This window comes from Echiichthys vipera (genome assembly GCF_963691815.1).
Source record: "Echiichthys vipera genome assembly, chromosome: 9".
Classification (NCBI taxonomy): Eukaryota; Metazoa; Chordata; class Actinopteri; order Perciformes; family Trachinidae; genus Echiichthys; species Echiichthys vipera.
This window is the reverse complement of record NC_139834.1, coordinates 16,681,631-16,753,719: the sequence shown is the minus strand read 5'-3', so window position 1 is coordinate 16,753,719 and position 72,089 is coordinate 16,681,631. Positions and strand designations below refer to the sequence as shown.

Sequence of the window (72,089 nt, the reverse complement as noted above, 5' to 3'; positions counted from 1 at the left end):
TACGTTGGTGTCTGTGCAGGTAACCATCTAGTTACCAATCCTATATCTGTGTTTTTCTTTTTTAGATTCCTAAAACTTCCCCTTGTGAGGTTCCCGTGGCTTCAGCCCGCAAGAATGTTGCTGACTAATGTTGTTCCTGTCAATGCGTGAATCAGACCTTGTTTACAGCCAAACCCTGGTCTGGCTAGCTCCGTCTTCTGGCCTCACAACTAGAGCAGTATTCTGTCAGCCATCTCTGCTCACAGTTTCAGTTTCTCACTCTGTGTTTTGTGCTACTTGACTGAAGCAAACAGCATCATTGATGATGGAAGACTTCTGTCTGCTTGGAAATGATTTGATTTTCAACTTTTTTTTTTTCTTTTTTAAATTACTTTAAACAATTAACTGTTTTGTTTTAAAATGTTCCACATTAAGAAACATTCTTTCCTGGGGGAAAATATAGATCAATCCAAAAAAAAAAAATTAATCTTCAAAGTTCATTCAAGTTAATCCCTTAAACATGACCATACACTAGGGATAACGGTTACCATTTTTATTATAAACTGTCGTCTAATTCTCGAAAGTTAGTAAAACCATTTCATATTTGAATTATCATTTAAACTGTATTTGATCACCACTCTTTTAAAAACTCACAGTAAATGCTGTCCAGAACCAATTAAAGTTGTCTCCCAGACTCGATGCAGCAACGTGGCTTTGTTTTGATCATCATTAGGGTTAGGCAACAAAACAGTGCAAATAGCATTGTTGGCTATTGATACCTGGGTGCAAATAGTGTCTGCCTTATTTTTATTCCAATATAAAACTTGATGTGTATCAAGTGTGTAGCACATTTCAACAATAGCGCAACATTTCTGATAACCATGATCATTGGTCACTATTGTAGCAGATTTAGTAGCAGGTTTAATAATTAATAATTAGGAAAAAAAAGTATGATAATTTATAACTCATTATTATACATCATAGATACATGAACTGATATTAAAGGCGAAGGGGAGCGAGGGGAACTTTGGCTATCAGAGACAATGAATTTATAATGTAGAACAGACTTTAAGACCTAGGAGCACCACGCCTCTGAGAACATTTGATAGCAAATTGATTAATTTATCTAGTCTCATAATTTGAAGGCTGCCACAATTTCATCTTCCTGGTGTACAGGGACAAACGATGTCTAATAGTCTATTATGACGGAATTAGTTTGATGTGGGGTCAGGTAATTCTTACCAGCGGTATTAGTCCTGTCCGAATGCGCCATGTCAGTATTTTTCCGAAACAAAAGTCAGTAAAAGCTACGGCGTTTTTCACCCTCTATAAGACAGAAAAAATACCTCAGGTAAAGCTAATACTGTCCGAAAAAGACTCTTTGTAAAATGTATGTAGATATTACGTCATGTGGATGAATTATGAATGAATAAATGAATCAATATAACAATGAACAATTTATGAATGAGAGCCGACCACCCTGTGTGAGAAGAATTGCTGAATTTTATCTTTGATTGATGTTAACAGGCTGAAATAAATTTGAATAAACTAAAGCAAGAATCAGCAGCTGAGAGACAGCACTAGGTAGAATTCTGAAGAAATTTCAACATTTAGCCTCATTCCAGACTTTAAGGGAGATCCTATTTCTGATGTAGAGTTATCAATTAACACTTTAATTTCTTGATTAGGATTTAGCATTATTTCATTAACATTCACCTTCCGATGGGCAGAAGAGGGGAGAAATTGTTCAGCAGGCCACGCCGTGGTCAAAGCTCGCTCTTGAGCCTTTTGGAGCTGCTTTCCCACATAGGGATTCGGCGTGAATTGAATTTCTTCATCTCTCTCTACCTCTCTGTTTCTCTCCTTCTCACAGCCCACAACTGCAGGGCCATCGAAAACCGTTCTCGGGTCCGAGGTCATTGTAGGAGTACTTGCCAGATTCTAAGTCTTTTCTCCCTCTTTCAATAGTTGTTGGACTCCGCTTTCAACCCATTTATGCAGGATGCAGTAGAGTTGCTACAGCGTTCTCCAGTCCACAATGAGGAGTCACAGGTGAAAGCCGCAGGCTGACGTGTCAAGCCAGAGAAGAGAGATCTGGTCGATGCAGCTTTGAGAGTCCTTCAGAGTTCTAATCTTTGTCATATTAGAAACCAGACATGTAGTGGACTTCCGGAGAAGTTGATGCTTCTTCTGTCGGCCATTGTGAGCATGTCTGCAATTCAGGCTTAAAAATAGACTAGTCTTTGGGCTTTCAAGTCAATCTGTCTTGATGTTACCTTTCTGGGAGCCTATCCAGGCCCGTTATACATTTAGGATTTTGTCACTCAGTTCCATTAGCTTATCCAGGGGTCACATGTGGCATCTGTCTGAGGAAAATTTCATCTCAGCAATTACAGTATATGTTTTTATATATATTTATTCTTCATCGCCATTATCACACTACACTATGAGTGATATGAAAAGGCTTATGCAGTTTAATTTCTACCAGACACAGAGTGCTTATAAGCAGACTTTAGACGGAATAGAATATGTTTTATTTATTTTTGTATAATTTATCCATTAACACATATTTTTTTCTGTTTCCAGCTCGTTTTTTAGATTCTGAGTCTCTGAGAATGTTAGCTGTGGATAGTCTTGAGCTATAAGTAAAAATTGTAATTTTTTTTTGTTCTGAGCCAATAGGAATGCTCTCTCTTTCTGACATTATCTGATTTGCCAAAGTCTGTCACTGGCTAGATTTTTCTAGATTGCCTGCAACCAGAGCCAAGAGAAGTCTAGTTTTGTCTCAGAACACTTGAATTATAATATGATGCAATATGATGAAAATTTTTATGTTTTTTTTCCCAGCATCGCCAAAAATAAACTGCCTACCCAAGGTTTAATTCATATTGTGATACGCAATATATCAATATTGACTAAGATTAATATTGTCATAAGATTTTTTGCCGTCGCCCAGCCGTATATGACTATATTCTCTGCCTCACAGAAATTATATTGTTGACCAGCAAGCCATTAAATGAGGCCAACTTGTCTGCCAGGATCTGCCAGATGTCTTGCGGGTCTATTCTTGTCTTACTTTACTACCACCTGTTTTCTGCTCCTTTTGCTTGAGATGCATTGGAGCTGACTTCTTCCATTTACATTCAGGAAAACATGGAAAGAGAACCTCATCTACCAAATCTAGTCTATCTGGGGGAGAGACAGGACGACAGTTAGAGCAGGAAATGTTTAAAAGCATAGGAAACAGCTAAAAACTATTTTCATCGTTAGACACCACACCATCATCTCCAACGTCACTCACTGCCCTCCCCACGCACACACTAAAACATTTATACTGCCATGCCTGTCTGCTGATGGTTTTGCCTGTGAATTATTTACCAGTGGAAATGCAGGAACAATCTAATTGAAGAGAAGGGAACTCCATTGGAGACGAAACTCTGCTTTTTTCATATAGGATAAATGCTTTCCAGTTGATGCGGTCAAAATCTGTTGCCGTTGTCTCTTTCGTTTCGTATTCTCAAAGCTTGCTGTCTGCAGCTGTCTGCAATTACCACAACGTTAATGACTTCTCCTCTGTGAGTAACAAATCGGAATGCAACCCTTAAATTTGTAGTATCAGTATGCGTCTGCTTCATAGGCTGTTTATATCACTAACACAGTCTGAAGCAATGCAAGGCAAATGTTGTCTAACTCACAATTAACATCTGGCCAATTAACACTGTTGCACGTTAAAGGATATATTATAGGAGTTGTATTTATTTCATATTTACACCTCTCTAGATGACTTCCAAGTCTTGTTATTTGTAGTTGGAGAGAGACGAAAATGCTAAAAGAAATATTTCCTACAAATCCTGCCCTTCTTATTATCAAAGACAGGTTTAAAGCCAAAATAGACTTTTCTTTTTTGTCTGCATAATATATTCGGTGACATATTATATACAGAAAAAAACTAGACAAACAGCACATAGTGATAATAATAGTTAGTAACATATGTGAGATTTTGCCGTGGAGGAAACAAATGTCAGCTCCCAGACAGAGCCTTGACATAAGCCTTCGATTAGCAACCGTAGGCTTTACAGCCACTACAAACCAATCTGTTGGGGTCACAGCGGTGGCGCTAACGGTTCTAACAGAAAGTTTGCTTATCCAGAGGGCAAGAGAGGCTGTCTTTGATCAGACCCCCAAAGCTATCTGAAGATAAATTCTCTCCGGTCTGTCTCCAAAGCTGCTGTATCTCTGACTTAATATACAGCATATATACAGTAAGGATATTGTGGTTTTAGCTAGCCAATGTTAGCTTGCTAGTTAGCTAACATAGTAAAATACTGTCTATCACTGTCTATTTCATCAGAATGGCATGATAAGAATAAACATTACTAAATGTAATGTTAATTCATTTATAAAACATAACCCGTGAACATTATTTCGGACTGAGTCACATTATCCCATGCTACACAACGTCATCAAAAATGATGTCTCTTGTCATATTTTGGATAGTGACTATAATACAAACTACATATTGTACGTCTAAATATTTTGATGTAATCAGTTTTTCACAGTTTGCGCACACTGCAGGATAGATATTGGCTGGGGACATCACAGTTGTGTGCATGATGTTGAGATTCCCTGCACAATGCAAGAAAATACTTATAATATATATATTTTTTTAAATCCCTCCACTTTATTGCACGTGTATACACTCCCACAGTTACACACACGCAGGTCTCCCTCCTTTGAAGTACTGCATCACTAGACTGTAATGGAATTCTATAGCTGACTGCTGACTGGAGGCTTTGGAGAGGGATGGATGGAGAAATGGATGGATGGAAAGAGAAATGAAAGGAGTGGTAGGTGGAAAGATGGGGGAAAATTGATTGAAAGAAAAACGATGGACTAGTTTTGTGCCCATGCTTTTGAAGAATTGTGCCCCCTGCTTCCATTGAGTTTTGCGTGCCTGGATGTGCTTGCATGCATCCGTGCGTCCATGCATGCGTGCATTCGTGCAAGTGTGTGAATACTCCGAGGGTGATTCCATCGATATTAAATGTGACACACCGAGACACAAAGGTTCATTTTCTTCTAATGCCTGTTTTAAAAACCCCACCTTGCTCACATCTTCAAAAAGGCTCCCCAGGGTGAGGACGTAAGTGAATGCAACACCTCCCAGCCTCCTTCCCTTTCTCCTTTTCAGCTTACATTGTAGCAGGGGACAAGAGGGTACTGTAAATTACCTTTTGATTCATCCCCTTTAATTATGCAAATATACTTCATTATCTGCAGTGACTCTTAAGTGTTGAGGAATGTATTCATTAGTCTGCGTGTAGAGCTGCGAGTGTTCATTTAGGGGTATTCAAGTGTGTATAATTTTGCATGCTCCCTTTTTAAAGGTGCAAGTGTACAATATTTTTAAAAAGGTGCGTGTGAATGTTCTGACTTAACTCTTTAAAGTCACAGTAACACAAAAGTTAGAGTGCTTCTAGGTTCCCTAGTGCAGTGGTTCCCAAACTGGGTGGTGCAGTGCCTGGGGGGCCCTGGAGTTATAAAAAGGGGGGCGCGACAAGCCTAAATATAAATGATGCATGGTTCTGCACTGCTAGCAAAGCATGGACAAAGTTTGTGAAAAGACTACCAGGTCCATGTAAAGCAGACGATGAATCTGTACCAAACATCACAACTACCAAAACAAAAACAAGAAATCATGAATTATGAATAACTCACCTCTTACTACACTGTGAGTAATACAGGGGGGTCACATATTTACAATTAAAACTTAATTATGTGGATCGAGTATAATTACAAAGAGGAACTAAATCGGATTCTTCCAATGTCATTGGATCTTTCAAAATTGGATGTGTGCAATACAAAGCTGTAGAGAGATATTTAGCTAGAGGCCTAGCCACCCACCCACCCACACTTTCCTCATCTATAGTGATGGAGGAGTAAGAGGTAGAAATAATTTAGTTTATTTGACCTCAACCACATTCTTTGGAAATTTGAACAAAGTTTTAACCGATATCTAAACATTCGCCTCTGACCCATGATATTGCTCTGCAAGCTACTTTAGCCCCTTTAGCATACACATATGCTGGCCTGTCCTGACTAACTGTGACCCGGCGTGTCAGCCTAGTACAGCAGGCATTTCCAATATTCACTACAACAGGGCTGCTTGAAGGTTTGTCTAACTTGCTTGTCTTAAGTCATTGACATATAAAAGCAGTGGGCTGATCCTTTGCTGTGACTGGTGATCAAAGGAGCAGCTGTAAAACAAATAAACATATTAAATTTCCTATAAAATCTTGACAAAAAAACTGTAATTCTGTCATTTAAAAGCTTCCGTTATGAAGCAGCACAATAAGGACATTTTGGGTTTTCATCAGCCAAAAGTTAACAAGACTCCTATGCAACTGAAAGCGAACATCCACAGTATACTGTATATATAATATATGGTATATAAATAAAGCAGATATCTGAAAGTTCAAACAAAGACATAGGAGCTAAACTTCAAACAACAGCAATTCAGTTAGAAGTTACAAAAGTACTGAGAGCTGAGATTTTAAACTTCTTTCTCTCTGGTCCCTAGCACAGACATGAGTTGGATCATGAAACACACACTTTTTGAGGGGGAGGATGGGGGGTCAACACGGGTGGGCTGCGGTCGGTGACACATCACTGCAACATGCCTCGAGGTAGGTCGGGTGCATTAACACCTAACTCTGGAGAAGGTCCATCTCAGGCACGACTTGGCAGAACTCGGCGTGTTTAAACTGGTAATGGAAATACAAATCAACGCAGCATGGTTTGACTCACTGTGGCCAAAAGGGCGAATGGAAAAACACCTTTAGACTACCCCTGCATCGGAAACATGCAGGAGAAAACATGAGCAGCCACAGATGTTGCTGTCTCCATGCAATATCTCTGTTGCAAATGTTACGTTTTTGAAGAGGTGCATTTCAGCTTTGGTTAAACATAAAGTGGGACATAAGCCGGCTATGTGCGTTGGCAGAGATGCAATGTAACCTCCTAACGCATACCTATAACATCCGCTGTGCACATCTGTTTGCATCCTTACTTAGTTACTTTCACTCCATAAAAACTTGTGCATTCTCTCAGTGAAACACACAGACACGTTCTCCTGTTGGACCATTGTTTAGCACAGGAACTCTCCTGAGTTTTAGATTCAGCACAGACTGTATGTGACTGTAATTATGCAAAAGAGGTCATTAACTTTATAAACAGTGTCTGTAAACAAGAGCACAAAGACACAGTTTCCTTGCGTCCTCCCTTTCTTTTTTCCCTCTCTCTCTCTCTATCTTAGTTCACTCTCTCTGTTTCTCTATCTATTACTTCTCTCCCTTTTATCCCTCTCCAAATTTAACACAGGGGTCTTTCAGTCTTGGTGATGAGTGCCTGAATTTGAGAGAAGCTTCTGAAGTCGAGAGAAGAAAACATCCGCACTATCTCAATAGCTGAATAAACAGCTGATGGCACAGCAAGGGAGCTGAATGGGTTTAATGAGTAGACTATGGCAGTGTGACCCAGATCTAGTTTTGAGACTGTCACTAAGCTGCCTACAAAAAAAAAACTGACAAAAACAATCATCAACAACAATTCTCATTAATTACAGTGGCGACACTCATGGTCTCCATTCTCAAAATCGACCCAAACAAACTCCCTTAGGTCTGCTGCATCTGTATGTGTGTGTGATAGCTCTCTCAATTGGTGTCCCTGTCTCCCCCTAATCTCCTTTACTTCTCCTCATCCTCCTATCACTTCCATGTTCTGTAATGCTCTTATTTAACTTGCTCCACACTAAATGTCAACAACTGAATATTCATCACAATGCTGACACCCCTCTGTCTCTCTAAATCACATCCCAGACAGAGGATTTCTCTCCCTCTCTCTCTCCCTCTACAGACTGATTAGCAACAGATTTGAATATAACCAATATTAGAACAATAATTTTCTGCAATATTCCACCTCTCCACCTTCCTTCTAAATCAAACAGTTCAGAGCTTTTCTCCTTCTTACATTTCTGCATTCTTACTGCTCATTTAAACACACAATACATGCAAAGTGCAGGAGAGAAAGGGAGTGGTAGGAAAATAGTGAGATAAATAATGGCACAGACCTTGCACATATTTATAGATTAAAAGCAACAGAAAGCTACTTTTTGCCACTTGATTCACAGCATGACCTGTAACCCACCTTTATTAAGCCCACCACAGTGGGTATCTTCATAATTAATCTCATAAACTGACACAGCAAACCAACGCCTAGCAAGGAATTCATCGTTGTACTGCCAAGCTATCCTGAGGTGTACAGCACAAGAGCATGTCAGTATGTGCAGAAGTATGAATATGAATCATTCATTCATTCATTCATTCATTCATCTTCAACCGCTTGTCCCTGTCGGGGTCGCACATAGATATAATGTAAATTTCAACTATATGGTTGTCTCCACAGCTGTTTTTCTTACAGCAAGGTATAATGCAATTCATGAAATAACAGACCTACAGTACAGCAAGGAGGAGGGAAAACAAGTGGACTCAAGCTCCAACAGCCAAAGAAAGCCAATCCCTGATTCACTCCCATTTTGAACAAGATTTGGCATCTGAACCATGTCCACCAAGCGAGCGCCCAACTATCATTTACAGTACATCTGAGTTGCTCACTGAATCCGTATAATATGCACTGAATTTGTGGAACAAGCTATAAAATATGGAAAACAGCTAATTTCCCGTGCACCAGCTGACTCCCAACAAGGAGCCAGCATGGTCATTTAAACTACCATTTCAACACAACATTTAGCTTTTTATAGTGAGATGAGGAAGTGTCATTGCTACATCCCGATATTAAAAAAGGAGACTAACTGTTGATGTTAAGGTTGATAGAAGGAGGGATTGTAGACACTTTACAGAAAAAAGTATAGATACCATTTATTAATATGACAACCAAGGCAATAATGCAGGGGACATTCTTGCAAAAAGGTGAACAGAAGGCAGGCTTGCCACTCAAAGGCAGAGGCCGATACAATAACACGGGTTACACAAAACACCAGTCCCTTTCCTTCCAACACACAGCTCAGAATGAGAAAAGGGAGGGCACCCAGGACCTCCTGCAGGTCCTTTATACTGGAGCTGATTGAGTTCAGGTGTGCTCAATCAGCCACAGCAGCTTGGAGAACAAACAGCAAAACAAACAGCCAAACAGATACTTCTATGTGGCAGTCGTATAGATAACTCTTGATGACCATTTCCTTTAAAGGACCTTTGTTTTCCAAAGTGTCATTCCTTAATAAAAGACATGGCAGCAGCATTTTTAAAAGTTTGTTTAATTTGCCAGCAGTCAATCACTGTTGAAGAAGTTTATGTCCTGTATATACAATGTAAGAGGACATTTTGAAACAAACATGGGAGAAGAAAAGAGAGGAGGAGGTAAGGCAGCGTGCAATTAGCCGGTCCGCTTAATATTTGTGTCTCGAATCTGCACTACAAGATTTACTCCTGACACTACTTTTCCCATTATGAGTGCTATTCACTGATGAGTGAAATGCATTATAACTTACTGGTATCGAGCAAACATTGTCCACTCATAAAGAAGGAGTACATTTCACATCTGGTCCCAAGGTATTAAAGCTTTAAACTTAAAGAACAGGTCATCATTAGCAAGGCTGCAGGGATATGATGGATGCATGCATTGTATTAACTGTCTTAATCTCATGAGCTTAGGTTTTGGTACAATATATTAGTCTAGAATACATTGACTGAGAATTGCTTTAACTCAAAGCAGTGCATCACATTGAAGAATTGCATTGAGCAGCTGATTCACCAGCTGCATGGCCTACTTCTCATCTCAACATTATTCAAAAACAATTATAGTGCATAGTTTGGGAGAAATTTCAGTCACCCTGTTGACTAATGACATCCCAACTGGAGTTCTATTCTGCAGATTTAGGTATGGTTCATGTCTCAGTGAAACAGAGCACTTACCAGTCATCTACTTTACAGCGCAGCTTGACAGCCTATCCCTCAGAAATGCCTCTCGAGCCTTGTCTGACCACAATTAACAAAATGCGGGGGTTGGCTTTGTTTCTGTCTCTATGGACGGAATGAGTCAACAGCCTGCTTGTCAATGTGAATATCCCTAGAGCGCCCGCACAGAGCAACACACACAGTATGCAGCAAGATGGGAGGTCATCTTATCTGTGCAAGTCATCAATACAACCTTAATCACTGTGACTCATATTTAACGCTCATTCAAGAGCAACTCATGGGGAATAAAAGGGTAGCATGCACCTCCTCATGCTTCTCTTTCCATGAATGTCAGGTTTGGGGTTATCTGCCTTTGTGTGTGTGCATGTGTGGATATCAGGAACTGTTTGAGGAAGTGACAGGTTGTGGCCGCCATGTGCTGCTTATCAGTCCTACACACATTCTTTCTTTCTTTCTCGTATGCTATCCACCTTGCACACATGCAGACACACTCAGTGGAATATGTCACTCTGATCTGTTGAGTTCATTTGTAACCTGCTCAGATCGGCTCTATTCTCCAAGTCTCACGACAGAAACCATATTATTTTTAGGCCATCACTTCACACTAGCATCATAATCGTCCATTATTTCTGTCTTAACACTTCCACTTTCCAGAAACTTGAATCAGACGAGAGAAGGGCTACAGCTATATGCCTGCATACCACACACACAGGATGGTGCCTTGAATTATAGTGAATATAAAAAATGTTTTCGGAATTACATATTTGCTTTATGAATACAAGGCTTGTGGGACACCAATTCGCTTTCTGGTTGTGTTTTTGAAATGGAACTTGACTGTCAAGACTCAGGCCTTAACAGGGTAGTTGTGTTCAAAGACTACAGTTTATATTAATTATTTAATTGGAGAGCATTGTTTTTTAAAAAACTTTGGTTAGTCACTTTTTTTAGTAGTAACCATAGAAATGTATAGGTGCAAGTTTTTACCAGTTATTTTATTGAAAATTAAAAGAGAATTTTTCAACCTGGATCCTACTGTATTTCCCCATGTATTATGTACCCCCATGTACACTTCCCCTTTAACCAAATGAACCACACTTCTCGGCTGATCACTTGTTTACTTAAAACACATGAAATACACTCCGTGACCAATTTAGAAGTGATTAATTCTGCTCCACCTATAATGTTTGACTGGATTACTTCAGTGACTGTATCAAATCTAGAAATCTCTCTGCTTCTAGCTCTCCTTGCCAATAATGTGTTGCCATGGTCAGCTGTGATAACTAGCACTAAGGTAAGCAAACTAGCCGTATATCAACTCCAATACTTACGTGCGTAATTTCTTTCAAAGTTGTCTTGGAAATACCAGCAAAGCAAAGAGAAGTATCATTACAATTTGGGAAAGACAGCTTGATTCATGTCAGGGAACAGCTGTTCATTTTCTCATTGGTGTCACCTGGCCCTGTGCAGTAAAGCGTGAAAGGCAAAACTGTTGGCACATAATGCGTCACACTTGAAATAAATCTTTGGGCTTACTATTCATGCTAGTCAAACATGTCAAGTTATCAACATTTTTATTCACTAAATGACATAACTGTCCTTCTTAAGGTCTCCAAATCATGCAGATTTTAGTAATTATAATAAGTATAACTATAATGATGAAATATTAAATAATAATAATAACTTAATAATTGTTTATTATGACATAATTTGCCAAGTTAAGTTTATGTATGTCAAAACTGACTGAAGTAGCTAATGAAACACAGCAAGTTCACCGATGATGGACAACTCAAATTTTCCTCAGTGACAAAGATCTATGAATAGTTATACAAAGTTATCAACGATAAGATTATAAGATTAAGTTATATTTTGGTTTAGTCAGCTCAACATAATAAAGTGCAAAAGATAAGGCCAATGTAAAGAACTCATAGAAAAAAGGGGAAAAAAGTGATCAACATCATGAGAAGCCAAGAGTCAATACCAAGGGGATCTTGTTGAGATTGGGCTGGAGTGTTCCAGTTCAAGTTGCAGCCTGCTGGACCACTTCACTATTTGATTTAGTGAGCTTTTGTTTTGGAAAGGGAGTGTATTTTTAAGATTTGGCAGAAAATTCTTGCAGGTTAAACAGGTGACCGTGGATCAGTGGAGGAGTGGGTCGTCCTCCATTTGAGAGATTTGCGGTTTGATCCCCACCACCCCTGGTCCATTTAAATGTGGTGTGAAGGATTTATTTAGATGGTATGTAGATGTCCACTGCCATCAGTATGAATGTCTGTGTGAATGTGACAAACACTGTGAAAGCGCCTTGAGTAGTCAGAAGACTAGAAAGGCGCTATATAAGTCCATTTACCATTTACCATCTTTCAGCTGTCAAAAAGAAACAGGTTCTGTAATCTGTATATTTCATACCTGCTCTTTGAAATGCATGTTGTGACCAGGATTTGTGAGTGTATTATAGTGGAGAAGGAATTCTGCGTCTCTTCAAAAGACAGGAAACACTGTTGACCAAATGCTTTTTTCCAACAATTTATAATAATAGATTGGATTTATATAGCACCTTTCTCAGAGTCCAGGTTCCATTAATTTATTCACAGACATACATGGTGGTGGTAAACTACGATAGTAGTCACAGCTGCTCATGAGGCAGACTGACGGAAGCATGGCAGCTAATGAGCACCTACAGCCCCTCTGACCACCTCCTCAAATATACAGCACTCACACATTCATATGAGGTAAGATGGGTGAAATGTCTTGCCCAGATTGAAGGAGGGCAGGGTGGGGATCGAACCGCCAACGCTACAGTTGGGGGTAATATTTACTACTGTTGCTTCCTCTCTTCCTTTAACAACATTGCCGATTTTGAAAGTGTAATTCACAAATGTGCAGGTTACCCATGCCATGTGCACTAATGCACCATCAATTTTTGACTCGTCAGACCACAGGACAGTTTCCCAGTCCATCTTCAATGAGCTCAGGCCCAGAGATCGCGGTGCATTCAAACAGTGTTTTTTTGGAAGTGTTCCTGAGCCCATGCAGTGATGTTAACTACAGAATTGTGTTTTTAATGCAGTGCCATCTGAGGGCCTGAAGATCACCAACATCCAATATTGTTTTCTTGGCCTTGTTCCTTGTATACACAGATTTCTTCTAATGCTCTGAATCTTTTAATGATGTTATGTTCAATTTTATGTTGAGAAACATTATTTATTAATTTTTCGCCCTATTTGCCAGTGCAGTCTTTCACAGAGTGGTGCAGAATCCGAAAGTTCCGGTTTCACTTCCACTCACTATTAACATACAGAGATGGTTAAACATGTTTGTCATTCAACCCTTGATGTGTCACCTTCCTCTAATCGTTGTCCTGGTAGTGATGTGTCAGCATCGAGGATAGCCTATCTCATTGTTTGGCCAGATGTAGCATCTGCTCTGGCATCTGTTGTTAGCAACGCTAACCAGAGAGCATAGTGACTAATCTCAGCATCGTCTGGAAGTTCAGAGTAAATCCACAAATAACTAGATTAATGCTAAGCAACAGTGTTGATGATCAAAAATGCCAGATAGATAGGAGGAGCCTGTTAGAGTTTCACCTGACACCTCGCTTCAGCACCGTTGTTAAATAATTTGGTTAACTATGCAAGAGTAAGAGTGGGTTGGTATTAAGGCTGCTGTGGAATAATTTCAACAAGCCCCACATGGTTGACTCATGATTGGATTCACATGCAGCTTGAAAAACACCTTGCGAGCACTTAATAATCAAGAATAATCAAATTGAGGCTGTCATATTCCAATGTCAGAAATCCTTTTACACATTTATCTGTCTGTAATTATAGCAGTCTGTTACATGCTCAGTTCCTGTTTCTTGCATCTTGTGCGTGTATGTGTGAGAATCTGTATGGGGGTTTATTCTCTGTAATCTTTTAATGACATGCACTAACGACGCGTTGAGGCTCAGGAAGAGCCCAGGCCATGAAACACACACGCAGAATGACTGACGCTCAGTTGAAGGCCGCAGCCCCTGAGAGAATCAACTGGGAGATTAGTCAAATCAGAAAAGCATTTTAGAGAAAGGCAGCTTTAATGCAACACACCACAGTGTGTGTGTGTGTGTGTGTGTGTGTGTGTGTGTGTGTGTGTGTGTGTGTGTGTGTGTGTGTGTGTGTGTGTGTGTGTGTGTGTGTGTGTGTGTGTGTGTGCGCTCGTCAAGAAGAGAGGAGATAAATGTCAATAGCTTCAAACCCAACATATTGTTTGCAACTTTCTCAGTCTTGTTTCATCTCTTTCATCAGCAGTTTTACAACTTAGGCAACCTGCCAATCACCATCAACACCCATCACTGGCAGCTGCATATTACAGTACAGTACATGATGCTGTTTAGATTCAACTTTTCCACATCAATTTGCAATGACTTTGAATGGTTCTGTATTTAAACCTACAACATCATCTTACTGTTATACTTAATGCCAGTACATGTCTCTCACTGTGTTCTGACTGAATAGAACTTCTGATTTCCTTGTCAGAAGTGATGCCTTGCACAGATAACAGAAAGGGGAAATTGAAAAATGTAGGCAGGATACATAAACAATAATTGGAAGTAAAGTTGATGGTGTATTTGACTCAAAGTGGGTACTAATCATGTTCCTGCAATCAAATGATGTTGCTCCATCAAACTGTTGTCTGTGTTTGAGAGACATAACATTGCATTAGGTTTCTGTGCATCACTTGGTCCAGTTATGGATGTGAGGACATGAGTTCTGACAAGGAACCATATTTATTTGAGGTACAGTAATGTGTTGCAGAACTCATGATGTTTTCTTATTCCCCTTTTTAAAGCTACAAGAAATGTGCCTTTATATACACTAGTAACCCAACAATGGTATATTTTTAGGCTTATACGATATGAATATTTAAAACTGTAAAAAAAAAAAATCACAAAACATTTTTATTGCATTAGACGTACCATCTCTGGTAAAAAATGTCATTGGGGATACTTAATGTATATATGATGCCAACACTTTACAAATGACCTCAAAATATCTTATCTGTCTGATGTATATGTCAATATACGTGTAAACTGATAATATGGGCATGAGTGATGTGATGTACTGTGAAAAGCATCTAAACTAACACAAAACATATTTCACCTGTTATATGCCATCTAAATGACAAATTCAGGCAACAACAGCCAACGTGTTAACCTGGTGTGAGAGAAAAAATGTCAACACCATGCTGGTAAATAGAGACAGTGGTACCCCAGGTCATATTCAGGTCAGTGACCAACATAACAGCAGGAAGTCATGACTTGTCTCAGGCAGAGTAATAGTTCAACCCTGTTTCTCAAACTTTAGCTGCACAAGGACAACTGTATGATAAGACAGTGCTGCCCCAAGCTGTCAGGGGAGGATGTCACATATACTGTTCATACTTACACGTATACTCACGTACGTACGTACATACACACACACACACCCACACACACACACACACACACACACACACAAATAATACTCATACACACAGAAACTGCAGTAGTAATGCACGCATAGAAACACTGGATTAGATGTTCTTTGACTTTAAAGGTCACAGAGTCTACCAACTGTTATCTTGTAGAATGTGCTGCATGTAATCTGGGGGACCTTCAATGTGACTTGTGATGTAGGAAAGAATAGTTGTTATGATTTGTCCAATAGCATCTTTCCACATGCATGGATGAGTGAAGAAGGACCTTTTATTTGGCCGTATTTAATCCTGTATGCCTAGCATAACATGCCTACATTTAAAGCTCCTGCGTAAATCGTCAAGGTCTTCCAAATGTTTCTTCAGTCTCCTAGTCAGCAACACTAAGCGATGCCAACAGCTGTTTAACATAAAGGTGACATATTATGCTGATATCCAGGTTCTTACTTATGTTTTAGATTGATTGTAGAACATGTTACTATGCTTTAATGTCATAATCCATAAGATTTGAGGCCTCTTTGATGGTAAGCCTGTTCTTTCAGAGCCCTCCATCTTGTCAGGTTCACGGTCGCTATGTGTGCTTTTTTTTTTTGCTCTTATGTAAACTTCACATTCACCTCTCTACCTCCGGTCCACACACATGTTCGAATTACATGCAATTGCCCTTACTATAAGCCTGACTCAGAATTTGGAAGTTCTTGATTTCCAATTACAATGAAACGCAGCATACCAGGCAGGCTTTCATTAAGCTGTCATATGATCAATAATCATTGTTTAACTCACTCTTTGGCGGATAGAAATTTAACAGACAATTAATTAGATGAAAATCTTATGGATTACATCTTTAATGTTCAATAAAAAAATTATTTCATACTGCCTTTCTGAATATACCTGCATTCAACCTCTGTCTAAAATGCCTCATTTTAGCAGCTGTCTTTACAGAGTAGGTATAGACCACACTCTATGACTTATTTATGTTTCACATAGACCCAACAATTCCTCCGTGGAGTACGGTGGCAACGAAAACCTTCCCTATAACAGGCAGGAACCTCCGATAGACCCAGCTCTAGGGAGGACGGCCATCTGTCTTTACAAAATCATCTTAAAAATAAAAACATAGCTAAGGGCTCGTGAGCCCTAGCTGTAAGCTTTATCAAAGAGGAAAGTTTTGAGTGTACTCTTAAATATGGGGACAAGAGAGGAGCTTGGTATCTGAAGGCTCTGCCTCCCATTCTACTTTAATCTAGGAACGACAAGTAGCCCCGCATTCTCAGAGCACAGCGATCTAGTCAGGTAATACGGTACTATGAGCTCTTTAAGATACGACGGAGCCTGACCAATAAGAGCTTTGTAGGTAAGGAGTTGCAATAGTCCAGCCTAGAAGGAACAAATGCATGAACTAGTTTTTCTGCATCTTTCTGAGACAATGTTCCTAATTTTCGCAATATTACGCAGGTGAAAATATGCAGTCCTTGTCATTACTGTTATGTGAGAATCAAAGGACATATCCTGATCACAAATAACACCCAGATTCCTCACTATGGTGCTGGAGGACAATACAACATAATCCAGAGTAACAACATATTTAGCTAATGAGTTTCGAAGGCTTTCGTGGCCAAGTACGATAACTTCAGTTTTTTCTGAGTTTAACATCAGAAAATTGCATCATCCAGCTTTTTATTTCCTTAATGCACATTTGAAGCTTATCTAACTGACCGATTTCTTCTGGTTTGATCGACAAATATAATTGTGTATCATCAGCATAAAAATGAAAATTAATGGAGTGCTTCCTTATAATATTTCCTAAGGGAAGCATATATAAGGTGAATAGAATCGGTCCAAGGACAGAACCCTGTGGGACTCTGTGACTGACTTTAGTGTGCATGGAGGATGCGATGGTCAATAGTGTCGAAGGCCGCACTGAGATCTAGTAAAACAGGTACAGAGACAAGTCCTCTGTCTGAAGCTATTAGAAGGTCGTTAGTCATTTTTACCAGTGCTGTCTTGGTGCTATGATTCATTCTAAATCCTGACTCGAAGTCCTCAAATAACTCATTATTATGTAAAAAGTCACATAACTGATTTGCGACTAATTTCTCGAGGATCTTAAAAGACCTTTAACATGTAAGTCCAGAGCTTCGGCTGGAACAGTAAAAGGTGTGTTGGTAATCAACATAGTAACTCTGCCAATTCACAATCCATGTTTAAAAAAACTCACTTGTTGATCAAGCTCCACAAAATGCCAAAAAAATAGAGCCTGCACTTAATCTTGATTTCCAAGCTAGTCTGTTTTCTGAGTCCTGACTGTAACGTGATGCATTCAATTCTAATTGTCTTTCCTCACCTGCTTGGGATTTCTGTGGTGAAAACTTTAGCCAAACCAAGCTCAGGTCTCTCACGTAATAGTCCCTCCATTGTTGACTATAGAGAGGTCAGCAAACGGTCGAGGTAGAACAGTATTCCTTATTAGCTTTTTCTGTCAGAGCTGTTTGTTTGAAGCAGGAAATGAAGATGATCAAATTTAATTTAAAAAATAACAGGAAAGCAATTACCTGTTATTGATTACCTTGTCATTTCTCGGAGCCAACGCAATAATGCCAATAGTTACAAATTCATGATTTTGAGTTTCCAGTCGCTTCAAGGTTTCTTGGAAATTAATTTGCACTGATGTTATCAATAATGCTTATAGCTCCAAGGATCTGATGTGAAACTAATCAGTTCTTTGGACCCTCAGATTTGATCGAATCTTCACAAAGATTCATTTGCAGGGCTGAAACAAAATGCAGAGATTTTTCTTTTCTTTTGAAAGGTTTTATTCATTTCATATAATACTGACACATGTACTCAATAGCGGTTAACAGGCGTTTAAAAACACAGATATTAAAACCATTAGAGCGTCAATTTATTTTTAGCCCTGTTGATTCCATGGACCTTTTTTTTTTTTTTTTTTTTACACGTTTACATGTTTCAATATACCATAACATCTACTTGGTATTAGTCTAACCTCACCCCTGAAAGGATTTTGTCCTTTGTCAAAAACAAAAGAAAAAAAGAAGACTGACAAACTGTCTCCCCAATTTAAAAAAAAAAATGGCATATGGCAAGCCGCAGACTATATAAGGTAAAATACTCTTATTGGGTGAAATCTGGAAAAAAAAGAAAAGGTTTGGTTTCAGATCTGAGAAACATTTTGACGGCATTAAGTGTGTCATATGTGGCACAGTTCAATTTAAATGTGTCTTCCTGACTACATGAGACAGCCATTCTGGATCCACTCCCCCTTTTTCTGAATGAAGTTTGTAATGAAGGATAGTTGTGTAAAATCCAGATGCCATTTATTCCCAGTATGCGTATGCAACACAACTAAGCCACTGAAGAGAGATGAAGAATACAGATTGTTGTAAAGTACGTTTTTTTTTGTCATGTAATCGAGTGCTGTTTAGGTCATAGTTCACTTTCTTGAAGTTGTTCTTTGTAGAAGCAGTACAGGATTTGTTGATGAAGTCCTCAGCAGTAAAGGACCACGGACACTAAGCTGTGTGATTTAAGACTGTTAGAGTCCTGTCTCTTCAGCCTCCACGTCTGGGTTATCCTCAGAGAATTGAAACATTTATTCTATTCCTCATAGAAGTCCATCTGAGTGTTGTTCCTCACCACTGATAGGTCCATTGTGCTGTGTAAGTAGCTCCTCCGCCATTTCTGCTCTTCTTAAGATGGGCAGGACTATCGGGTCACCTGAAACAGGAAGAAAAGAAAGTGGGTCACTGAAAATAGTCCCTTAAAAAAGGTTAGGATGAAGCCTGAAACAGAAAAGGTCACAGAACACAGTACGACGCCAATTAGAACATGTCAACTTGGTTTGAAATGATGCAGTGCCGTGCTGCGCGGTCTCCTATTTGGAAATAATGGAAAGTGATTCTTGTTGGTGGAGCACCGACAATGTGGCTAGCATGGTTTCTGTCTCTCTTGGCAAGACACTAAACAAGACACAGCTTGAATTATGGCAGTCGGCCCAAAATCCCTCACTTCTGTGCCTGGGCCTCTGCCATGTCATTTTTTTCTGTTTGTCGGGACGACTGCTCTAATCACACGGTGTGTTTATTTCGTCTATCCATCTTTCCTCCATCCATCTCTCGTTCTCTCATGCACTCACTTTTGGTTTATTTCAAGCTATTAGGAGACGTTTTCAACCGGCCAACGACCAAACAGACACAAATTGCTGTCTAACTGCCAGTGCTTGGGCATGTAATAGACCAGACTCTGCAAATCTATTCTTCTGTTTTCCTGAATGCCTTTCTTTCTCATTGTGTTTCCCCTCCTAGCCCCAACACATGCTGTCCCCTCTGTATTTCCTCTAGAGGGACTCTGTCTTTTGTTCGACCCAAGTGCCAGCTATCACTGAGAGAGCACAGAGGAGCATTTCCTCCAAGCTGGCAGCTGAAGCTGTTCTACTGTATCTGCTCTGGATGGCTCCAGGCCACTCTTCCTGGGCCCGATCCCATTGCCTTCAGGCGTCTACTCCTGTGCCTGATCAAAGAGTCTGCAGGCGTTTGTTGTCATGCCAGTTTACTATCCACGTGCACTGCTGCATTTCTGTTGCTGCTATGGTTTAAGGTGCTTCAAAGTCCCTTTAGGTGTTCATGCTCTTGCCCATTTAAATATGCCTTTAGGTGGCAGTTTCTGAGCCCAATTGAAAAGCGAGTTTAGGTAGTTAGATCTCAATTTAAAAAGAACACAGGCAGTGCTCAAGTGTCATCTATGTCTCATGAGTGCCATATTTTCTAGTGCTTATTCCACAAGCCCTGTGTACACTAGTCTGCTCAGGTGTCCATAAGGCAGATGTCGCCCTACCTCCTACATTATCCACACTCTTTCACTCACTTAGTCACACAAGAATAGATTATGGAAACTCGTCGTCTAATTTGTTTGATCTTGATTCGTTTTTTCCTTAATAATCTAAAAGTTGCATCAAACTACTTTACATACAGTAGGTCTCGATTCACAGTTTGTATTCTTTTTATCAAAAAGAATATGTTGTCTACAGAGATTGATAGTGTTTGCAGACTGTCACATCGGTTTAGTGTTGATGTCAGCTTTCTATATAGGGAGTGAAATACACATGCGCTGCTGACACCTTGTCATTTGTTTGTTAATGTGTGTATATGGCTGTGTGTGCATCTAAGCAAATGCACATACACATTTGCTGTGCAGTGTATGACAGCTCAGTGGTTTGGCAGCCCGGCCGTGTCTGTCTGCTCATCCATATGATATTATTTGGCATTGATCGAGCTGTCTTCCAACCCCTCCTCCTCTCCTCCTTTCCTGTGCTCCCAGCCAGGGATGGATGGAGAGTGCAAAACCCTTTTGTGTTTCTACCTGCTCTGTTTACCCAGACACAAGCATAAGCTCATAGAGGCGCAAAGTAACTCCCCTTCTGTTGAACCACCATGGGACTTATTTCGGGAAAAATATGTATGGTAATGAACAGGAAGATTTTTAGATCCCTTTTGAATTTTACCATGAATTACACATATGATGTTTGTCTATTTAAAAGATAATTTTGCAAGTCAACAAAGTCACAGTTGGTCGTAAAACTGTTGAAGTATAAGGCTGTGAAATGAATGAAGTCATAAGAAAGACTCACCCCAAAGTCGCTTGAGTGACATCTCGATGAAGCTACAACACCTGTGTGTCTTCTTATTCAATGCAATTATCTATTGTTACTTACACTAGCAACAGGTCTTGCTCGTTCTTTCGCTTCCCAGTTGATAAAAATTGTCGCTGGATATGTTGATGTGGATGTGTTTCTGGAACACAGCTAAGTAAGCTAGCGAGAAAGCTAAGCAAGCAAGGTGACGTGTATTGTGTGAGAGGAGAGATGTAGTTCACTGAGCGGTTTCACACAGAACTAAATAGTACTACATCAAACCTACGATGAAGCGCGGCTTTCTTGACTGGCAAAATTATCTTTTGAATTGACAAACATCACATGTGTAATTCATGGCACAGTTCAAATTGGATCAAAAAAATCTGTCCCTCTCCATTCAACACCATACATATATATTTTTTTAAATAAGGCCTTATGTGATCCACCAGAAGGGGAGGGACTTTGCCTATCTATACTCCAATATTACTATCACCTCTACTATCAACCTCTCCTCTCCGCTTTACACCTGTTCTTTTCTTTTCCATCCATCTTTCCCTGGCTCTGTCGTCCTTGTTCGCTCTCCATCGTCAATTTCAATTTACGAGCAGGTCTTAATGGGACTATAACAGAACGCTCGATGCTATTGATCTCGATGCCTGCGCATCTTTACCTCAATGTACCACACTAGGGGAGAAAAAAAACTCTTTTCATCATCAGACAAACACATCAGCTAACACACTCACATGTTTGTAAACACACACACACACACACACACACACACACACACACACACACACACACACACACACACAAACATCATTGATCAAAGACCTGAATGGAAGGGACAGCAAATATTTGTGCTCTTTCAAACTACAACAGAGTCAGTGATAAAGCGTTGCGTGGCTGGAACTGGTTTGATTTGATCTTGTTCAGGAAATTCTAAATGAGCTCTTCGGGTTTGATAACACTTAATGCATGAGATCAGATATATGAATCAACTTCTGAATGGCACTCACATATTCAGAAATTACATCATCTTCATATCTGATCAACCCTTGTGTGCCTCTCTTTTCAATTATGCCTTTTACATACTCCAAGACCACTCTGTCATTTTCTATTTCTATCACTTTGTCTCTTTATCTTGCTGTGATGTAAGCGGTAAATTTGGAAAGTGCAGTAACACTTCTGAGCAGCCTAACGCAAATTTGAGATTGGGCCGGCAGCTAGCCGAAAACTATTTCGGGGTGAGGATAAGAGGAGGAGCTGTGAAGGAAAGAGTGTAACTTGACGGGGCGAGATCCACTTTGCTAGGTGAGAGGTGAGCAGAGGAAAAAGTAGGGAAGGAATTCTTAATCAGTCAGGTGTATTGGAGACTCTCTGAGTGTTTTAAAGAAAGAGAGAGTGGGAAAGAGAGAGGAGTCCACATGTGTGCTAAGCTTTACTTATCCCTCTCTTTTACCCAAGGAGATGCACTCTCCCTCTTCTGACCACGCCTTCAATCAATTATTTAGGCAGAAAACAAAGGTCTGCACCCAGTCATGAATAATGGAAGATGAGAAGGCAGAGAGAAGCATGGAGGTTAGAAACAGAAGCATACAGTGACAAGACGTGAGTCTTGCACAAATTCCCTTCTATGACAGACAGCTAAGAGTTTGCTCAGGTCAGGCCACTGAAGAGAAACCAACAGGTGTGTGAGCAGATACAATGTACCACACCTACATACACACAGTAGACATGGGACAATATGAAAATTTCATGTAACGATTATCCTGACAAAAATAATTGATATGATGATATTATCCTCATAATAATAATAATAATAATAATAATAATAATTAATAATAATAATCAAAATATACAATCTTAAAATGGCACTAAAACACACTGGAATCACTTTATATTACTACATTAAGACACAAATGATGTAGGACACACATCTTTTTTAGTGAAAAACAAATGATCTTCAATAAGGTTATCATATATCATGAGGTCTACCTTGTTAAAAATGTCATAGTAGTAGTCTATAGTACTTGCACGGACTTGCAACGAAATTTTAAATGATCATGCTTTCATTTCTTTTTGTTGTGGTTAATAAACACACAGCACTGTTAATTGTACATGCACTTTCACTACTTGATTTGAACTGTAGCGTATGGGCTGTGGCCAAATTAACGATTGCAGACAATTTGCCTGACAAGTCACTTGTTAGGGATATTCACGATTATCCTGATACTGGAAATCCATCATGATTAACTTATTGTGAGCTTTTTTTATTGTGATCTGCGATATATAACCATTATTGTCTCATCCCTAAAACACACACACATAAAGAATGGACAGAAATTGATAAAAAATTGAGGAAATACAAGGAAGTCGACACACAAATTCACAAGGAGCACATACTGTATTATGGGTTAACCAGAGCGTAAAAACTATCCGAGGACAATTACCACTCGAGTGTATCTGCTGTAGTGAGTTGTTTTTGCATCGAGTCAGATGGCATTCCAGTCAGACGCAGGGAAGCAGGGCAATAGGAGTGAAGGGAATTGCAATGTTCTTGCTCCCTGCGTGTGTGTATCTGTGTATCTGTTATTTGCCTTGTTCCCGTTGGCCTTGTTTTTGTTCAGAGATTGTTTGATGTGAGATCCAAGATGGGCAGGATGAAAAAGTAAAAAGGGAGAAGTTGGGTGAGAAAAAGAATGATATTGCGGGGAAAATAGAAAGGAGTAGAGAATGGAGACAGAGATAGGACAGAGATATAACACAACGTGTGGGTCACTTATTGGTTGGTCTGATCTTGTGTTTGTGCATGCATGTATGAGGAACACCAACCTTTGTGGTCTTGACTTTGTTGCCTGTGCTGCAGCTCCATCCTGTGAGGTCTGGGAGAACCTTACACTCCTCACCGTCCATACACGGCTGCATCTGACACCACCACTTCTGGGCTACAATAGAGGCTGGGGGAGGAGAGAGAAGAGGGTGCAAGTATCTAATTTGTTAAAGATGTGACTATGTTTGTGGGTGTGCATGCAGACCGTGCAATTTCAACTCCAAGCTTTTACTGGAAAAGTTTCCATCCATCCACCAGTTTTAAACAAATTTTTAGAGAATCTGCAAATTCATCTGCAAATTCATATACCGTTATGCGAATATTAGTGGGGCACATCAAAATAAACAGCACCATAAGCACCAATTCTCCAGCTGGGTGCCATAAAAGCTTTTCAGAAAAAGAGGGCACAACAGGATGATGTAAATAAAAGTCAACCCATAACCAATTAAAACGATGTGGAACGCGTAATGAAATATGGAAACATGTTTTCATCCGCCACACTTTATGTCTCTAAGGTGAAGCGGTAGACCTATTTGGAGAAAAATCTGGCAGCAACGCTCATCATTCTGGGACAGGAAAAGAAATATAAATGTATCATCTGTTTTATTCTGTATAAAAAATTAACTGATGAAGTGCCTTTAACCAACACAACAGGCTTAGAAAGACTAAACACACAGAAAAGGAAGATGATTAAACAAAAAAGTAAAGAAAAAAAGTTATAAAATAACACTCACCACAGTTAAAGCTGACTGACTGATTACACTGAATATGCGATTATAGGAAGGTTGAATTTCCTTTCTTTATCACTCCACAGCCAGTTAACAAGTAATTAAATGTTTAGCACGTTAATGATTGTCACACCAACTTTGTAACTTAAATGCTTGCATACCATCCAGTGACATAATTCCCAGGGGATTAGTGACACTTTCTGAGAAAGATAATTGTCTTTAACAGCCAAACTTTGCCATGGTGTCTTTTTTTCCCCCTTTTTTTTTAAAAGAAATTAATCAGATATTGCAGATGGTAGCCCTGTTAAGTACAGAAGTCCTAGTACAAAGCTTAGGCAGACTTTCATCAAGTCATCATTAAGTGGTCTGTCAGAATCTGTGTTAACTCAATATTGAAGTCATACCCGCCAGCAGTTCAAGAGTTTTATGGTTAAGAAGCTCTTTTCAAGTGGGAAAAGACATGAGCACTTACAATGTATTGAATTACTACAGTATGTTGTTAGAAATGATTCCTTACTTTTAATAATAAAAATGTAGGAAAGCTAAGTAAAACAATTCTTACCTTTCTGGCATTTTTAAACTTTTCTTTTGTAATCTTAAAACGTTCCTAATAAGTGTATGGCACACTAAAATGTAAAAGAAATCCACCAGGTGTTAAAACTCATCAATATTCAATTCGTACATATTTCTGATAAAAGTCTGATTTGCTGAGCTACCTGTCTGTCATCTGTTGCTTTGTTTCACTTGTGCTGCTTATGCTGCGTTCGAGTGCCATGTCAAGTCTGAAGTTTCAGACCTCCAACCAGGCAAAGGAGTAGGTAGATCTCCCCCAAATTCACTAGTAGGAGGTTCCACTTGGACAGACATTCCAGTGCATTTTGCCTAATTGGAGGTCTGAAACTCTGGACTTCCTGTTGTACTAGAACCCAGCATTCCTCTGATTGCGCATGTTGGGGTAGCGTCAGAGGTTAGGCAGGGGGGAAAGGTTGGGACTTTGGAGGGAATTGCTGTGAGGCATGCAAGAAAGGTAAGAATTGCTTTAACTCAAGTACTGTACTAACTGTAAGTACAATTTGAAGGTACTTGTAACACACTATAGTATTTTTATTTTTTGCTACTTGACCCAAAAGTATATCAAAACATTTAAAGTGAGCTCCACTACTGTTTACATGTAAATGCATCAATAACAATGGTCCATTGATATAATGATACACTGATATAACGCATGCTTGTATTTCTAAAATGTGGCATCACTACTTTTACTTAAAGGGGTACTTTTCGCCTGGTTATTTTCAACCAGGTCTATTGCATGGCATTGTGTTCAGATGAATGATTTCAGAAACCACAAGCAAAAGATTAGAGTCAAATTTGTGATTAATCTCTGACAACCAACTTTGCTCACAAATATTGTTACTGTGGTCATTCACCTGGTGGGTTACACATGTCAACTGTGAATTCTACAAAATCTATGTAGTTAAAGGTCTTATGTCATGCTCATTTTCAGGTTCATACTTGTATTTTGGGTTTCTACTAGAATATATTAACATTCTTTAATGTTCAAAAAACACATTATCTTTCTCATACTGTCTGTCTGAATATACCTGTTTTCACCCACTGTCTGAAAAGCTTCGTTTTAGCGCCTGTCTCTTTAAAACGCCCATTTCTGGTATCTCTGGTATTTCTGCACCGTCATTGCAGCTGGGGAATGACTGTGATAGCACTTTCTTACTATAAACTGTGACATCATAACTGTACAGACGTCCTAATGGCTCTGTTAAAGAAACAGTTTCTGAATACCAAGTGCCACAAAAACTGCAGTCTGTCAATTGCCCCTGTTTAGAGCTGCAGGCGGGGTAGGATACTGATTTTGTGGACACAGGAACAGTAGCCAGGGGGATTTTTCGGTCATATGGGTACAGTGAGAAATCAATTTTACATAGTGGGTTTTTCTGAGTTTAAGGTGTGTAACTCCTTGGTTTTCTGTATGTTGATTAACATAACAATTGACTGGCATTCAAGCTGTGGGTGAGTGCTGGGGAAATTGTGAGAGGGGGTCACATGGGGGGAGAGGGGTCACATGGGGGTTGCAGATGGGGACAATTGGTGGTCGTAAAGCATTGATAACATCTACTGGGGTCATGAACATTGGGTGGTGTGCTGTTGTTATTGTTACTTTGATGTTCTTGTGTTTGTAAGGTGCTTTGATGTGACTGTATATATTCTGAAGCTATCTGGAGAAAGGCAGAGAACATTTGGACCCCGTTGTGGTAGCGTCTCTCCTGTATGCAAGCAGCTTAGTAAAGACATGAGTTGAGAAACACTGAGGACTAGAGAGTTTCTTTCACAGTACATTTTCTGGCCTAGAATTATCAGCACTACTGCAAAACGAAGCTCATTTGTGTGTAGAACCCCAGATTGACATGTGGGTCTACACGATGCCGATTTGCTTTAAGGATTCATGTTGGGAGTCCTTTTTATGTTCACATGACTTTGAGTAAAGTGCACAGTATAGTAGCAGAAACACCTGAATTCCTCCTAATGTAGCATTATACTTATCCTGCCACTCAGGAGAATACTTAAGCGGTTCTGAATAGTTCTGATTTCTGTTTCATTTCTGTTTTCTGTTTATCTAGCCGGAGTAGGCATTTCATTTTTTTTGAATTGCTTATCTGTGCAATTAATCCTCATGAAATCATCTTTGTTGCTTACCTGACTTCATTACAAAAATATAATTGACCAAGCAAGAAACAATGTTGGACAGGAAAGCCGGGACAGTGGGGTTTTGAAGGTTCTGTAATGGGGCCTTCTGTTCAGTGGCTACAAGAACACCTACAGTATTTTGGCTCAATTTTTTTTAGATCAATTGACTGAGGGGAGTAGCCCACACTAGAACACATGTTAAAATTGAACAGATGTATGTAGTATAATGTAATTAACAGGGTCACACTAAGCAATGTTTTTGAGTGCCACATTAGTGAGGATTGTGAGAATATAAATTATATTTCAGACAAAGACACCTGTGAGGGAATTGACCATTTATAGCAAATGGTTGTTAGATTTGTCGAAAAATACTCTGCTCATTAAGGGGGCTCTCAAAGAATTAGAGCAGTAACAAGATTTGTACTGGGAGAGCTAATCATTCACTTCCAAACATATACAGTATGTATAGTAAATCTTAGTTAAATCAGGAATACATATGGGATGATACAGAGTCTTTATTCATGTGTGACCTGCTTTGCTATCTTTCTCTTCCTGGAAAGAGAACCACAATGGAAATAATTATATATTATAATTATCTTAGAACGGTTTTGTGTTATCCTTTTTTCAGGTGTAGTATATGTCTTGCTATATATGTATTTATTTTTATATGTCAAATAAATCAAATAAAGTCAAAGGTAGCTAAACATACTAAAAGGAGGTAAGGGTGGTGGAGAGAGCACATCAGCAGAGTAATAGCAGAGTATCCTCCGGTGTATTGCAAGCCCTGTGGCCCATCAGGCCTAAGCATCATAAATGCTACAGTAAAAGTGGGGCGGCGTTGTGGAAACTTACATAGTCATGTTTTAAATCACCACTCACTCTACTCTTAGTGTAAAAATCGGGTTATAATGGCTGTACTGTGCACCTGCATGAATGTGATTGGATGATTTTTTCTTCCAGTCCTTTCTTTTTAAACTAAAATGCTGCTGACTGGGTGTTGTTTATCTGGGTCAAGATCATCCTCCTGAATTTGGTATTTTCAACACTGTGAGGGCACACGTCCCAGTAAATAAAACAGCTTGTCATGGCTTCTGTAACCAGGAGGAGTTAAGTGGCCATATACTCCGTCAGTACTGCTTGTCAGATGGTCAAAGAGCTTTCTGATTTTGACTTAGGCTTAGGCTGTGTCTTACCATTTCTGTAAGTGTACGAAACTGACAATCTGACATCTACACCCACAATTAACACCATGATTGGCCAGCTGTGTGAAGGTGGGAAAAGGGACAGTTTGAGCTTGTTTCTCTAGCTCAGATGTTTCATTCTTGAGTAATAAAAGCACAACTTTGGAGCTCTGCCTGATACCTGCACTATACTTCATTATCATACACAAACAAAAATATGTGGTACATACCATCTACACAGGAGGGCATGGCCCGTGTGGTGCCAGCGACCTGCCCAGGAAAGCAGGAACATTTGACAGTCTGGGATCTCTCCTCGATCTTGTTCTTGTTGCAGCAGCGATGGGCAGCAATCACCTCACACGTCCCTGCTTTCACATGCACTGTGGACAGAGACACACTGTTTTCAGTACACCAGGCTCATTTACTCTTTTTTTTGTTATCAGATTAACCTGGTTCCAGACCAATAAATCATTGGCAAAGTCTCTTCCAGCATTTGAAATAGTTATGGTGTTGTGGTCAAAATCTGTGTTGTTGAACTTTGTTGGTGTGTAGGAAAAGGAGGACATTAGATACCTGTGCTTAATCTAGAAACGGCCACACAAAAATTGCCATAAAAAATGAAATAATAACACTTAAAGGATATTATGCTATATTATAATTATGATATTATTAAGAACATGTTTACATGCTTTAGTTTTTTTTTTTAAAAAACATTCTTGTTCTCATACAGTCTGTCTGAATATACCTGTATTAACCCTCTGCCCCCCCCCCCCCCCCCCCCCCCCCCCCCCGGAAAAAGTCCAGTCTGCTCTGATTGGTTAGTGTTTCTGGGACTTCTGTATTCGTGCTTCCGGTGTCTCTGCACTGCCGTCGCAGTATCTGTAACATCACTGTAGTGGCACTTTCTACCTATATATAGTATAGTTGGGACATCACAACCGTACAGAAGTCCTGACGGCTCGTTTAAACACACAGTTTCTGAATTTGGAGGATTTGCATTTGGATTGACAGTTTTTATATAGCACCTTGTCCTGATTTATGATGAATTAAAAAAAGACATAGCAATCTTACTTTCAGTCATTGCCAAAGGGCTCAGAAAAAATAGCCACCCCTTTGCCAAATGAGGACTAGCAATGGCATGGTATGAACATGATGCCAAATTGAATAATGAAGTGAAATGAAAGGGCAATTCAGTGTGATTATGAGACTATTATCAGACAGCCATGAGCTACACAAGACCAGTTTACAATCAAAATTAATTAAGATTATCTATTTATGCACTGATGCGTGTGCACAAACAAAATCATGCACCCACGTACAAATACATATTTAGCTTACAGACACTCACACATAGCAACTCACAGATATACCAAATATCAAAGTCCCAGTTTCCTACTGCAAGCTTACTGAGCCACAGCTGTTCCTTTACTAAGAGGCTCGTCTAGAAAATGCATGTTATGAGTCTTGAAGACCTTCTGCAATACACAAGGAATTAAATGGTAAATGGAAGAGAGAAAAACAACCAATGATTTTATTAGAATATACTGATTGGATTGTATGCTATAGCAATTCCAAGTGAGAATTAGCTTTAATACGAATGAGGGTTATACGTAGGAAGGCCCTGCATTTCTTCTATAGCTACCACTCTGTGTGTGCACATTTATGAATACAGCTGTGTTGTTAATTAACAACAAGTCCACCCCGAGCACAGAAGTCCCTTGAGTCAGCTAAAAGAGAGGGAACAAAGAGATCACTCTATATTTGAAGATTTGTGATGTCAACACATGGTCCTTTCATACCAGCCTTTCATCAAATACATGAAAATGTCAAGGACAAACAATAAGCCTTGTCAAGAGCACTGTGTGTAAGATAACAGCCTGTACGCATCCGTGCACGCTCGTTTGTACCTACAATGAGTACGGTTCACATCTTCAGCTATGCTTTACTTTGCATGATGTGTGTTTGTGAGTGTACATGCACATGTTTGTATAGTCTTATGGTTGCATAAGTCTGGTGTGTTCATTTCGACTTTTCACACAGTTGTTGGAAGTTACTGCTATTTCCATTACAAAAGATTCCGCACATAATACAACAAAGGGTGCACACTGCGTGGCAATGAAGACTGAAGCAGCTAACAATGACTCCACACCGTCCAAAGAGTATTTAAAATTGAGGCGAGCCGAAATGAGAGACAGAGTATGAATATGTTTAACAGGCTAACAGAGATTTGAAAAGTTCTTAATTTGCTCTGTTAATGAGAAAAAGACAAAGCAGCAATCCTGCAAAGCCCAGTCCAATTAATATCTCAGTGAAAAAAGGCACAGTCTAATATCTCACCCACTGTGTGTCTGCCTTTCATTGTTCTTTCATGGCTTCTGATTTCCCTTTTTGATCCACTGGCAGTGGATAGTGATGTTGGTTGATTGATCTGTCGGTCGCAACACTATAGGTACTCAAAAAGATATCTCATCATCTACAGATTACCACAAAATTTGGTGTCAATATTTATAATATTTATAATATTTATGGCGACCCAGAGAACGAGTGGATGATTTATGGTGGTCAGGCAGTGTTTCATTCATATACAAGAAAAATCCACACGAGACCTGAGCTTAACTCTGACACAAGCCTTCATAGTTCTGCATTTTCCGAACACTACTGACCATTCAACCATTACCACACATCATGCCACACTTTTATGATCCCCACAAGGTCTTTGTCCATTTTGGTTATTACATGACCTTTACTCAAACACAGACTTCAGGCCAAACTGTCAACTTTGTAGTAATGACAAATGAATGAGAACGAATTAATGAAATTGCTGTGAAATGTCCCGATTTGTTTCTCTCCCCCAAAGGATGAAATATATCAACTTTGCTGATACTGCAGCTACCTTTGTGCCACTCTTAAATTAAAATAGTTCACTATATATTGAATATTATAGTAAGCTGTTTACTTGTGTGCTTCCCCAGAGGGAGAACCTTTTAAAGTTATTTCTTGAGGTCACTTTGACATTTTATCTCCTTTTGTCACAAGGCTGGAAGAATATCTAAATCAACAGTCATTTATTCCGTCCAACACTTTCATGCCCTAGGCTAAAATGAACATTGCAGCCACTAGAGATTTCTTGTGGAATTTTGAGTTTTAGTTTTGTTTAATACTAATATATCTTATCTTGCCCTCTCTCTCGCTCTCTCTCTCTCTCTCTCTCTCTTTCTCTCTCTCTCTCTCTTTCATCTGGACTTCAGTTCAGGGAACCATGGGGGGTCAGACAGACTCTATGCAGTGGGGGGAGACACACACACACAAACACACACACACACACACACACACACAGTTAACACCCTAACCCAACTCCCTCCAGCATACACACACACACACACACACACACACACACATACACACACACACCCTGGCCTGTTTTTAGGCTCAGCACCTACAGTAGTAATTGACTCAGCATTAGTAAGAGCAGCGGTGCACTAAGCTGAGCATAGAGGAGTATAGAGGAGGCGGAGGTGAGAGAATATAGAGACTATAAAAGTTCATTCAGGCTTGATTACACAAATTAATGTTAATAGATGGCACTACATTCTTTCAATATGGACCACATGGTGAAATAAATGTGAGCTGGAGCCGTATGAAAGAATGGTTGAATGATTATTTTGGCACTGCTTGATTCATGGACAGACTTTTATGCACACTCTAATTGGCAGCTCAGTCTTGAGCAGACAGTTAATTTTTTTTTCATTTGACAACTTTTAAGCTATTACTTCTGCTAGGTGGCAGTAATGGTTTAAAAATCATAGACTGTGTTCTGTAGTTGCTCAGACAAGAAAACTGAAGACATGGGAAACGCTGAAGCCCGACTGACCAAAACTGTTTGATTATTATAATTGTTCTGAATGCTGCTATTCCTGGTTTTTCCAAATGCAGACAGTGGTAATCATCCTTCTTGAGGTCTGGTTGTGGGTTTAATCCTCCAAAACAAGATTTTTTGAAAATTGTTAAAACACAATCCTTTTTTAAAAGGATTATATACTCAATGTGTCAAAAAAGCTGTATTCACCGTACATATTTCACATTTGATAAAATGGAAACTGGCATTATTCACCTTTGTTAGGCTCATAGTTTGAGCTCATGTAGGTTTATTCTGCCTCAGAATTAATCCCAATACGTTTCATTTTTAAACAATCAAAAAAGTACTGTTTCTGGTGGATTTGTGTTGGATGTGAATATTTTAGGTATTTTGGTTTCATGCCTCTCTTGGCAGTAACATAATAGAGACAGCACATAATTTCAGACTGTAATTTCCTTTCTTGATATGACATGTCCCCACAACTGGAAGTAGGAGCTGCATTTAACACCAGGAGTTAAAAAGTAGGCAGGGCAAAGGCAGAAAATATGTCCCCGGTATTTTTTTTGATACTGATGTTGGTAATGTTGTAGTAAACGTACACCCAAATATCAATATCACTATCACAGAATCATGGAGCAAAAAGGGGATAAAATACATAAAATATGTAATGATAGATAGTTGTTCAATACTCACAGGGAAACAGCACTGCAAAGGCATATTGTGTGTACAGGGTTTTAGTTTGCTTTCTTAGCGTTGTAATACAACCAATTATGGCAATAGTTTGAGGCTGTGTTGTTCTAAGATGTTAATAATAAAAAATAAATCTGCCAGACTCTGATGAATACACACACAAAATTACACATTAATGCACACACTCACAAAAAAGCTATTTTACGCACTGCTAAAACAAGACAAGGACAAAACCTAGCAAGTGGCTGGAGCGCGTATGATCACACTGACTGCAGTGGAGGGTATATCCAGGTGTACAGGGTATACATCAGTGGTGGCTGCTGGTCTTTCAAGGAGGGGAAGCTCATTTTTCCGGCTTACATCATAAATGTGTTTATTTATATGTAAATTCTACCCTTTTTTCCTTTTCAAGAAAATGATCTGTGACCTTGTTGTACCAACTAGGCGTCTTTTATAGGGACTTGACCAGTGTACTCTCAATGGCCAGCAGAGCTAGGCTGCTTGAACGGTCTTGGCCCAGCTGGAGCTGCTGCGTCAGGCTACTGTGAAGTGTGACCGCCTGTGAGTGTGTGTAACCACAGAGTGACAGAACAGAGTCGCCATAGACAATGCTAGTCATTTTTTAACAAAGACAAAGTCACTGGGGATCGGTAGAGTCTACGGATCGGTTCAGAACAACGGAATGAAAAATTTGGAAAATTCTCCGGAGGCTGTTTATTCTTCAAGATCGCTGATTCGTTCATTTAGCTGTCAATCAAAAAAGGATTCCGCCTCAGACAGCTCATCCAATCATCATGCTGAAGCTGAGCGTCCAGGCCAGCATCCGGGTCCCATAGACCCCCAGAGACACTGAGTCTCCGATAGGTGGGACAAAGCCCAGCATTTATCCATGACCGAACAACCCGCTCTACGCTTCCCCATTAAAGTCAGTAGAAGGTGAGCGCCCGACTCTGTAAAGCGCTGTGGATGAATGAGAAGGAAGTTACGCTGGTTACCTGTGATAAGTAGCTGATTCTGAACAAAAGATGAAGGATTTCTAGCTCGTATTTAGTCAATGAAACTCAGTACATATTTCACCACTTTTTTTTTTTTTTTTTGGGTGACATTTTAAGGAAAGCTGAGCTTCCCTTGCAGTCTTAGAGCAATCACCACTGGTATACACACCTGTTTTTCTGGTGGATTACAGTACACCCTCCTATCAATGAAAAGCCATTGGAATATGAAGGAGAGTATACCCAAAGAGAATAACCTTCTCTTCTACCCAAATGTGGCCTAATGGTGTTGATGAGGTGGATGTACTACTAGGTAGATACTGTTTATTACGAGGAATAAATTAAAAAGTGTGTGTGTGAATGGGTGAATATTGCATGTAGTGTAAAGTGTTTGAGTGGTCGCAAGACTAAAATGGCGCTGTATAAATGCAAGTCCATTTACCATCCATCTCACCTCAACACTGCTATTTCATAAATTACCCCTTCTTTTCTCAATCTCTCTCAGCCACTTCAGCACATCATTTTCCCTCCTCTCTCACTTGCTCTTAGCTCTGCACAGAAAACTCAACAGGGTAGCAAACCATTATCCTCAATCACAGTCCCAAAATCAGAGAAAATTTACAGTTTCTATAGTGTGTTCTCCCTCTCTCAACCTATCCCTTTTTCACACTGTCGATGTCTCTCACCCTCTCTAAGCCCCCTCCCATTTCATCACATGGCATGAGGACTTGTTATCACTGCCTCTCTTAACACAGCAGTGGCTGTTAACCCCATTTACTAAGGATGACGTGCTACTGACAAAATAACAGATGGACAGTGCTCTGTGTGTGTGTGTATGTGTGTTTGTGTGTGTGTGTGTGTGTGTGTGTGTGTGTGTGTGTGTGTGTGTGTGGTGTGTGTGTGTGTGTGTGTGTGTGTGTGTGTGTGTGTGTGTGTGTGTGTGTGTGTGTGTGTTGTTTGGTTTCACTGACACACATGAAGTAATGAGATAGCTCTCATGGTCCCAGTGGGGTACTTCTTTCAAATGTCATTTGAACACACACACACACACACACACACACCCACACACACACACGTTGCACCATCTACCTTTACAGTATACTGAACGCTTCCCTGCAAAATTAGAAAATGAGAAGCATCACCAATAGAGCTTTACTCTTCATATCCATTAGTAGCCACAACCAAGGTAGTCATTGGTAGTCATTGGACAACCTGCTAGTAAAAATGATAATACATTTTATTTGTAAAGCACCTTTCAAAAAATAGTTACAAAGTGCTTCACAATGGTAAAAATAAAAACAGGAGCTAATCAAAACACTATTAAAAAAAAAGCATGATAAAAAGAAAGAAAATTGGAAGTAAAATTAGAATAAACTACAATAAAGTATACAATAAGAAATTAAAATAATAATTATACATTATTAGACATAGAAAGCAAGGAATACGCATTTAAAATCCCATTTTAAAAAGTTTCTAAGAGATTTAAAAGAGGACAAAGATGTGCCTTTGCTGATTTCCTCGAGCAAATAATTTCACAGCCACAGGTGCCTGACAGCAAAGGCCCGGTCGCCCCTGGTTTTCAATCTAGATCTTGGTATCTCTAAAAGGGACCCACTGGAGGATCTCGGGCTAATATTGGATTAAAAATGCATTAATATACTTGGGAGCTAGTTCCATCCAGGACTTAAAAGTGATAATTAAAATCTCAAAATCGATTCTAAAATGCACAGGAAGCCAGCAAATGAAGATAAAATTGGGATTGTATGTACTCTTTTGTTAGAGTAAGTCAGGATTCTGGCAGCAGCATTCTGAATTAACTGAATTCTGGGGGGGGGGGGGGGGGGGGGGGAGTAGTCACCATGTCACCAAGCGTCCTAATTTGTGAGGATCATTTTCTATTCTGACCAGGTAAACCTATTGGAAAGTAAAGTAATCCCAAATCTTTTCCCTGTGTCAAGCCCCCTCTATGTGTTCACAGCCAAATGCAGCTAATGTGACACCATGGTACACAGAAAGAGTTTTTGCCACTCACATCCATTGCGGAAGAAACAGCCAGAACTAAGTAGAACATTTTCTGAGCATCACACTCATTTAAAAACTACTCTTTAAATGATCTCTTTGATGTTTGCTCCAATACATATTTAACAGTCACAAAGAGCACCATTAAAATATTGCCCTCTTATTGCTTTTGCGTGATTCATGTCTGTAGGGCAGTTAGCCAGGTGGAGCCAGAGGACAGATGCTAATGTGAATGTGTTATGGGCACACACCGTAGGAAGGGGGAGAAAACATTCTGTTCAAGCAGCTTTCATGAGAAAGAATGTACTGACATTTTTAATTCATCATATTTTGATACATTTCTTTATTATGCATGTCAAGCAGCCAGTACCTATTGCTATGGAAACAAAAGCAGCTATTGTGTGGGATTGTAGACAATGAATGAACTATGTGCTGATTATATGTGTTTCGACATTTTCCAAGCAGCGCAGTCTTTTTTCCCCAAAAAAATTCTGTTGACACACTTGCAACGTCAAGAGAATATGTTGGCAAAGAAGCTACACCCGCTGAATATTCCTCAATAGGTCTGATTTAAGTACTGGCATGATGTATGAATGCACTTACCAGTGCGATAAATACATTGTTTAATTTTGTAGGTGCTGTTGTACAATGCTTCAATCACAGGAAAAGTCACTTTCATACTTTTGAAGTTGAAAAATACAAATTATTTGTTGTTCAGGCATTTTTAAAATAATTTTTTTGTTTTTTTAAAGACCTTCTGGCCGGCCCTAAATACCTGACACAGTGAAAATTATGCTTCTAATTACTAAATATATTCATGTTGCATAAAGATGCACTATATTAATCACATATTTAGTGTATACATATTTAAGTATTTCCCCAAGGCCCATCGTGTATTTTCAAAAAGAGCATATCTTGAAATGGAAATTCAGTTCAGACAGCTTACTAAGTCAATTGGATTACAACGTACATTTCTCAGTATGTGTGCGCAAATCAGTGCATGTATGTCCATGCATTTGTGTTAATAATTTAATTACATTGGCCCCATTGGAGATGGCACCATTCGTTATGAATCGTAAACACAGAGCCAATCAAAATTATGTTTCAGATCCTGCCAAAAACATTCACATTGAGAGAAAGGGAAACACGCGCACTCGACCACTGCTGCCTTCTCTGTCCTCTACCCTTTTTCTTTCCCTGTGAAAGGCTTCTGCAAGTCTACACCTCCAATAGTGTTGTGTGTTTGTGTTGAAGTTTGCATGACTACACTGTTCAATAGCAACACACTCATAGAGAGCTGCAGGAATGAGTCCTACAACCTGTAAATTAATTCTTATTTTTACACTTCCAGTTGCCTTGTCTCAAAGTCAATAGGACTTTCTGAATGGATTTTTGGTTAAATTCCCAAAATAAGGTATGTGGTTAACACAGGCTTAAGAGATTTTATTCTACAATACAAAATGTCAGTTAATATCCTACTTTTGAATTTTGAATGTTTCTTTGAAAAGTTTGTTTCTAAGAAGTGGCTCGCTGATCTACAAAGTCATCAGCTGCTGTGCAAGGTAAGCTCTTTTTCTTTTAAAGATTCTTTTTTGGGCAGTTTTTCCAGCATTTTATTAGATAGAACAGACAGGAAATGGGAGAGAGAGAGAGAGGGGGGGAGACATGCAGCAAAGGCTGCAGGTCGTAGTCAAACCCGCGGCCGCTGCCTTGAAGACCTTCAGTCTCTTTACAAGGGGCGACTGCTTTAATCACTGTGCCACCGGCCGCCCCAAGCTTTTTTTTTCACTTCAAAAATGTTAGAACTAGTGTTCATTTGTGAAGACTATCTTGCTGTTCAAAACCCATTGGCCCTCTGTCAAGTCAACCAGGGCCATGCTTACTTCCTTGTTGGCCTGCAAAATTGCGTCATCCCTGCAGCACTTTATGTCCTTCTTTGTTATTACTACCCTTGTGACTAGCAGGGAAAAAATATATGAGGGAAGAGGAAGAGCATGCATGACACTAGTCCAGGACCATGACACACCAGTGCATATTTAAGTCAATGGTTTATTACAAGCTCACTCCAGCTAAGAATGTACTGAGCAAAATGCCTTAAAAAAATACCTTTTAAGGTGCAGTAAGCTAACTGTTCAGCCTTCAATTATAACCTACTCTGCTGTTATGCTTAATGGGAAGTCATGCTAGTGCTAACCAGGGATCTGAATGCTTCTCAAAGAACAGAAATTAGCTCTCTAATGAAGGTTGGGGCTCTTAAAAGAACAGTTGTGTTGTAGTGAGATTGCGCTGTCAGTGATTTAACCTCCTCTTCAGCACAAAGTGGCTCTCCTCGTCGATCAGACGGGAGATACGATTCACTCTGCAATGACGGTTTTCTTCTTCTTTTTGTGGATTTCCGGCAGACCAGATGTCTAAGGGCACATTGCTGCCATTCACAGGTCATAGTTATAGCCATTATATTATATGCATAGTAACAGTCTGGTTTCCGTGATGTAGTCAGGGACCTCAACAATGGCGGCTTTGGTGATACTCTGAATGTTATCACGGAGAACTTTACGATAACGCTTACCGCAATCTCAAGGCTGATGCGCCACAGAAAAATATTGAAAAGTTCAATATTTTCAACCCACGGGTCGGACTTCATAGACGCGGAAATTGCATCTATCGCGTCAAATGCATCTATCGCATCTATTGCATCACGAGTAATGTGCAGCCCATCTTGAAATTCTTGCTTCTGTACATTGACTTTGTATGTAATCATGCTGCGCCAGTCACACCAATCACGTCTATTGTGTCCGGTTTCCCCCCCAGTTGTCTGTTAAACATAGAGCAGGAGTTTATTTTTTGCAAAGTTGTCCTAAAGTTTTCCCATTCCCAAAGCACAGCAAAATACAATGACACAGCAACACAGCAAAGTTGCATCACGTGGCTGATTCCTCCATATTTTTTCCAATGAAATAAACATGAGGACACAACACAATCTTGCAACAGCTGAAACTTAGAACTAGTGAACTCAATTCAGGGTGTCTTTAATTTATTGTAACACCAGTGCTGGTCATACTTGAACTGAATGTCTTGGTGGTCAGCAGTTTTGCGCTGACTTTCTTTCATGAATGGCATAAACAACTGCAGCAATCTGTAAGAACGGCCAGCAGAGAATGATTTTCCCATAGGCTCAATGTCTTTGATGTTGGCTGTAAATTAATGCTGCTATTTTATAGGGCTTTCACTGAGTTGCTTTGGTTTCAACCTTTTTACTAGGACCCTGGTATGGCAATCTGAATGTCCAAAACAAAAAAGATTGGGTAATATTGTGTAGGTGGCCATCAAGATCATCAGTGAGCAGCAGTCCTCCTGGTCAGATATCTTTATTGCAAGCTCTTAAGGAAGGCAGGATCGATTCTAGGGAATCTAGACCATCCTCTCTTTGAGGCATTTGATCTTGTCCCTTCAGGCAAGAGGTACAGGGCTCCCAGGGCAAAGTGCAATAAATCAAAAATCCTCCTTTTCCTAGTGCAGTAAATATGCTGCATTTGCACAAAAGGTAATTGTTACCTTGCACCTATGCACCTTTTGCTCACCCAGCACTTTATCTTATTCAGTAATTTTTTTACAATCACAATATTTCTACATGTTTTGATAGACTTTATCGTTGTACTGTTGTGTGTGGGCTGTCATGGTTTCTCTGTGCTTTGCTGCAAGTCGAATTTCCCCCTGTGGGTCAATAAAGAACGGAACTGAATGAGAAAATCAGTTATTTATGATTGCCCTCTAGAACAACACATGTAAGCCTTTAAATATCTATCAGTAACACAACATCATATGTCAGTACTTTCACAATCTCAGAACCCATCAGGTATCGGTTTGATGACGATTTATCCTCTGAGGGCTACAGCCAATACTTTAGGCTTTCCTGCGTAGCCAGTGAATATCGGGGCCAAGACTTCCTCTTTTGAGCATTGGTCATTGTTTTCAGTGTCATTTGAGATTTGAGATGTGAAAAATGGAGTTGGATTGGAACATCTCTCTTAACAGAAATAACGAAAAACAATTTCATATGCAGAATCTGTTTATACAGATTTGCACTATGCTACTACGCTATGGTTAAGCTAAATAAGCAAGTAAGTTTGAAACAACTTGGTTTAGGGAAGGGAAACATTTTGGTTGTTTGTGTTGAAATAACTATTTGGCCACTTTGGGGCAGTGGAAAAAAGTTGAAGCTGAACCCCTTTCATATTGTCATTTGGTACATCATTATTCAAAAAAAATATATTGATTGTCGTTAAAATAATAGCTACTTGGTCGGGTTTCCTGTTTCAAAAGTATGACAAAAGTAAATAAATTACCATAAAAAGAGTAAAATAATTGTATTATTGACCAAAATTTCTTCACAAATTATCAAAAATAAATCAGTAATAAGTAGTGCACAGATATATGAATGAAAGCTGAAGTAGCTGAATAACGTGATAGGTAGCACTTGTGTACTGAATGGATTGAGGAAGTCAAAACTAAAACATCAGCTACGAATCTGCCTCTGCTTACAAAAACAGCAGGTTGAGCTCAGACTGCAGGCCAAGGCTGCTCTGCACAGCACACACACACACACACACACACACACACACACGCACACAAACACACCCACACACAAACACACACACACACACACACACACACGCACCCACACACAGACTGTCATATCCCACACCATCCCTCAGTTCAGCAGCACTGAATGAGTGACTGACCACAATTGGAAACGGTTTGCTCATAGCGGTAGTTCCTGCACACGATGTGACAAAAATAGAGAGTGAAATCTGGCTCAACGGAATTTAGATTTGAAAGGAAAAACAAAATACTGTGGCCATCCACACAGAGGGGATCATCCCTTTCAGAGGAATATGCCTTGCCAAAAATCCCCCAACCCATTTAGATACACCCGTCAGCCTGCGCAGAAAACACAAACAGTCCCAAATACTCCTAACATTTCTTTCTAATTGCATTTACTCTTCTCTTTTATTGTCTCTCTTTCACCTCTGCAAAGTGACTGTTGTTTTAATTAAGGATGTGACGAGCTGCCTGCTGAACCACTCCATCTGTAACAGGCTCCACCCACCACCCACTCATCCCTGAACTAATCATCCTCCCTGATATGGGACTAGCTTGTGCCAGATTGTCTTCTACTCCCCAAAACCACGCCACTAGGTTCTCCGTCACTGATCTCCATGCAGTTTTAATGCAGAACTGACAAGGGAATTATCACCCCCACACCACCACTGTCGTCCTGCTACATCATACAAGATATTAGCTCTTGCTGACATGGCGTGTCCTGACACACCAATAACCACCAGCATCGCTACCACCCCACAGCCGACAATTTGTACTAATTTGTGCTTCAGGCAAGATATTAGGGCAGTGAATTGGGTATAAATTGTTAATATGCACAGATGTATTAACACAGCATTACCACTCAGCCATTAACCTGTGGTGGCGCGCGTGTGTGTGTGTGTGTGCGTGCGTGTGTGTGTCATGTGTGTGCGTGCATGCATGAGAGCCTAATGTTTTGAGCCCTGTGTTAATTGTTAACTGCTGACTGGAGGTGACTTTTCACAAGCCCTTGGGGGATGTCCAGGTCTCCTTACTCATCTGTATTTCTGTCTCCCTCCTTCCCCTCCCACTCTCTCTCTGAATTTAGAAACCCATCCAGCAAACAGCAGTATTTGCATCTTCTATCCCCTCCTACAGTTTCTAATGTGCATAGTTGTTGGGGAGCTCAGAGCCCACACGACGCCAGCCTCCTTTTATTCCTCCAACTGAAGCTGACGTCTCTCTCTTCCTTTTTCTACCTCTCAGTCTCTGTATTCTCTTTCTCTGTGTCATTCTGGCAAACCAGTCCAGACACCGAAACACAATGATTGAGTTCAGTCCAAACACACCCTCCCCTCCTCCGATATCTCTTTGTCAGTCAGCAAACAGAGAGGAGAGATCTATAGCGCCGCAGCCATGTTGATGATGATTCCATTCTGTCTGAATTCTCTGCCTGTCAAAGAAATAAGGATGGACACTCGTAAACGTCAAGCTCTGCGTATTTCACTTTAACAGGTGGATGTGTGTTTGTGTGTGTGTGTGTGAGAGAGAGAGAGAGAGAGAGAGAGAGAGAGAGAGAGTGAGAGAGAGAGAGAGAGAGAGAGAGAGAGAGAGAGAGAGAGAGAGAGAGAGAGAGAGAGAGAGAGAGAGAGAGAGAGAGAGAGAGAGAGAGAGAGAGAGAGAGAGAGAGTTATAGTCGTTGTTTATGTCACTCTGTTGTAGAAGTGTCCTTTTACAGATCTGGATGGATAGCTTGCTATCCCCCTGTTTACTGTCTGTGAAAGACTGGACAGTCGCATATGTTACACCACACAGCAGTCAACACAATGCCGCTTTTATCTGGAAATCTTGTTAGTCTAATGTTAGTTATTGTCACACCTTCTTTGGAATTTTAGGCATATTTTATACTGTAGTTAAAAAATAGATGTAAATAGATTAAATGTCTTGTGTGGGCACACAGGATGAAGGATGGTGAATATACTGGTGAGGATTTAAAAAAAGTTAAAGACGAGAGTAAAAGTCACATTTTGTGGTACTCCACCAACATGCAGGCACATTTAATTGGACATATGATTGTTGGCCTACGAATGAATAATGATAAATAACGAATAATGAAATGCGCTGCCTCAGTCTCTGGAGAGATCAAATTCTTATTGTTTGCAGCTTTCTTGTATCCATAGTCTGATCACTATAGGGCATTTCAGAATGTTTGTAAACAACAGGCGTCAAGACACTTCCGGGTGGCAGAACGCGAGCAGCTTCCACTGACCTGAAATTGACCAGCTGCTACTTTGAACCGTGTTACATAGATAAAAAACGAAAATGTGTTGTGTTTGGGGTTGAGCTGCCTGATATAGAGAAAAGGTGTAGGGTTTAATCGATTTCCTTAAGAAAAAAATGTATTTATTCAGCGGGACCTGTGGAGGAGGAGGTTAAAGCGAGTGGACGTCGTCAAAAATACGAGTGCTACAGAGAAGACCGTAAGACTGCCTGGTGGAGAAATAGCTTCTTCTAACGGGCAGACTGGGAACCAAACCTCCATCATCGTATTTGTGGAAACATTTTCCCACAGAGAACAGATGTGTGTCTCCAGTCGGACAGTTGCTGGCTAAATTCTATCAAACTTTCTGTTAAACCAAACAACAAATATAAATGATGGTGTAATATTTTGAGTTAATTTAATGGTGCCAAACTAAAGTCTAACTTAAAACCTTTGTAACCACTTATCGTTTTAACGGCCTAATTTATCTGTGTTTACACGAGTTACACGAGTCAAAAGGACGCTAACACCGGTGAATTATCCGTGTGCTCCTCTCGGCCACCCCGATCTCCTAGCAGTGGTCGTCCACATTAACATAAGTGCTGATGACACCACCTGAGCCGAGTGTCGCCCAAACGTTCTTACTGCTTTCTCTCATCAATGTCACTTTCGTTTACTAATCTGACATGTAAATGCCATGTACAAATGTGAAATTTACGTGTGTAAATACATTCTACTTCCACTTCAGTGCAGATCACCCAGTAATTCAAGCCATTTACTCTGGTTAAATGACACAGAAGGGCTTGTTTACTAGTGGTGCCATCCAAGAACTCTTCAGCTTTTGCCACCCGGAAGAACGAATATTGTTGTTGTGACGTCATGGTGAATTGTCATATAAGTGCAAAGTAAACTCATCTCGATTGTAGCTTGCTGAAGTTAAATTAATTTACTTGCTGATGTGGTGTACAATTCCACTCTGGTGAACTTTGAATTGTAAATTTGCACCATTGACCAACTGCAGTTCTTTGCCATAGTTCTAACCTTTGAGGTAACAGAGCAAAGTGTAAAAGTCCAATTCAGAGAAAGCTGCCATTTTGAAGCTCTGCACCAGACAATTTTATATTACCCTGCACTGTCACATGAAAAGGCAACACAAACAGAATGAAAAGCCTTCACTGTAGTGCTGAGCGTATGATCAAAAATTTGCATCAGGGAATTTTTCAATATTCCAGGGGTTTCACGGTATATCACATATTATTTTATTTTTTTGATGTCTTTATTATAGATTTAAAGTGACTTATTCTACTTTCAGAATGACATATATACAGCGTTAGAATTTCTTAAATGTACAATTACTACTGCTTAGAATAACCTGTATGACAATTTGATAAGTACACTGGAGAACAAAATTGCGAGCAGCTTCCACTGACCTGAAATAGACCAGCTGCTACTTTAAACCGTGTTACATAGTTAGATTTTGAAGCTGTGAACAAGACTATTTTATATTACCTTGCACTGTCACATGAAAAAGCAACACAAACAGAATGAAAAGCCTTCACTGTAGTGCTGAGCGGTATGATCAAAAATGTGCATCAGGGAATTTTTAAATATTCCAGGGGTTTCACGGCAGATGACATATTATTTCATTTGTTTGAATGCTTAATTATAGATTTAAAGTCACTTATTCTACTTTCAGAATGACCTATATACAGCGTTAGGATTTCGTAAATGTACAACAAGAACAAAATTAGATAACAAATTATAAATACTTGATTTCTTCTGAAATTCTCTTATTTTTTTATTGTTCAAAATTTGAAGCTGTACTAGCCTCTTTTTTTAAATAACCAAAGTTTGTTGTACAATTGAATCTGCACCTTAAGAATCAATTAAGAGTAGTATTGCCCCTGCCAATTTCTGTCCCTAGTGTTAACCCAGTCTTGCAACGAATGAGCACCTTTGGCATTAATAAAACAAATATAAACTTTTTATGTTGATACACAGGCATAATTGTATTAGCCCCCTTCTTAACACCTAATTTCGTACCTGAGAGGAGCAACAAACAACCGGATGCTCATCCTTAATTATGTTGGATTATATTTACTCAATGGATTTCTTTATGCCTCGTCCATATTCCAAACACCTTCATTGGCCATTGACATTTAACATTGACAGGTGATCTGATGAGCTGTGTGATGTGCATTAAGCTCATCTCTTCATAAGGCCTCTCTCCATTGTGTCAGCACTTTCCCTCTAAATGCATTCATCAGGACAGATCATTACATCCTTCCACTCTCCCCTCTTGCCGCTCCCTGTCTCTCATGGCATCCCTCACTACCAAATGAAAGGGAAACCCTGGTGTGTATGTGAGGCTGGCTCGCAGCAGAGCCAGAGGTGGAAAGATGAGAAGAGAGAGGGAGTGCGAGATGAAGGCAAAGAGAAGGAATGAGAAAAGAAAGAGGGAGAACCTGCTCTGACTGTAAATGGTGTGAAGAGAACAGGATAATTTGTGTTGGAGGGATGGTTATTCTCTGTTAGGGTTCTCTGTGGGAAGTAAACTGAAGAACACTCACTAGTTGGGCTATAAGTACGCAGCAAGATAAAACTTAAGCTTTAAGTGTGTCTGCTGCAACTTTCAAAATCACACTGAAACAGTGAGTCTAGAGAATCACTTACTGAGCATTTTTTATAATTCAGTTGGGCATCTGTGTTCTGCGTAGTTCATGTTCAGGTATTTATTGAAAAATCTGTATTTGTTAGGACCTATTTTGTGACATTGGTTACAATAAGGAGATGTTTTATTGACTTTATTAGAGAGTCATTGTCAGTTACAGCAGTAAAAAATGTTGCCATAACTTTCTCCACATTCATTAATGTTAATATTGGCATCAGTGGGTAATTACTGTCCAAAAGCATGTGCCTTGCATTACACCCACACAGACGTCTTCCAAAGGTACAGCCAGCCCAGACAGGCTTTTCTCAAAGCAGAAATTTTGGCTTATCATAGTAAGAAAAGCACAGGTGTTACTAATAACACTAACGATGATTCGGTATACCAGGAACCTCAGATCAAAGCCGCTCAATGGAATACAGCCATCATTTATTTCATTATTTATACTTGTGCTTTTTCTACTATGACAAGTTCAAATTTCCGCTGTGAAAAGGGCCTATTGTGCTACATACAATCATTTCAATGACACAGATTCTTGTTGCGAATTTTCCCACAATGTTTACTTTGAGTTTGACTTGATTGAGCTAATACACACAACACTTGAAACCCCTTAAAGCCCGCAGTCGACCCAAATAGGTCATAAAAAAATAAAACAACTCCCGGTGTGTACGTCAGCTCACTGGGACACTTAATGGAACAGACCCATCGTTAGCAAAATTAGTCCCAGCTGCTTTTCTGCTATGTTTGCCTTGAAAAGATCAATTAGGGACTCACACTTTTATCATTATCATCAGTATGTGGATTTGATTGACATCACATAAATCCCAGTGTAATTACATGTCTAATTGGCCAGGGTAATTGAAAACATGTGCGTAGGTGTGCAGGACCTTTAAAGGCCCTACATGCCCGTTTTACACCCACACCTTTTTTCACTTACCTGTGCCTGATTAGATTTCTCCTCAGGACTGTGTGGGCATATACGCACAATATAGTGCTTGGCTATCTCCCAGATTGTTCTGTTGCACTTTAAAGCTGGGCATAAATTTGATTAGAATTTTAGTTGTAGTTTAATTCCAACTCATACTGTACAAGTAAGTTGTGTGTGAAATAAAGCCAAAGCTCGTAACAAAAATGTGCTCATACTGTACGGTCTGATCATCAAGCCACGACCTGAGTGCTCACACTGTACGTGTAAAATATAAATGAAAATGGCCCGTCACCCCCTGTTTGTAGCAAGTTTGTTTGTATGTAACGTCATACAAGCAGTTCAGATGTGTTGACTACTGTGAACTGAACCGTAATGATCACACAGAATGCTTATTTCACTTCCGGACGCTCTCCTATATCTTTCCCATATCGCTACACACAGGTTACTTTGTGTATACTGTCACTACACATAGTCCTCAAGTTAACAGAGAGTGAGAGCGCATACACCATTGTATCACTTATGCTCTCTCCTACAAGATCTATAATTATGATTTGATAAACTTTCAGGCGCCCGGTTTTCTGACAACAGCCGATCACAACTTCTGACATGCTAGAATCTGAGAGTCTGACGGCCGGTCGGGAGCAGTTGGTAAGGCCATGATTGGTTCTCGTTCCCCCCTGTATACTGCACGGCAATCGGTGTTGGGCAAAGCTCAAACTCGGTCAACTCAAAATTTAATTGTGTACAGTGTCTGCCCAGTTTAAGATAAGACAAATTTGTAATTCCAGCACAGCTGAACCCAACCTGAGCAGAGGTCAATCAGCAGACTAACTGAAAACACCTAAAAGAGGCAGGACATTGAAATAGCGTTGCTTTTTGCATATTCCTTTGACTCTCACAGCCTTACAACATTGGAGGATGGAAATATTTTGTATTTTGTTAAAGGAAATCAAACCAAAGCTGTTGCAGCAAATATCCTGTATTGGCTTGAGGCAGCTTGTATAATTTACTTCAGACCCACAAGGGGACATATTAAAGAACTCAGTGGTAGAGTTTCATTTCGCGAAAAAAAAATACAAAAGAACTTATTTATTTGATACTCATTTCACAGTTTCTTCCTTTTTCATAACAGCATTTGTATTATTTTTTTTCAAGGTACAATCGGCAAACATTGCTTTAGGGGATCTAGGAAAACTGCTGTCTTCACCGCATACATATTAATCAGTGTGTATGCAAGCAACTGTATGCAAAAACACCAAACTTGCATGTTGTTTTAATTCTTTAATTACTGTTATTTAAATTGCACAACAGCAATTACTTGATTAAAATATCGAAGAGGCAACTTTTTTCTTAATTATCAAGGAGGATTTCCATGATTAATTAGGTTACCTTGCACTTCATATGTCCATGTAATTACATTTTTATACAGTTTGCACAAAACCCAACTTGGGCCCAAATGATGCTGAGTCAAGTAGAAATTCATCCTGCTTTGGTAATTCAGGACAGTATATAACAACAGAGAGAGAAACACCACTAATCAACATGCGGAAATGAAGGTAAAAGAGTCAATAAAGGTTTATAACAATGCAACACAAAACAACTGAGCTAAATAAAATGTGGAAATAATTATAATTATAACAATAATAACTTTATCTTGGATGGTCAGAAGGGGCCAACTTGGAGATCTAAGGCTGCAAACTGTCTCATATGGGGTCAACATCTCCACTATATAGCTTGGAGACCCAGACGTGCTTTAAAAGTGATCAGTAAAATTTTAAAATCAAATCTGAATCAAACATGGAGCCAGTGGAGAGAGGCCAGGACTAGATTGATGTGATCCGATCTATTAAAACCAGTGAACTAGTTGGAGGCAAGAGAGGAATTTGTGGTTGATGCCAAAGAGTAGGGAGTTACAGTCAAGTCTTGATAATATGAAAGAATGGATTACTTTTTCCAGGTCAGAATGTGAAATCATTGGTTTGATTGCGTAGATCGTTTTTTTTTTAAGGAAGCAGGGATTGACGAACTTGTTTCGTGTGTGGTTGAAAGGTTATGCCTGAATCAAATAGTACTCCTAAATTACTGGCAGACCGGGGACATAGACTCTCAATGAGACTGATGGTGTTTGGGGGATTGAAAATAAATTTTTTGATTTTGAGTCATTTAGTTGAAAGAACTTTTGCGCCGTCCAACAGATTTAAACAGTTTGCCTTACAACATTCAAGTTCATTCTTTTTTTCAAAATTTCTGAAAATTAATAAAAAATGAAAAACTAGAATAGCAGGGTGGAAAGTTGGAGAGTCCCTTTAGAATAGCCATTATAAACATCCTCAGGTATCACCTTCCAGATAACACACCAAGTTGATAAGCCTCCACTTGACATCCATTGTGGTGGCTTTGATTTGACTTAAGAATAAAGTCAGCTGTTCCGAGCTCCGGGATAAAGTTGTGGATAGGCTTTAACTATCCCTCTGAGTACAGTTCAGAGTATTGTCCAGAAGTGGAAGGCGTATGGCACCACCCAGACCTTGCCTAGATTGGGACGCCCCTCCAAACTGGATGACAGAGCCAGGAAAAGATTAATTAGGGAAGCTACCAAGAGGCCCATGGTGACCTTGAAGGAGTTACAAGTCTTAATGGCAGAGGTTGGACGATCTGTGCATGTGACAGCAATTTCACAAGTTCTACATGTATGGCAGGGTGGCAAGAAAGAAGCCTCTTCTGAAAAAAGGACACACTGAGTCTTGTAAAAAAACATATTGAAGATTCTGATGCCATCAAAATTGAACTTTTTGGGCTGAACTTGTAGCGCTATGCACACCACCCAAAACACACCATCCCTACAGTGAAGCATGGGGGTGGCAGCATTATGCTGTGGGCTTGTTTCTCTTCAGCAGGGACTGGGCAGTTGGACAGGATTGAAGGGAAAATGGATGCTGCCAAGTCCACCCAAATTCCTTAGGAAAACCTGCGGCCCTTTGTTAGACACTTGAAAATGGGCAGGTGGTTTACTTTCCAGCATGACCGCCAGAAAAACAACACAGTGGCTAAAGGACAGGAAGGTGAATGTCCTGGAGTGGCCTAGTCAGGGCCCTGACTTAAATCCTACAGAACATCTGTGGATGGACTTTAAGAGTGCAGTCCATCACCGCTCACCACAGAATTTGACTAAACTCGAACAGTTCTGCAAGAAAGAATAGGGACATATTTCCAAATCTAGGTGCACAAAGCTGGTGGAGACATATCCAAACAGACTCATGGCTGTAATTAAAGCAAAAGGTGCCCCCCCAAAGTATTAAATCTGGGGATTCATCACTTTTCCAACGCTGCAATTCTAGTTTTTAATTTTTTATTAATTTTCAGAAATTTTGAATAAAAGAATTTCACTTGAATGTTGTATGGCAAAATGTGTAAATCACGCTGAAATGTTTTGTTTTTTTAATGTATGACCGTTACAGGCTGTACAACAAAAAAAGTGACTATTTCAAAAGTTTATCATGACTTTCTATAGACACTGTATGTCTGCGTGTCATCAGTGCAGCATTCAAAAGAGACATTATGGCATTGGATGATTTGGGACGCAAGCAGACGCATGTTTAACCTAAATAATAAGTAAAAATCAATTGAGGATCTGAAGAGCAGATCATGACTGCTTTGAGAGAAGCACATGTAAATATTCATAATCTTCCTTTGAGATACACCGTGCAGTTTACAGCAGCCCAAAAGATCCCTTGAATAATTGGCATCTACAGTATCTTGACCCCTGTGTATAGCAACAACCGAACAGGTCATCGCAAATCCATTTCTGATAAACTGTCTATCTCAAGCACAGAAAGTCTTGCATTTATTCTCTCAGTGTGTACTGTATGTTCTTTCTAAAGCAAAATTAAGTACAAAGACACTTACACACTCATACACTCACACAAAAGCCACACAGAAAAAATTAAAAATCCAGAAAGCCAGGACATCTCTCTCGTAGATGAAAAATAGAAGAATTTCTATTAATCTGCACCAAAATAAGCATAAAACGCTCAGTGAGGGATTGAGTGATTTGTGCTTTAATGCAGCCCACAGAGTATTTACAGTGGTGTTCTGCTAGGATTAGTTGTGTGAGAGGATTAGTGAAGCTGCATTACTGCAGTTTTATTTAACTCACAACAGCAAAAGACTAAAAATAAAAGCCTCTTAACCACATTTAGGCAACATGAGAGGCCAGGCCGGACAGTTAGACAAACATGTTTGTGTTGTCTTTAAAGACCCTTGTTGGAAATGAGAACACACACACACTTTCTCACACACTCAACTTTCTATGCTTAATCTTTAATCTAGTAATCTGATGAAAGTTGCCCCATGCAGCATATGCTACAGAAGGAAACACTGTGTCATATCAGTTAAGGCGATGATGTTGGTGAGAGTGCAGCATATGCAGATACTGGCAGGATCAACAGAGTGGGAAACTCACTGAGAGAGGAGAGGATTAATCCAAAAAGACTGGCAGTGAGAGGGAGACGGTGAAAGAGCGAGAGAGATGTGCAGAGGCAGCACATTACCTCTTTCTCTGCCTCTCTCTCTCTCTTCCCTTGCATCAGCATTGATCACAGTACATCAGTAAAGTAAAGAGCAACCCATCCATCAGTGCATGGCTCTGGAGCTGCTGTAAAGAATACTTAAGCTGCTCTCCACAGTGTACACACACAGGAGAACAATCATATGTATACTGCATTCTATATCAACATTAGCATTAAACCAACCACAATAGAGGCACTGCTAATCCATTAAAATACTATTTGAGACCACACTCTCACACTCTGGGATTGTTTACAATGCTTTACCAACTAGCACAGTTTTCCCCAGTATAGTTTTTATTTAAGCAATCACAACTGCGGCCAATTTTACATCGAGCTGTGCAATGAGCCCAGTTTTGGTCCAAATTTGGTATCTTTATTGTACTGCACATGCTCAAACACCAGCCTGTTCTATTTTAGAGATTTCTCCTGCATTTGTCGCTATTTGCGAACAATGATGGTCCATTATCTTTGCATGAAATAATGAAAACACTTCTGAAGGTCAGCTTTTAATGGATTGTCTTGAAAAATAAAAAGCATGAACTTATATGGCTACATTTTTCCTGCCAACACACTGGATATATCAGGCTCCTATAGGATAAGTATGTTCCATTCATTATTCACATAGCTTCAAGTGTGCCAGTTCTACTGGGAAAACTCTTGAAAGAGGCTATTCTTCCTTAGATCCAGCCAGCAAAAGGCAGGAAAAACACAGGAGCCACCAACATGTAACAAAAGAAGCTATAGGTAACGAACATTGTTGCTAGGTTATGATGCACAGTGTAATGTCAGTAATCTGTACAAATTATTCTTGGGTACAAATATACACATGGCAGAGAAAACTATGGCCTTGGATGGATTCCTGCCTCTCTTTAAAGCCCGTCTTAAATATCTTAAATTGATCAAAAGGTACCATCCAACCATTTGTTTCCTCGCCACACATCTGGTCATTTGCAGAATCTCCTGAGACTTTAAATCAGAAACTGCGTACATGGGGAATGAAAGAGGAGGGAAACGGGGTCAAATGGCCTCAAAGGAGGCCGAGCAAAAGGCTTTGATGTGCTTGTGCAAATTATATAATAACATGCAGGGAGTCAGGTTTTTCAATGGTAATTTATAAATATTCAGATGAGAAACAATAACTCACTCAATTATTTTCTATTTTACTTTCAGTTTACTTCGATAATAACGATCACTATCAGGCTGTCTGATGTTTCAAATATGAAACAAAAGACCTCTCACTATTTTCTATGAAACAAGTATTGTCAAAGAGACACAGACAAGGCAAGTGACCACTGAGGTGGCCTAGTGTAGAGAATGTGTGTTTTATCATCATATAGTATAAGTATCATATTGTGCTGTGTTTTTTTATTGGAATTATCATTAATAAATAAAGTAGCCTATAAAGCATATATGTAATACATTGCATCGTGTCCATTGTATCACAGCCATGCCACTGTATACTGTATGTACACTACACAGCCATACGATGTCCACCAATAACACCAAGGTAAACAATATTTCGATAGCTTTAAGTTATAGTGTTAGCTAGAATTTGTCTATCATTCTGTAACGTGCCTAATGTAAGTTTAGCAGCAACCTCTCCCCAACAGAATATGTTGAGCTTGCTAGCTAATGACTGTGAAGCTAGCTACCTAATGTAAGATAATGGTACTGGTTCTACAATCCAGTTTCCAAAAAAACATGGGACAATGTAAAATGTAAATAAAAACAGAATAGGATTTCAGCTAATCAACAGTTTGGGGTCTCCTTTGTCATATTCTACGTTTAATAATGTGCCAAACATTTTCAATGTTAATGTCGGGACTACATAGGCCAGTTTAGGATATTTGTACTAGAAAGCCATTGTTGTTGGTAATAAGTTGTTCCAAAACCTTTTTATATTGTTTAGCATTAAGGGTGCATTGACAAATGTACAGGTTACCCATGCCATGGGCACTAATGCACCCCCATACCATCACAGATGCTGGCTTTTGAACTGTGCACTGATAACAAGCCAGATGGTTGCTATCCTCTTTAGGCTGGTGAATGAAATCATTTCAAATTTTGACTGATCAGACCACAGGACAGTTTTCCACTTCACCTCAGTTCATCTTAAATGAGCTCGGTCTCAGAGAAGGCAGCAGTTTTTCTGGATCTGATCCTTCTCAAGATTTTAGTTTGTTCCTTTTCATTAGTTGTTTTCTGCTGTGGTGGTTAGAGTAATTTGTAATATTTGTAATTTGCAATTTACACCCTGCAGATTGGAAGATACTTGTCATCCTTGGTAGATTAAGGATAACTCTATAGTTTTCTGTCGGAAGGGTGCGATGGACTATTAACCTTCAACTCCCAAAGTAAGCTCCAATGGTCATCCTTGACTCTAATAAAAAGGGAATGGTGTGTATTTTTTAGAGCATCTTTCCTTGCTTGCCACAAGCTAACTTGAAAGAGTAATTCCTATCTGTGACTTCCATGTACAATAAAGCCAAAATAGCAGACACAGACTTTAAAATTCAAATGCATGTGTATGTAAGACTATTCCTATGAATACAAAAGGCGAGCATTGTACAAACACATAAGAACAAAACTGCTCCACCACCCACCAGGCAAATACCTCTGGAGGACAAATTGAAAATTGAATCATAAACTATAAAGAGCCAAGGTTGAGTTCAGCTGTGGAAGAAAAGAGAGTCGAGATGGAGGTGGAGAGGAGAAAAGAAAGAGCGGCTGCATTAAATAAAAGTTCAGTCTTTCTCTCCTGCCCCTGCAGAAATTCACGCTGTGCAACCTGATTGAAATTTCCTGGTTTAATAGCTGTGAAATAAAGTAAAAGTTGGGAAGAGGAGGAAAGACAGAATATGAAACAGAGGGCAAAAGAGAGGAATACAGTTTTAGAAGAACCAAAGACCAAAAGATACATGGATTTAATTGAACATGAATTACTTTATGACTTGTAAAAACTGTAATCAAGGCTAATTGGTCATTACTGTTTTAAATGGATCTCCCTGTAATTCTCTTGCCAAAATGTTAATCCACAGTACTGTTGTAACCGTCCTAGTTCCACATAGTGGCTTAACCAAAGGCAGAGAGTCAATAAAGGCTTAAGCTTTACTTAAGAAACCATACAGATGTACCAGCCTGGGTCTATGTGGGGTTTGCTGGTGAACTAACAGGTAACGATTAGCACTAATGAATGCAATGAGAGGGCCCCAATGAGGTAATCTCACTGTGTAGCCAGAGGAAGCTCTCCATTTACACCAATTAGTGCGGACATATAATCAGACACATGCTGCAAATGCTGTTATTGTTAACTCTTGAGGGTTCAACAGTTTGTGCTTAGACTATTGGGAGCATCTTCCTCAGGATCTTTCTCAGATGGTCTGTTGTTGTGTTTGTCAGTCTGTTTTCATGGCAAGTTTCTGTCTGAGATTCTTTCTGTGTTGTTTCTTCAAATGGTAGCTTCACCGAAATAACTGTGTCTCAGGACATTCTTACAAGGACGTCTTTGGGTTAACGTGGATCAATGGATTACTGTGAAGTTGGGTGTGGATATTTATAATCCCAACAGGATAAATTGTGATTTCGAAAAAATGATTCTCTGCCTGAACCCAATTGTGCCTAACCCGACCCACCGGGTTCAGGCCATGCTGTAATTTCTCAAAATTCCCCCTTAACTGCTACCGTGGTTTGGGCTCGGGTTGGACTTGGACAGAAGCTATGTAGTTCTTGTAGCGCTGGGCCTGTTTTTTTTGGCCTGAACATTGCTCTGGCTTTGAGTGATCTCCACTAAATATTGAATGGATCTTTATGAAGTTTGGTTCTGATATTCATTTTCCACTCAAGGCCTTTCCCCCCTAAAAGTGTGATGAACAAAAAATACGAAAATGAAAAATGCTCACCTGCAAATTTTCATACGGGTGATGTGCTTGTTCTGCCAGACCGGCTCCAGCGTTACTCAGTCTAGGGCTTTTATGTGAAACGTAAAAATGTAAGGAGTGGATCTAGTATGCGTTGCTTTTGTCAAGGTTGAAAGCAATATAGTTTGCTGCCTCGAATCAAACTATGGTATTTTGGGTTGATGTTTTATATTGTCATCTCTTTTTAATGGGGTGCGATAGCTCAGAAAAGTTGTTTAAAAAAAATAACTTTTGCTTTATTTCTGAATTATATTCATGTTCTACATGAAAATACTCATGCCCCTGGTGTTTTAAAGTACTTTGGATGAATTGTAATAACTTGCAATACCTGGTAATCACCTGACCTTTCTTCATCATCAGCTCAAAATTTTAATTGGTTCATGACCATATACCTCCCCAATAGCATCAGCTGTTTACTTTGTGTTTCTGCTAATTAGTAATGTTAGCATGCTAACATGGCAAACTATCATCGTAAGGATACCTGCTAAACTGCAGGTGTGGTTGATCTTTATCTTTTATGAAATCAATGATATTATATTCTATGGGATAATGGATTCTCATTTCTTAATTTCTATGACATAATATTATAACATTATAGTACATTCTTAGATTATTTTACTTTGAGGAATTGGAGATCTCAATCAGCAATTTACAACAATCTTCTCATGAATGTATCATCGAGAATCCCTTCTTAAAATGGTGAAACACACATTTGAATGGCAAATGCAGAAGACACATATACATAGTTGTATATATTCACAGCACATGGCTAGTCCTTAGTAACCCAATCACAACCCCGCAGTCGGCTTTTGTTTATCTGTCGACCTGGTTCTTCAGACATAGGCCATGAATCATACTGACTCCAGAGTGCATCTCACTGTTTGGCATCACCTTTCTAGTTTCATAGATATTCATTTTTGTACTTTGTGGAAAAAACAGGTATAAACACAAGCTCCCCTGGTAGAAAAGCCATTTTGGCTGCTTTTTGATCCACTTGTTCAATATTTTAGCAAACAGGCAATCTGCTTGACATACATTGGAGTATATATTTCTTATTTTCCCTGAATGTGATGGAAACGTGTCTAACTAGAAATAAACACAGAAGATTATCTTTTGATGGATTAAAAAAGGCCAGAGTGCTTGTGGCCAGTTATCAAATACCCTCCTGGAACCTTAATAACTGAATACATCATGGTTAAAACAACACATGCATTACCAAGGACACACTGATTGGCCAAGGTGAGTTTATGCAAATTAAGTTCCTTGGAATTTGTCAACACCAATTGAAGTGGAGCGAGGGGGAAAAGAAGAGAAAGAGAGAGAGCCAGGGGCTATATAATACCCATAATGATGAACAAATGGGCAGATAATAATTATCATGTATCTTCGTTGCTGTAAGGCAGTGGAACGCAGATCATGATGTCTTCAGTGGAAACCAGTGTGAGAAAATGAAATCTAATTGTAATTTAATGTTGACCAAAGTTTTTTTTTCTGAGCAAAACAGTAACTCTTAAACACGCCATGACCTAAGTGGATTACAAAAGATGTTGAAACTACCTTCAATCTCCATCAAGTCAAGTCAATTCTATTTTTATAGCACAATAATCACAAATTTGCCTTAAGGGGCTTTACAATCTGTACAACATACAACACCCTCCGTCCTTAGACCCTCAGTACGGAAAAGAAAAAGTAACCATCGCTGTATCTGTTACTGTTGTATCATTGGAAAATCTTGTGAAGATTTACCATTAACTTTTGTGTAGAGTAAATGTCCCCTGATTGATATATTTCACATATGTAACCTTATTAAATTATTAACACCAATGCACCTAAGTAGCATTTTACTGTTGTAGCTGGTCGATGTTGAACTAGTTTTAGCTACTTTAAGTACAGTTAGGTAGTTTAGTCCAGTGTTTCACAACCTGAGAGTTGGACCCCTCCAAAGGGTATACAAATCTGTGTTTTGGTCGTTTGGCTAAGCTTTGCTTGTTTTTTGGCATTGAACAGTTATTGAGATGAAGCCATTTGAGAGATTGTGAGGGGAAATGTCTCTCTCTCCGGTTGAACTGCTAAGAGCTCTTTGACATCTGATACATAACAAGGGGCCCAAACAACACAGGCCAAAAGGTTGGGAACCACTGTTTTAATCTTTAACATTTCAATGTATTTTATAAATGTATCATCATAGGTTTTGAATTTAGAATTGTGATCTGCAAGTAACCAGTAACTTTAACTGTAAAATAAATGTACTTAGTCACAGTATTTGAGTAAACGTACTGCAAGTATACTTTGAATATTTTTAAACTGACAATTTTGTTGTTTTTTCTTATGTCTTTGTTCTTATGTTAGGTATGTAGTTAGGTTTGAAAATGTAACATTAAATCTGTTAATGTCTTAGTTTGGTGACACACTTTTTAAAGAGCACAGTAAGGATTGAGATGAACAAATCTTGCCCTGGGGTACCCTGAGGACTAGCCAAGGGTGCCGTGGCACACGCTTTGGGATAAGCTTCAAAACATTTTGAATACACAGTCAAAGGTTCATTTCTTCACGTTCTTATCATCTATCCCTGTGTTACCTATGCTACTCTTGGTAAATCAATAACTATTTAATAAATTCTCCTTGGCTCCTGTCACCTGATCATGCAACAGGTGAGGCGAGGGAGGTGTGGATGGAGGCGAACAGTCCTTTACAACGGTATATCAGGTTGTATCCCTTGACAAATGTGGTTCCCAAGAGACTAGGTGCTGTCACAGTCACATTCACTTTTGAGTGATCAAGTCAAATCCCTCTCTATATTAAATCCCACTCACATGCTGCAACTGCCATTTTACTGTGAGCTGTAAATCTTAGCTCCTATCATGATCTTCATATTGTAGGGAGGTTTATTACACTCAGTGAAGGCAATTTCTGTTCTATTTGTTTATACAAACTGCTTTATTGTGTGAATAGCAATAGCATATTTTAGATTGTCACAAGGCAACAAATTCTCTGCCTAGGTAAAGTCATTTTTAAATATTGTTTTAAGAAGCAGTGTTCACTGCCTTATGAAGAGCTTCTCAGAGTTTATTACACACATTTGAGAGTGCGTGTGTAACCAACGTGCACATCGTCTGAGCATTTTTACACGTAACATGGAGATGTGTGTTATGTCACACAGCCATGAACAGGAAAAAAGCAGAAGTGCCAAATAGCAGTACCGTTTAAATGAATGCTGTAAAAAAGGGAAACCTTTCTTCCTCAGAACATCACAGTTGCGGTGCCACTTTACCAGACAAGAATATTGATACATCAGTGCAATTTCAATTGTTGTTTTCTTTATTGTGAAATTATATCCAGAAAGAAAAGTGGTTACGATCTAACTATCGGCCTGTCTGTCAATTTTCTCTACAGTGCTCATCAATACTGTATTGCTGGGGATCCAAGGAAGTGCAGTGCCAAGTGCAAGCCCTTGAAATCTACATATTTGTTTGTAGTGTAGCAGAGTGTGAAGTTGTTTGGCTGAGCGGTTATCAAGAAAACTGCAAGCAACAATGCTTTCAAGTAATCAACCCTCTCAAAACAGGCACATTTTTAATGGGCACTGAGTCGGTTAATAAAAAGGTAAGCATTAGTGAACTCCTGTCTCCTGAATGAAAGTCGGACATACCTCTAATTCACCACCCCAAACTCGACACTCTTACTTTTTGTCTTGCATTAACACTTATCATTAACTTGACATAAATCGTTAGGTGCATTATGAGCATAACTCCTCAGGATACTGAGGTGGTTTCAGAGCATATGAGCAGAGCGCGAACAAACAGGGAGCACAAGTGGAAGGAGATTCAACAGAGTACAGAGCAAATTTCCTAAAACGTTGGTGCGTAACCATATCTCCCGCAACAATTTCGATCCGGTTCCACTCACACCATGAGGTCTGGCCGGATGATGGCAGACATTATGCCAGTGAATGGGCGAGGAGCTCTGTGCACTGGTGACATGGAAGGAGGGTGGGCACTGTTCATCTGATACAATGCCTTTTTTCTTTTTTTGGAGTAAGGAGTGAGCAATTTGAGTGGAATAAGGTAAAATCTGAGTTGAGCGTAGAGCGATATTGAGCGGAGTGACCTGGAACAGCTTTGAGTGAGGGAGCGGAGAGAACAAACCGCTCCAGGAGCGAGGAGCAGTAATTCTCACCACTCCACTCCACTCACATGCTCCGGTTGGTTTATCCATGAAGTATTGCAAGAGACTGAATGACAATAATTTATCTTGATTATCCGTCTCAATCTTAACAATTAGGTGATTTCAATAATTTGGCCCCTCTTTCTCTTCCTCACATATATAGCAACACACTCTTTCTGTCTCTTGACCAGCAAATTCAAAGTGTTAGGGAATACCGGGATGCTTGTCACCATGAAAAAATTCACATTTGTAATTTTCTGCTTGAATTTTTCACAAGCCATATGGAGCGGTGTTGTACACCGAGCATGGAGTGCAGCTTTACTGTGGAGCAGCCTTTAAGGAGGGCAGACAGCCTGTCTCCGCACATCACATTAGAGAGCCTCTTTGAGTGTGCATGCATGTCAGCGTGTGTGCATGTGTTTGTGTGTGTCTCTCCGTTTACATTTACAGCAGGCTTGTGTGCGTGCCTGACTTAATGCACATGTCCCTCTGAGCTTGTGTGAGAGTGGTTTAGGAGATGCACCTTAGCATAGCCAATACATATGTGTCCTTACATCTCTATTTCCCCCTCTTGGCAGACAGAAAGCCTTTCAGAGTAAGTTAAATTTTCAGCAGCCTCTAATCAGTGGCGATGTAGAGAGATTGCAGCCTATAGACTGAGAATCAATGACTCGACAGCGGGTGGTGAAGTGATCAGCGTAATCGCCGTTATGCTTTACTTCAAAATCCAAGCCAAGCTCTTTCTGCAAGACTATTGGCAAAGCCACTGAGACGTTTAACCAAGGCCTTGACTTTATCTACAAATGAGATCTCTTCATTGCAGGAGATCTGTAGTCCACTAAGAGTGTTAGAGCTCTCTGGTCTGTCTGGGTATAAAGCCTGTAATTTTCACACAGTGCTGTAGTGATGTGTAGGATAAAGCATGTGAATAAGAGAAAAGAACAGGAGGGTGAATGGTTTAACAGATGGACAGGCACTGATGGCAAATCAGAGGCATCTTTTTCTGTTCTGGCCTGAGAGATAAAAATCTGGAGAATAAAAGGTGAGCAGAAGCTAGGCAGGCACGCACACACATTCACACACAGGCATACACGCATACATGCTGAGACTTTTGCCACTTCTTAGCCCCCTTGACTTTCCTCCTGAGGTCACTGCAGCTGTCTTATCAGCAAATGCCTCTTAAGCTGGTGGCAAGAAAATACATACACAGATATGGGATGGGTGATATGGCCAAAAAGTAAAATCCGGTTGTCTTTTCAGTTGCCGGCGATTCATGAATTAAATGGGGTTTTTTTTCCCTAGCAAAATTGGAGAACACTAAAACTTGATTGAAGCATCATAGTTGTTTTTTGGGGACTTAAATTACATAGCTGCTGAAAATGCGATAACATGAGATCAGATGAGATCACACAAGAATCGTGAGTTCACATTTCAAACAAAAATCCATCTTGTCATGCTCCAAGTGTGTTCAGACAGAAAATGAGCTGGCCAATCAGCATCCTGTGTGGAGGTACTGGCAGTTGAGGGGGGAGTGGTGATGTGTCAACGACACAAGAGCTGGCCATGTGTTCAAAACAACAATGGTGGCTCCTAAAGAGCATAGATCCCGCAGTAGCATCAGTGTTACCAGAACTGGATAGTTGTTCTTCATTAAAAGAAGAGAACGGCACTCAAGGCTTGCTCTCTTCTCCTGATGCTTCTGCCAGAGTTTGATGGACAGATGGCTCATCTAATCACCTGCAAGGTTTGTTTTTAAAAAGTGCTTGCCCTTTCCCAATCACTTTCCACTTTGGTTCTGTGTCCACCATCTGATGAGTCAAGATAATGAAATATAGTTGAGCAAGCAAATAAAAGACCTGAACCTCCTGCAAAAAAAATACTAGTCATCATAGAGCTACTGTCAGTTAGATAAGCATGGAAATGTATTTTAATAATGGTGGCATGCCCCCCCAATATATTTTCTACAACAGCCACTTGAAAGAAATGCATATTTTTTCTCTCCCTCCCTGCTTTTACTACCTTCTTCTACCAACTTATCTGCTCTTGTGGCAGCTTGACTTGGCTACATCTACAATAGGTAACTCATTCATGACATTTTGTTGTCTTTTGACAATACCCACGGTCAGTCAGTAACAGAGTCCTGTGACTCCTGTGACCTGTTTACAAAGAATTTCTTCCCACTTGAACACGCCTCCTGGCCACAGCTAAATGTAATTGTTGCGGCGATCAGCACTTTGCAGCTGCTTGGTGTGTTTTGGGCGTGCCAACTTGTCAAACGAGCATGGCAAACAGTTCAAGGTCTGTTCTATTCTATTTCTATTTCTATGGTTGTGACTCACTCATCATCTTCATCACTTTTTGTAAACTAACAGGTTTTTTTTTTGCATGTTGTAATAATTGGATTTTCAAGATGTAGACATTTTACATATTTTGCAAAGAATAATATTAGATTTTATCAAATTAATTCAATGTATGCCCTAACACACATACTCACAATCTTCGATATAACCTTGGCTAGAAATAGAGTATAGTTTTATGAAGGAAAGCAGAGGAGTAATCAGCGACCATCATAGGCTGCCATTTTCATGAGAGCTGAATTGAATGACTTGAGTCACTCCTTCAGCATTGGAATATTACAATCAAATGTTTCTTAAATGCCAGCAGATATAAACGTGTGACTCTGTGTAAAAGCTAGAGTGTGTGTGTGTGTGTGTGTGTGTGTGTGTGTGTGTGTGTGTGTGTGTGTGTGTGTGTGTGTGTGTGTGTGTGTGTGTGTGTGTGTGTGTGTGTGTGTGTGAGAGAGTCAACCTTGAAGTGACCTAAGGGATTGTATTTAGTAATTATCTGATTACTCGTCTGTTTTTCCCCACTCAGACAACCTGCAACTGGATAACGCTGTAACTCCCTGATTACAACTTACTCTACAATCAATCACCCATTTACAGGAGCACACAGACGGTACACATGCCCAATATCTCACACACACACACACACAAACAAACACATGTCAGACAGCAAAATATCGACGGTCGTGATGAGCAGCTGGGAAGCCTGTGAAATCCGTGGGATGCTGACCATCACGACAGAGAAAGGCATGAATTATTAGATCACAGGGCTAACTTTTTCTGCTACATATGGCGTACAAAATTTGGGCTTCACGTTACATCACATGTTTACGCCTATCCAAGAAATCCACCTTATGGGAAAGGAGGAATATTATGCTTCAGTTTCACATAGACGGGACATGAAATTGCAGCCTTTGCCTGGCCGCAAATGTGACGCATTTTCTATATAAAAAACCCTAGTGTTTCCGCTGCTTTGTGCAGACCTCAGCACTTCCCTGAAAGCCCAGTGATGCACAACAGAAGAGAGCATCTCCATCCTCTCTCTATGCCTTTTCACCATGCTTCCATTTATGAAAATGTTTGCCCTTGCCTTGTCAAAAATCTCTCTGTGAACGAAGGAGATAATGCCTGGCAGCCAAAGAACAGCAGAGTCAATCTTACACACAAACAAAAAAAAACACACACACACACACACACACACACACACACACACACACACACACAAAGCCATGGTTATAGGTACTTGGATTCCAGCAAGGACACACCAATAGTGTACACACATAAACTCACACAAAAACCTTGTAGTCTCTGAGAAGTGATAACATTATGAGAAAATTTCATTTTCCACACAGAAGGCCAAAGAACCTGCTCCCGATCTTTATAAGATGCTTCATTCTTTTTAAAGAATTTGAAAAGAGACTCACACTCATCAATCATTTTTCCTTTCAGTCATCCACTAATGGAACATCTGTACAAGGCAGATGTTTGAGAGACACACAATGAACTGTCTGCAGTCTAAATATCTTTGGCATCAATGATGTTAGTAAGAACGACAAAGACAAGCAGTTCAGATGAAGGGCAGCTGGTGCACGCCACTTTATCACAACATGAAAGCCAAAGGCAGGGCATAACATTTTCAAGCCATAGTGCCTTTCATACATAGTCAAACCAAAAATAAGATCTATTATCATCACTTCTTGGTTGTATCCTTGGGTGATTTTGTCATTGTCCATTACCTATTTTTGACAAATCTGTTTCGTAGCATGTCAGTCACATGCATGGGCCTGTCTTCTTTTCGCTCTGGAGGAGCAGGGTTGAAATAAAATTTGCTGGCTTATTAAGCATTAAAATAGAAGTCAAAAATATTTGAAATGTCTTTAATATAATGTAATCACACCTCCACTGGCTCCCTGTGTCACAATAGATTCAACTCAAACTCCTTTTCTTCATTTACGGCTGCAATACTTTTTTTTTTTTTTTTACTTTGACCTCAATGCCAAAACATATGTCTGTCTGTATCATTCATGTCTCATCAATGCATGTTACTAATTCAACTTCATATTTACCACCATAATTGTTATTGTCATTGTCATGTTCTGTCACCCTGGCTGTGCCTGTTTCTTGCTGTTCTGCTGTATTAACTGCCATAACTTGTAAGTCATATTCACTTTACTTTAGCTATCTCTATAGTCAGTTACTTTTGTGGTTGCTTGCATCTTTGGAAGTGTGTCTCTGTCTATCTGTCATTGTGTCTGTCTTTGTCTCTCTCTGTCCATCTGTCTGTCTTTTTTCTCTTTCTCTCTCCTTTTTTTCCTCCCCAACCGGTCAAGACAGATGGCCGTCCTCCATAGAGCTGGGTCTGTCCGATGTTCCTGCCTGTTATAGGGAAGGTTTTCGTTGCCACCGTACTCTACGGTGGAATTGTTGGGTCTATGTAAATCATAAATAAGTCATACACTGGGGTCTTTACCTACTCTGTAAAGTGTCCTGAGATAACTTTTGTATGATTTGACACTGTAAATAAAATAAAATTGAATTGATATGAATTAACACCTTTATTAGTGTGGCAAAAAACTGAAAATTATAGTATTATTATTAAGTATCGTAAAAGTAGACTTTATGGCTGACCAGTTGAATAGGATTGCATTCGACTGTATACAGGTCTACCCTAATAAATAAGACATAAAGTGGAAGTTCCATGAGGATTGCATTTATTCTAGAATAATATATATAATTTTTTTTTGTCTTTGAAAGATTTATAGAAAATGCATGGCAACTAGGACACTGTATCCAACATAATAAGACTTTTTGTTAACTTGAACGTTTTGAAATATCTTCTTTTTGAATTCGTGGGTCTGTTTGTTATGATTGGTCATGTGGCCATCCCCGTTGATGTTGGTGTCCAGTGTCTTGTGAGCCCATATTGGTTGAGCACCATATGGGGCAGAACCACAATTAACAAATCTATCAATATTCTAAGTTTGTTTTATTGAATAGCATTGAATATAGCTAGGTGTACATAATAAACTGGCAATTTACTATACAGATCGGGGAACATCGCATATTATAATAGAATTGGTTACAAAACTGCAGCCAATATAATGAGCATTGATTTTCACCTCAGTGACACATTTTAAATAAATTCTAAATATTAAAATCTTCACAAAGATACACAGAGGAGCTATTATTGGTTTACAGGTAGCAGGTACATTGTGCTCTCTGTTAAAGCTTTGTTACCCCAAAGTAGGTACTTTTCCATGTCACACACAGGTGATCATTGTAGAGCAGAGAGGTGGAGATACCCAACCTTCACATGAGAAATGATCTGGAAAGCTGTAAGAGGCCTCTGGGCTCAATCATGCTAGTGACTCAGCCACTTGGCTCACATGGGAGGGGTATCACGCAGCCAAGGATTTCTAATCCATAAGGCTCTCTTTGTGCTGTAACCTACAGGCATTTTGGAAAGACGCCCCACTCTGATGGGGACTGCAAAGACGTGAAATCCCATGAACTGAGAAGACCCTTCTTTTTGGATTACTTGTATTCCCCCTTCTTCATATTAAATCACTTTTTGTGTGTTCTTCCTGGCAACCAGCCTCTGTGGTCTTGTATTTCATTGTGAATCCGACCTCCGCATTCCCTCGGGTGGCACACGGCCTATTCACTCCAACTTTACAACACATGAAAAAGAAATTGGCTGCAGATGTTGTCTGCACTAGTAATCCACGATAGATCCAATACCGTAAATGCTCTACACAGAAGATTACGAAGTGACAGAAATGTACTGCACACACACACACATACATCTACATACCTGTGTGGCTCCTGTGGGCCTGTGTGAGGGAGGCCAGACAGAGGGACAGCAGTAGACTCCACACACCTACTCCGCAAATGCAATGACCTCGTTCCCGCATTCTGTCAGAAAGAATCAAAAACACATGCTCCGTCAGAGAATACACAGAAACAAAGAAATATACTGTACAGTGTATGGCTTTTTTTTCTGATGTTGGTGGTATGTAAATGCACTAATATTACCCATAACAGCCTTTTCAGCCATGCCAGCGAGATAAATCCTCATGACTTTGGTGATCCATTGACCTTTCTAGCACTACAGGCAGGTCAGCTTCCACTTGTCTAGTGAAATATATTAACATCTACTTCATGGATTGGGACTAAACTTTGAAAAGACATTTATTGTTCCCAGACTATGAATTCTAATAACCTAAGTGAACCCCTGACTTGTCTTCTAGCACAGCAATGAGCTTGACATTTTTGGCTTTCAGTGAAAGATCTTAACAACTGTTGGATGGATTCATTCATGTTTCCTTCAGATTGAATTGTAATAATTTTGAAGACCCCCTCACTTTTTATATAGCGCCATCATCTGGACAAAAAGTGCATTTTTCACTTCTTTGGTTTATGACTAAATACCTGCAAAACTCATAACATCCCCATCAGCCTCAACATTGTAAAGACTATGTGTGCATTTTCATTGTCTGTAGACTAACTATAGATAAGTGTAATACATATAGACATAACAGACACACACACACACATTCAAAATAATATTTATACAGAGATTTATTGTTTACTGCAAATACATACATACAACAGAAGGGGAGATGGTGTCTCAGTGAGAGAGGGACAGATGACTAGGGAGAAACAAAGGGATGAAAGGATAAAGGACAGAAGTTAGGAGACTCTCATTACTTGCAGGTTTTAATTCTCAATCTTGGCAGCCAACAGGAAAACAATTTCAAAATGAGCCAAGTTCTGTCAATGCAGTCTACAATTGTCGCTGTCCAGATATTCAATATGTGTTTGTATATTAACATGGTTGCAAAAAGATGGCATATGTTTAGTGGAGAGTACTGTATCCAAACAAAAGCAGTGCAAAGCTTTTGTAGCCTCCTCCCATCTGAAAAATACTCACAAACACAATAAACCTTCTAACGAAATCGATAATGAACATTTCCTTATAAAAATAAAAATAGTCTCATAAAAAAAATAATTATGTTTTATTATTAGTAGTGATGTACATTTTTATTTCTTCACTACTCTAGGTAGGATAGAAAACACAAAATATCTCGTTTTGTGTCTCTCTTTTTGTGCAAATGCTGACAGCAGGTGTTTGCATCGAAGTGGTGAGCAGGGATGCATATGATTAAAGCATTTTGTATTCTGAGCACTGAGAAGGACAGAAACTTCCACAACAGACAAACAAGCTCTTTCTCCACCAGGGAAACATGTTTTGTAAGTAGGCTTGAGTTCTGTGTAAGTGTGTAAATTAATATCAGTAGGAGGCTAGCGAAGCAAAAGTAAACATGTGAGACTAAGATATAACATAAAGAGAGAGTTAGCAACCCATTTTAGCTTGAAATGCCATGTTGACATGAAAATAAACAGGAAGTGGGTGAATCTGAGTCGTCGGGGGGGGGTGAAGATTTGACCAGAACACACTACTACTACTATTACTACTTCTACTACTACTCTGGTTTGTGGATCTCTTTGCGAATCCGCCCTTTTTCGTGAATGTGATATCTAAGGAACATCGTGAGGGAATTTCTTTAAATTTGGCACAAATTTCCACATGGACTCAATGATGAACTGATTTTGTATACTGAACTGATACTTTGTATGACCTCACAAAACAAGTTTTGGGCCATACATTAAGAATTCCTACGCTAATTACTACACAATTTCACAAAAATGTCTAATAGGATAAAATGGAAAGTGATGACATTTTATATCCAAGAGGTCAAACATCAACTTCTCTGTGCCATCATAATGTTGTGCAAAAACACTTTCCTGGTCATTATTCAACACTGTAACTCAGGAACAGAAGGGACCATACTTCACATTTGGTCGGATTGTTGACACCCATCTTGGCTGCCCACCTTAAAACTGAGGTGATTGGTTAGATCTCCTCTGCTTCCATGTTCAAGGTATGTGTGAAGCATTCATATTTTAGTAGCAACATCCATATTTGAAGCATTTTCTCCTGTCATGGTTACAACTTTGTTTTCTATCCTGTTCTCCTTGAAGTCCATAACTAAAAAAGTGGACTTAGTGTTAAAGATATAACCCGTTTTCATTTACTTTCTGTTAAATTACCATCTATCAAAGAGTGAGTTAAAACAATGGTGATTGATCATATGACCCACTAATGAAAGCGCTTGTACCAGCATTCCAATATGTGTGTCTGTGGCGACATTCCCTCCCTACATAAAATGTTGTGTGCCATGTTAGTGACGCTGCTGGTTACAGTGTTTGGTCTGCCAGTGGAGCCTGTCACTGCCAGTTGTGCTCATTTCATTGTAATTGGAAATCAGGAACTTCCAACTTGAGTCAGGCTTGTAGTAAGGGCAGAACTGTAATAGGAACGTGTGTGTGGATTTAAGAGGGTAACAGGGGATGAACCGGAAGTAGAAAGATGAATGTGTTTCAATAAAGTTAACAGTCAACCCGCATCGCGATCCCGATTGTGACAAGATGGAGGGCTCTGAAAGAACAGGTTGCCTAGAATTACCTCTTACCACCAGAGAGGCCGCTAGAAACAAGGTATCTCAAATCTTACGAATTATTACTTAGATTAGATTATTATGAATCTTTGGATATGTGATGACATAAGTAAAACAAAGCAAACTTTCCAGGTTCGTGCGAGAGTCTGATTAGCTCAGTGCAGATGAGATTATATCTCAGTATGTGCCTATATGGGCACATGCATATGTATATGTATATAACAATGTACATAAATCTCTATGTGAGCTCTCCTGTGTGTGTGTGTGTGTGTGTGTGTGTGTGTGTGTGTGTGTGTGTGTGTGTGTGTGTGTGTGTGTGTGTGTGTGTGTGTGTGTGTGTGTGTGTGTGTGTGTGTGTGTGTGTGTGTGTGTGTGTGTGTGTGTGTTTTAAGCCCTGGCTTGAGTTCTGAGCTGGGTGTGTGAGTCATCAGACTATGCAGCCATGCATTTCTAGAGCTTGGAGAAGCTGTAAAGCCAGACAGGCTGAGCCAAGGCTTTCTCTGGTTAGGGGGCAACACACACACACAGAATTATACACATATAAGCTTTATTGTCGCCTTTTTTCTTTTCTCCCATTAATTCTCGTTCCTCCTATATTCTCCCCTCGCTCCCTCCTCCTCTTCCTCCCTTCCTTGTGTCCACACCTATGCTCAGCTAGTAGTAAATAATTAGGAGACAAAGCAGAGACGCGGCCTGCTTCCTCCCCAGCTCATTTAGACACACGGAGGTGTTTGTGATGATGCAGTGCCACTTCATTGTGGTTGTTTGGTCTGTCTGCCACAGAAATGAGTGGGTATAAGATGTAGAAAGGATTCAGGAAGAAGCAGCACACACACACACCCACACACACACACATCTACCGAAACTCACATAATGCATTGCTAAACCAAAAGACAGCATATTGTGAGTTAAGGATTTTGTAAATTTTGAAAACTGATTGCATGCTAACTGCTTGAAAACAATCGTGTTTGCACTTGTTTAAGTCTGTTTGCATGCTGTTCCCATGCATAAATTTGAGAAAATGTCTCCAGCAGCCCCTTCAGGTACTGTAGACATCGGGTAAAACTCTGATCATGTCCGCTGGTAAAAAGCAGCATTGGATGGTATAACAATGGATGATGTAGCCTTCATTAACCGAACACATAGGAGTAAGAGAGAAAGGAAAAGCGAGAGGAGAAAGAGATAGTTCTGGAGAAAGAGCGGTGGTCTCCAATGAGTTCTGCAGTCTGTTCCAACCCTTTAATTAGTCCCATTGGAATGCCCACCCCGCTCCATGCGGCTGATCAGCTTCCCCTCTATATCTCCAGTCTGTATTTGTGTGTGTGTACGTGGGCGTGTGTGTTTGTATGCATCTTAGCTAAAGCCGGACAGACATCTCACAGGCATATGAGCTCCGGTTGATCTCCCAATGGTCGATGAGAAAAATGTAGTGGAAATGCATTAATATTCAAGGAGTTTCCATTCCCTGAGATGTACGCCATTTGGAAAGTGGGATGCCTGTACTCTCCACATCAGTTACTGTGGCAATTAACATGAAGGGATTTTGCTGTCTGAAAATATGCTGTATATTGTCACCACATTATTTTTTGTACAGAAAAACAAATCTGTGTTTTTCAATATTGAGAAAAGGTTTGAATCTGTATCAGAAGTACAACAGTATCTGTTGGCATTTAATGGAAACAAGTCGCCTTGGCCATCTAACTCATCTACAAGAGAGAAATGGAGAGAGGTCTTCAGGAATTTGGTTTATCTAGGCATGTTTTAATTGTTCTTTCATGCCAGCTCTTATTGGTCATATGTCCGGAAACGAAGACAGAAACAGCTGATCAGGCATGTTAGTTAAATATCCACTACATCATACTTATTCAGAAAAGGCATTTCCATATCCATAGTCTATATTCATATTTAGTACATCAACTCTTTTTAAGCAAAGGCAAAAATGGCTAAATTGTGGCGCTCAGTGGCTCAGGGGTTAGAGCAGGCGATCCATATACAGAGGCTGAAAGTCCTTGCTTCACAGCCCAGGGTTCAACTCTGACCTCTGGCCCTTTCCCGCATGTTGAACCCCCCCCCCCCCCCCCCCTTCCTATCAATCTCCAAGCTGTATTATCCAAATAAAGGCAACAAAGGGTGGCAAGCACAGAATCAAGGAAGTTTTATCAATTTCTGCCATTTCCATTTAGCTTTTCTAACGCAATACTTCATAAAAAATATGTAAATGTAAACGGGAGAAACCATTTGTGAGTGAGAGTTATTTGTTCTGAGGCAACAGTTAGACCACACCGCTAATGGAGTATAAACCACTTTAAGGGTGCTTTGAAACCGTATCCCCTTGGTTAGGTTTAAACAAACTCTGGTGCCTTTTTAGTGAGATTGATTTGAGCTGGTGTCAAAGCCCAGACCCAGACCACTTGAAAAGGGTGATCTGTGTTTGTAGCCTGAAAGGAAACCCCAGTGTTTTGTGGAAGTAGATATGTGATTTGTTCAATCCAACTGCTGATTGCAATCTCTATGAGCAATATTCTGTATATTTAGAGAGTTGGTAGCCATGGTAACGCAACTGCATGAAAGTACGACTGTAACTGTAGGGACTTTCCCTGATCAGTCAAAAGCAGTTAAAACGGCAGTGTAGTGAGTGTAATGTGTTAGGTTAAAATGTTTTGTATAGTTGCACCGTCGTTATTTGCTGCTCTGTGTGCCCTGAATTGCCCCCCGGGGACAAATAAAGTTTTTTGAATTGAATTTGAATTGAATTGAATAATGAGCTTGCATCTCATGGACTTTGGTGTTCTTCAAGTCCATTAAACAGTGTGTGATATAGTGATCCTACTGTAATAATATCTCACTGTTATGTAAGTTAATTTAGTTAGATTTCTTTTTAGTTACCCTGCCTTTTGTGTCTGTGGCAATTTTCAGACGAATGACAACAAAAGACATGGTAGTTCAAGAATGACAAGCAACACAACAAGATGCCTCTTTTTTGCCCGTCTACCTGTGATTAATTATTCACAACATGTGGTCGATCTGCAATCTACTAATATTAATAAGGCTCATAATTAAATTAGATTTTCCCACGGGGTCCCGATGATGCAGGATGACAGTCACCAAAACTGTCCAATCAATGAATGTCAATCTATATAACTTCATATTTACTCCTCTTGGTTCGTTTGAACATGAACATGATCTGGACCTGAACTAAAAGACATATTTGTAATAAATGAAGTGTAATTTGTTTTCCTTAGGTCCGGACCAAATGTACTGGACCACAGATGTAAAGGCACCCTCAAATGTTTCCATTGTTATGTTATGTCGTATTGTGTTAAGTGTAGTTTTATTATTAAATGTGAGAAAAGACTTTTGCACCAATTGTGTGCACGCAAACATAACCAGTATTTGTGTCACTATGACTTAGGAACGACCGATATGGATCTAGAGAATTCAATAGAAAGAGACAGCCTCTTACTGGCTGGCCCCATGCCTCACAGTAGATTTATGTTCAAAGTAACTTTGCAAAAAGAAATTGGAATATATTGCCTGATATTGTTAAGAGGCTTCAGAGAGGAATGGAAAGGACCGTGAGATCATAGAAAAGAAAAATGAAAGGTAAAGAGACAAGTGTATAGAAGGGACGAACCAAACAGAGCAGTACAAGGATGAAGGGGAGGGAAGGAAACAACGGTTCTCAATTTGAGTAAAGTATTATTTGGCTGGCACATTCGTTGGTATTAATACAAATATGTTACGGTTTGTCACTTTTTCTTCATCAGTCAGTCGATAATGTAAGTGTGCTAGAGCTGGAAAAAAAACAGCTGGTTATTTTAAGCTATTCGACCATCTGACAAGCACTTCTGAAGACGCATACTGGCAGCATTAGTGCAGCCTCACAGAGCTGCATTTCTAAACTTCTAAATGTTTTTTTAAGCCAAGTTAAATATAGCCATCAACACCCACTTATCCTCTGCAAGGTCCCAGATGACTGGAGCTTATCCCAGCTCAAACTGGACGAGACAAACACTTTCACACACACACATACAGAATACTACATAACTAGTTGTGCCAAAAAGAAAAGGTT

The 72,089-nt window shown here is 39.6% G+C and overlaps 1 protein-coding gene across 1 annotated transcript; it reads right to left on the bottom strand.

Moving 5' to 3' along the window:
- Positions 1–22,730: 22,730 nt before the first annotated feature.
- Positions 22,731–65,410, bottom strand: LOC310952040 (chemokine-like protein TAFA-2; the record flags this gene model as incomplete). Its single annotated transcript, XM_083920527.1, has 4 exons — positions 22,731–22,784; positions 23,902–24,026; positions 28,739–28,888; positions 65,311–65,410. The coding sequence occupies 4 exons, from the start codon at positions 65,408–65,410 to the stop codon at positions 22,731–22,733; spliced, it is 429 nt and encodes a 142-aa protein (XP_083776653.1).
- Positions 65,411–72,089: the final 6,679 nt, after the last annotated feature.